General features: G+C 39.7%; 1 protein-coding gene and 1 pseudogene across 3 annotated transcripts; one reads left to right on the plus strand and one right to left on the minus strand.

Moving 5' to 3' along the window:
* Positions 1-226: 226 nt before the first annotated feature.
* TMEM41B (transmembrane protein 41B) lies at positions 227-30,827 on the minus strand. 2 transcript variants are annotated; one of them, XM_082660236.1, is made up of 8 exons: positions 30,694-30,827; positions 30,449-30,574; positions 17,077-17,194; positions 14,812-14,940; positions 6,048-6,141; positions 5,297-5,401; positions 4,017-4,155; positions 227-2,591 (listed from the first exon to the last, which is right to left on the minus strand). In XM_082660236.1, the coding sequence occupies exons 2-8, from the start codon at positions 30,567-30,569 to the stop codon at positions 2,422-2,424; spliced, it is 876 nt and encodes a 291-aa protein (XP_082516362.1). In that variant the 5' UTR covers positions 30,570-30,574; positions 30,694-30,827; the 3' UTR covers positions 227-2,421. The 2 variants fall into 2 exon arrangements, with proteins under 2 accessions (XP_082516362.1, XP_082516363.1); XM_082660237.1 differs by having other exon boundaries at positions 30,449-30,571; positions 30,694-30,754.
* Positions 30,828-43,033: 12,206 nt separating this feature from the next.
* Positions 43,034-43,504, plus strand: LOC309826433 (large ribosomal subunit protein uL23-like; annotated as a pseudogene). The gene has a single exon. The product of its transcript is annotated as a large ribosomal subunit protein uL23-like (transcript).
* Positions 43,505-72,089: the final 28,585 nt, after the last annotated feature.

Below are 72,089 nucleotides of genomic sequence, written 5' to 3' on the forward strand. Positions count from 1 at the left end.
ATTATATATACAGATACTTAAATAAATGTTTACCTGTACTTACTTACCTCTACAATTTAAATTTTAAATGCCTTAAGATTCTCAAAAGCCAACTATAAAAATAAAAGGTTTAAAAAACAATTTCTTTGTTCTTAGAGGTGAAAATGTGCACAGAATTTCAAAAGAATATTTTTATTCAGTGAAAGTTTTTTTAAATACAAATACTTCCATGAAATAAATCCCAAGTGCTACATTTAAGTTTTTCAGTACAATTTATTCTTACATTTTAATTTACATTTATTAAGTGTTTTAGAAATATTACACTCAAAGTAATAGAGCTCCAGAGAGAGGCCATTAACTAAGAGGTGAACAGTCTCAGTGTGTCAACTTCCTAGTTAGCCTGCTCGCCTCCCCACTACACATACTTGCCCTCTGGTGGTTATTACTATGTAGCTGTCTTCAAGATGTGGCTGAAGCTTGAATCTACATCTGGCATCAGGCCAAGTCTGTGAATCCATGAATATAGGCCACCAAATGTATTTAGAGTTCAGCCTGCTGAAGGTTCTTTCTTGACAGACAATGATGATGAATGTGGAAAGACTGGCTATTCTCTTGGGAGAAGAAAATATATCTCACCTTAAGTGACAACTACAGTTTTCTAACAGAAAAAATAATCAGCAAAGGGACAGGATCAATGATAAGGATAGGGAAAATACTCTGAGAATAGAGTAAGTACAATATATACATAATGGAATAGTGAGGCTGCTCCTGAGTCCAAACTCTTATTTTTAAAAGTCTGATAAAAATTTACTCAATTACATTTTATACAGTAATATTTAGTGAGCTCTGTCCAAAAAGGCTATGTTTTGTTTGTAAAAATAACAAAAGCTTTATCACTCAGTCTCTGGTCAATAAGAAAGGAAGAAAACCTTGCTAGAAATAACAATAAATAATTTCACACGAAAGTCCAGGTGACATAAGAATAGTATATTAATTAATATATTTTTTTGTATTTACAATAAATCCATTTGTTAATACTGCAATAGAAAAAATAATCAGTCCACATTATGTAGTAGAAACTGGCTTTGAGGCTGATCATACCTCTCACAATAAAAACATACAAGGATTTCTTCCACAGCTAAAGTACTTTTCAACATGACAGTCTTGGGTGAAAGTAAAACTGACAGAGTACTTTACTCTATGTCCTAGAATCAAGCGATCGAGGCTATTACCGTTAAGCAAGCAGCAAAAAGCTGTTTAGTTTTTCCAGGACTATTTAAATAGTAGTTACCATATGAGAATTTAATTTTACTTTGATATAAAAAGTAAAAACCCTAAATAGGGAAACTGCATTAATCAAAAGCAGCCCCAAACAAAAAAGCCATCACTAGAAATGAAACAAGGCATTCTTATGTATCATGCATAAAAAAGGATAATTACATAATACATACTTTAATGACCAGACCAATAAATAAATGAGGTAAATTTTACAGTCATTGGAACAAATAAACTATATTCAACTACTTGAGTGCTGTACTGACACTGCTTTTGTTTCAAAATAATAAAGTAACATAATTAATCTAACATCTAAAAACTGCATACTTTGAATGTTTGCTTTTTTGATACCCTTTTGAGATAGTAAAGGGGAACTGTGTAACAAAATATTATCTGAATATAAATTATCAACACCAATATGATACAATTATCATGTCATTGCCATTTTGTATATGCACAGTGGAAATATTTTGAAAGCTAGGAAACAGATGAAAACAGACTGGTCAGAATTTTAAATTTCAGACCAATCCATGATAATCTAGAACAGAAGACAAAAATAAAATTCACTAAATAGATATAACTTGATATCTTTTCCAAATTCAGTAGTCCACTAAGATGCAACTTCAAAACAAGTCTACTACCTCAAAGGTAAAAAGGAAGAAAATGTAAATCTCTTTTGAGCTTTAGTTTTCAAGTTTATGCTCTGAAAGAAGGCTGACATTAGTCAAAACAGCAATACTGTATCTTTGCTTTTGAATTTTGTATTTGCTTTTCCTATTTTAGTTATAGTATGGAATAGAGAGAAAAATATTAAATTATTAAGTCAAGGGTAAGTATTTACGGCCAGTTCATGAAATATATTGAGTTAATCAGTTGGGTCAAGAATTTCCTACTATGCTGCTGCATTTATTATCTATAGCCTTGGAATAGTAATTTAGGAGATGTCTATCATAACTACTGACAGCACTTTTCATGGTATACCAATTTCCATTTTTATTTCTTCTCTCCTTTGCCACTTAAATACATTATTTTAACCACCAGATAGGAAATTTTATTTTACAAATTCCTGTTTCATTTACTGAAGAGGTGATTTTAACACATAAACCTGCCAATCCTGAGAGATGATGATGATGATGATGATAGGAAAACTAAAACCCAGAGGATTATTCACTCAAATTTCTGCTTTAGTTTTTTTTGGAAGATGGCTGGCAGAATAGAAAGAAGAGCCAAAATCATTAGAACAAATACTGAGTTCCAGGAAACAGCTTCCCCTGCTGTTGTAAGCTGGTACAATGTTGTTCCTGCCTTAATTGCTACAAAAGAGGGAGGTGCAACACCTAAAATAGAAAGTAAAAACATATGGTAAAAAATAATCAATTATTTTTAAAAATTAAAATACTGTGTGTATACAATTTCTTCTAAGAATATAGTGATTTACAATTGGAAAATTTTAATTTAATTTAAAGCCCCTCAAGTTTATTTCCATATAAAGAATTCAGTCTTTCATAATCACCGCTTAAGGATAATGAATTTAAAAACCCAAGGAAAGTCTCCAGAAAATAATTTTACAAAATTTATCAACAGCCTTAAAAAATGAATGTGCTATGATCCACCAATTTCAACTTTAGGAAATATTAATGTATATGAACAAAGATCTAGTCTCAAGGATGCTCATCAAAGAATTATAATAATAAAAATCTGGAAACAATCTAAGTCTTCAAAAATAAGATTGAGTAAATTGTCATTCACCCTTGATAGAGTGTACTTAAAAATGAGTGGTAGGAGATACTCAGAAATGGAAAGATACTCAAAATATATGAGTAAAAAGAGCAGTTTATACAAAAGCATGGTGGAACAGCCACATTTTATTAAAAGCCAGAACAAATTGGAAAAATTACTTTAGCCAAAGCTGAAGTTAACTTTATCTCTAGGTATTTCATCTGTAAAATAAGGAGACAGTACAAAATTCTCTCTTCTGATTCTATAAGTGTAATATTATTTTACAAAATCCAAAATTACCCCTGCTAAGATTTTTTTCCCACTTTTATAGAGAACCTGCTAAGATTTTTAAGTCTGTCTATAAATTTTTCTAAAAATAGCAATAAAAAATTAAGTATTATCGTAAAGCTTTAACAGACAGTCAATACTTGAGGAATCTGCTCATTTTGTTGGTATCTAAACAATTCACCTTAAATTTGGAAGAAAAGCAGAATACTCTTACTAAAGAACTACCAGAATTCACAAATATATAAATGAATCTTTATACCCACTGATTAATTTCAAAATTAAGTGTTAGCTCCTTGAAAGCAAGAAACTTCTTGTTCATCCTTGCTTTCCCTCAAACTTTCAGTAATGCCCATAATAAGTTCTATGTTAATAAAAAGATAGGATCAATTTTCTATTGAAAATTAAAGTTCAGTATTTCAGTACCTGATTAGAAGACAAAGGAGAAAGTACTCAAAAAAGGCATCTTCAAATTTTTTTTTTCTCTCCACTGAGGGAGAGAATGGAGTTAAAAAGTCCTGCTTAATTCTACATGATTAAAAAAATATCCAGCAGAGAGTGCTCTTGTTTAAAAAAAAAATTTAAATCAACACAATCCAACAAACATTTCCGAGCATCTATTTATATGGGCCAGGCTCTGTGCCCACCAGTTATATATGGTGCTGGCATGCCTGCAAAGAGCACAAAATCTAGTCCAGCTGGACACTGCTAGACATGTACACAATGAGTTCTAACACAGCATGAACCAGAGGGCTTACCTAGAAAAGTGCCAATAAAAAAAACTTTCAATGGCACGTTTATCACAGGAGATGTAATATTAATAAACCAGTTAGGCAGAAATGGTGTTATTCTCAAAAATATAATGTAGTTAATGAGATGCTCTCTATGACGTTCAACCTGTCACAAGAAAGAAACAAGTTAGGATCAAGATAAAGCCAAGCCTGAAAATAAACTGATTATAAAATACCTTATTTCAAATTCTTATCCCTGATAGCTCAGCATTTACCCAACAGAAATGATCAAATAAGGAGCTTGAAAATGACAATGAACTGCTTATCAAATGTTCATTACTAGAGCTAAATAACATCAGATGAAAGTTTTTAAGATTGTGCTTAGAGTGTAATGTTATACTACTAAAGATGGCTCTACATCAGCCTAGATAATATGGCTCAACAACATTTTAAACCTAAAAAGGCAAAATTAAATTTATAACTATATATAAGATAGATATCAAATGACCAACTTTTTAATGCCTTTAACGTCCTGTAATATAAAGGGCTAGTATAGTACATCAATAAACCTGGCCTCCAATTAAAAATTCAGATAATCTTTATGTTAATGTACTTCACATGAGTGAATTCATTCATCATTGATAAATGAGGTTAAACAAGCATATAGAAACATTTAGCTGACTAAATAAAAGCACTGATTACAGTTTATACTTCCTAGATCTTGCTACACAAATAGTGATTATGATTTTGGACAAAATGCTTAATTTCTCTTAATTTCCTAACCTGTAAAACAAAGGGGTAAATTTCTAAAATTCCTCTGATTTAATAGTCTGCTTCTTCTGATTCTTTATAAGAATAAGATTCTTAGCAATACTATGCTAGACTTTCCTGGGCAGTAGACCTTCTATTTATCACTGCTAGTCTTTGCAGAGACCCTAACGGAAGATAAGTTCTTCCCACTGATGAAATGCATTAAAAGAGTTGGCTGATGCAAGTTTTTCAGAGACCCACTGACAGCATCCTGCATCAACACAAAACAGGTGAGGTGTCTAAATATATGGATGCCTTTACACTGACACTTTGACTTCTGTGCTCTGATTGAAGTTATTAGGAATAAAGAATTAAGATGACTGTTACAAAAACATCATATTTGAAATTATTAACATTCATTATTTGCCTACCACTTAATTTTCAAAAGATCATTTTTATCGAAGCCCTGAGTCTGAGTTAATTTATGTAGATATTATACACTGACCCCCCCAAGTAGCCAAAGAATTACATCAAATAATTTAAAAATACATGTTTACCTGCTGTGACCATTTTACTGCTTTCTCAGTTAGGTATTTATAGACAACTGGCCTCCCAACTAAATAGGAGAGCATATAGCAGAATGAGGCACCGAGTCCAGAACACTACAAAATAACAAGAACTCATAAGCACTTTGTACTTTTCCATCTTATTCACATGGATATATATTCACCTAAGGCAAACCTCAACTAGTTTCTTTCTTTTGGGGTATGGGGTGGATACTCTGCGTAACATCTCTTGAGCAGAGCAGAAGAACCCATCTGATCTAGTCCTTTCTCTGACCAAATTATAACTAAAATGAGACCAGCTAAAACAAACTGGCACTTGTGATTAAACTTAGTGACTATATCCAAATAGTTAATGTTAGCCATTAGCCTATGAATAAAACTTCAAGAGCAATATTTTTTCAATTCCTATGCTTGAAAACACTACCTCCTGCCATGGGACTTAACTCCTTGGGCCCACCAACATTCTTGGACTATTTGAATTACAAAACAGTATAGAAAGCAAAGCCTACAACAGAGCCTATAAATGCAATTAAGTCTATGATAACCCTGTTCTAGAAAAAAGCCAAACTATAACATCTCCTTATGGAGGGACTTAACAGATATTACTGTAACATTAACCCCCTTTTAAAACTAATAAGTCTATGCTTCCAGAGACTAGTGGGACTAGGATGCCATCTGCATTCCCATCATTCTATTTAAAGTTATTTCTTTCTAGTCTCCCGATTTCATTTTATATACTTACCAAACAAACAAGAAATAAGGCTAGTGGAAAGGGATAAAGAAACCCTGAGAGTATACTGAGAAATATAGAGCCTGGAATAGCAAATGTTTGCAAGCTGTTAACTTCTAAGTTAAGGATTAAAACATAATTAAATGAATTTTTAAACCACAAATCCAACAATCCAGAAAAAAAGTATCAATACAGAAATTAGATGTTAATAAGATTATATCCATATTTCAGTATTTAAAAAAAGTAAAATTATACCCAAAGTTTAAAAAATACATGATTCTACAGCTGCAATACCTTTATAACCATTTACTAACATTATCGTAAATCAATGCTAATTAGAGTGTGTTACTAAGAGAAAACAAAGACAAATACTGAATGTGTACCAGATAGAGAGGAACTGGGCACTTCAGGGGAAGGGTGGGGGGGGGGGACACGGGGCAGAAAAAAAGAAAGAGAACAGAAGTCTTCAGTAATCTTGTAAATGACATGCTTCTCTAATGCACTGGTTTTTTTTTTTTTTAAAAAGGGCTCTTTTTTAAAAAAATTTATTTTTGGCTGCATTGGGTCTTCATTGCTGGGCGCAGGCTTCCTCTAGTTGTGGGGAGCGGGGGCCACTCTTTGTTGCAGTGTGCGGGCTTCTCATTGCGGTGGCTTCTCTTGTTGTGGAGCACGGGCTCTAGGCGCACGGGCTTCAGTAGTTGTGGCACGTGGGCTCAGTAGTTGTGGCTCGCAGGCTCTATAGTGCAGGCTCAGTAGTTGTGGCGCACGGGCTTAGTTGCTCTGTGGCATAGGGGATCTTCCCAGGCCAGGGCTTGAACCCAGGTCCCCTGCATTAGCAGGCGGATTCTTAACCACTGTGCCACCAGGGAAGCCCCTAATGCATTGGATTTTTACTCTCAAATATTTTTAGGAAACATGATTTCTATGGAAATACAGGTACAATATAATGTATAATAATTACTATTTCTAATTTAAATTTTGGACATTTACTTCAACTTACTACTCATTTAAAAAAGAATAAGGGTTACAAAATATAGTAAAAGTCACAAATCTTATTTTTAAAACAGAATTATGTTTTTTTCCTGCGTCTCTCTAGTTCCTAGTTTTGGCCTGGACCTCTGCATCACCCATAACGTGATTTACTTGTAAGTCAGACAGACTGAGTGAATTCCTTCAACATCTCTCCCTTCTACTTTAAAATTTCTATCTTTACCCATCCTTCCTTTTTTCCTCTAGTTCCCACTTTACTCTTGTTTTCGTTTCAATCTCCTTCTTCCTGAGTTCTTTTATCTTTAACTTCTTGCTCTTGCACAGATCCTTTCTGTATAAAACCACTCAGATGCCTACACACTAAAGAAAACCTAGGCTTTTCCTTGAGCAAGGTATCCTATCCAGTTACTGCCTCTCATCTTCACTGCCTCCCTTGCAACCTGGCTTAACCATCCCTCACTCTACTGAAACCCCCTCCTGGACAAAAGTAATGACTTTTTCTCAGTAAGAATTTTCTATTGACCCTTGCATAGGATTAAACATCCTTCAGTGTAAAACTCACCTCCAGTGAACTGTATTTTTCTTCTGTGTTACAGATCATTACTTCTCTAGTTTTTCTCTTCTCCTCACCCTCAAACCTGAGATTTCCCTAACATTCTGTTAGCTAATCTCTCACTTTTCTTTGATAAATTCAGTCATTTCCATGTATATGGATGTACACATGGCTTCAAGCATATGGTGACAGATAGATAGATAGATAGATAGATAGATAGATAGATAGATAGATAGATAGATAGATGATAGATAACTTTGAATTCTCTCTCTCTGATTCAACTTTTCTAATCAAATACCAGTCTCAAATTTCCCAGCAGTCTACTGGATGCCTCCATTAAAAATTTAAACTTAGTTATTTCAGGGCTCTTTAGAATCTTTTAATGGAAAGTCTCAAACACATATGAAAGTAGAGAAACTAGTATTATGATGCCCTATATTCCCATATACAGCTTCAACAATTAACATACAACCAATCTGGTTTTCTCTATATACTTTACCTTTGATTATATTGAAGCAAATCCAAGACATATCATTACATGTACAACTACATTAATACCTTTAAAAGATAAGGATTCCTTTTCTTTTTAACACAACTATAATACCATTGTCAGAGATTAATTAACCAAAATTCCTATCATAAGTAGCTATTGAGTGTGCTCACAATTCCCAAGAGAGTCTTAATTTTTTTTTTTTTGGACAGCTGGTTTGTTCAAATCAGGACAAAAAAGGTCCACACATGGTATTTGCTCTCCACAGCACTTAACTACAGGTTTGGTTCTTTTTTTTGGTCTTGTTGAAGAAACTGGGTCATTTGCAGGATTTAACAATTTCTGAACTTTGCCTATTGTATCCCTTAGGGTGGTTTAATATGTTCTTTTGTCATTTTTTTAAAATTAATTTTTATTGGCGTATAGTTGATTCACAATGTTGTGTTAGTTTCTGCTATACAGCAAAGTGAATCAGTTATACTTATACCTATATCATTCCGCTGTCATTTACCTTATAGTGTTAACAAAGCCATTCTCTCTGCATGGGGATATAATTTGACCTTAACTTTCCAGCTTTGTATAGATTTTTATTTCTTTTCTCTAACACTGAAAAATCTTGGTTCTTAATGTCATAAACATAATTAGCTATTTCCTTTACATACTATTAAGTATATATATATACACATATATATATACACATGTGTGTATATATATATACTAGATACATTAATATCACATATTTTAAAATTTCAGAACAATATAGCAACTGAAAATAGTTTAAGATTTCTTTCAAATCTTTTGTCCTTAAGATTTATCCCAGAAGGGACACACAGCCAAATTACTTTTTTCAAGGAAACAATTTGAAATAATTCTTCTAGATAGTCAAATCCCCATCAACTCAATATATTGTTAAATTTGTTTCATTTTGCTTTAGATTGTTTAATTTTTTTAAATTTTGTTAAAATATACATAACATAAAATTTACCATCTTAACCATTTTTAAGTGTATGGTTCAATAACATTAAGTACTTTCACACTGTTGTGCAAGCAATCTCCAGAACTCTTCTCATCCTGCAAAACTGAAACTCTATACCCCTTAAATAACATTCCCCCCTCCCACCTCCCCCAACTCCCTGACAACCATCCTTTTACTCTCAGTCTCTATGAATTGGGCTACTCTAGGTACTTCATGTAAGTGGAATCATATAGCATATCTTTGTGATAGGCTTAGTTTGCTTAGCATAATGTCCTTAAAGTTCATCCATGTTGTAATATGTTTCAAAATTTCCTTCCTTTTTAAGGCTGAATAATATTCCATTGTATGTATATACCACACTTTGTTTCATTCATCCATTAAAGGACACTTGAGTTGTTTCCGCCTTTTGGCTACTGTGAATAATGCTGCTATAAACATGTGTGTGCAAGTATCTCTTGAGACCCTGCTTCCAATTCTTTCAGGTATACACCCAGAAATGGGACTGCTGAATCTTATTTTTAATTTTTTGAGGAAATGCCATATTGTTTTTCACAGCAGCCAAACCATTTTATGCTCCCATCAACAGTGCACAGGGATTTCAATTTCTTCATATCCTCACCAACACTTGTTACTTTCTGGTTTTTTTTTTCTTTTTGATTAGTAGCCATCCTACTAACGGGTGTGAGGTTACTTTAGATTTTTAACATTTCTGTTTCTTTTTTCAATTTGATTTAATTGGTTTTATAATTACGTGAAATATTTATTTGGTTCTAAAGTCAAATCTATACAATAAAATACACTTAGAGAAGTTTCACTTCCATCCCTGTTTCATCTCTCTCCATAGGTAAACATTTTTATTCGTTTTTAAAAATATCCTTTCTTTTGTCATCCACAGCTCAAAAGTCCTCAACGACTATCCAATACCAAATCAATATTCTATATTCCTTAGCCTGTACTCAAACTTCTCTACAATCTGAGTGCAATGTCTAGCCTACCTTCCTAAACTTATTTCTCAAATCCTCCCCTTCTCACATCCTATATACCAACAAAATTGGACTACTGATCACTTCCTAACCATGCCCTGTGCTTATAAGCTCTGATCTAGACTTGCTTTGTCTAGAATGACTATACCGTATCTCTACCCATAATTCCCATTATTCCAGATGGAAATAGTTGTTTTGGTTTTGAATGCTTAAAACACTAGATTGTACTTAGCATATAATTAGTACTTTCTGGTTAAATGGATGAAAGCTAAAGTTAAAATAAGTAATTATAATGTAAAAAGTAATTAACATACAAGAGTTTGAAATAGGTATTACCAATGAAAGTACTAGTACTGCACTGCTGAATACAATGGCTACTAGCTACATGTGGCTGTGGGGAAGAGACACTAAAATGTGCCAGGTCTGAACTGAGATGTGCTATGAGTGTGAAATATACACATTTTAAAGAATTGGTACAAAAAAAAGAATGTGAAATAGTAATAATTTTTATGTGGTTTCATGTTGAAATGATATCTTTGACATTTCAGTTCAAGTAAAATGTATTAAAATTAATTAAAATTAATTTATTCTCACTTTCCTTAATGTGCTAACTAGAAAATTTTTAAGCTGCATGTAGCTCACATTATACTTCTATTAATGAGCGCTGTACTTATTATACGCCCAAAGATAAGTCTTCTCTTTTGTTCACTGAGTTTAAAAAGTACCTTTTTAACACTCAGAGCTTAAGATTCCAGAGTGTAAAATAAACAGAAAATTATAAGAAAATATATAGATTTAACAAATTATCCTATAAAAAATCTAAAACAGGGGCTTCCCTGGTAGTGCAGTGGTTAAGAATCCACCTGCCAATGCAGGGGACACAGGTTCGATCCCTAGTCCGGGAAGATCCCACATGCCATGGAGCAACTAAGCCGGTGCGCCACAACTACTGAGCCTGCACTCTAGAGCCCACAAGCCACAACTACTGAGCCCACGTGCCACAATTACTGAAGCCCACATGCCTAGAGCCCAAGCTCCACAACAAGAGAAGCCACAGCAATGAAGAGTAGCCCCCGCTTGCCGCAATTAGAGAAAGACGTGCAAAGCAAAAGACCTAATGCAGCCAAAAATAAATAATAAATTAATTTTTTAAAAATCTAAAACAATGCAGAATCACTACAATACCTTAATTATTAAGCAAATAGTAACCATATGCAATAAAACCTGCTGAATTGACAATATTAACCAATGATTCATTTAAAATTGAAAAATTTAAACCAAATGTATTTTATAATAATAAACCTATTCCTATCTTTTTTTAAAAAAAAATATTTATTTAATTAATTTATTTGGTTGTGCTGGGTCTTAGTTGTTGCATGCATGTGGGAGCCAGTTCCCCGACCAGGAATCAATCCCGGGCCTCCTGCACTGGGAGCGTGGAGTCTTAACCACTGCACCACCAGGGAAGTCCCTATTCCTATACTTTTAATTCACTTTCTACAAGTCACTTTCTTTTTTTCTACTAATTTACATATGGATATTAAGACAACTAGGCTACAACATTTATTCTGCCATAGATGATCTAGATTCACTTATGCTAACTGGCTCTCTGGCCCTGTGGATGGGTATCCCCTTTATCCCTCAGCTATGAATCCTTCCAAAGCTAGGGGGCAAATGGGGCAGAAAAAGATGACTTTCCAAAGTAAATAGAAACTATATGCCTCATTCACAAAATGTTCACAAAAACCTTACAAAAGACAAATGAAAGGGCTGAACCAAATGTTTCTTATTTGGGGAAAATTTTTTTTTTTAATGGTACGCAGGCCTCTCACTGCTGCGACCCCTCCCACTGCGGAGCACAGGCTCCGGACGCACAGGCTCTGGACGCACAGGCTCAGCGGCCATGGCTCACGGGCCCAGCCGCTCTGCGGCATGTGGGATCCTCCCGGACCGGGGCACGAACCCTTGTCCCCTGCATCGGCAGGCGGACTCCCAACCACTGCGCCACCAGGGAAGCCCTGGGGAAAATATTTTTTATGGTTAAAGTTTATAAATGCAAAATAACCTACAAGCCTAACACTTTGGTTTTTACAGATAAGTGATGAAATGGGAAGTAGGAAAAGGCAGCAGGTGTGAATTTCTTAGAACAGTCAGTATATAATTAAATTACCTTACAAATAACTGTTCCAAAGAACTGTGGAAAGACAGGTGCATAATAATCATTCTTCAAATTACCCCCAAATTTGAATTTTTCTAATAAATAGGGAGGATAATGACAAAGTGCCCACACATAGCACACTACCTAAATATAAATGTTATCTTCACCAGTTGGGTAAAGGAGTAATGTTTGTATTAGCAGCAAAAGCTATTATAACCGTACTTGTCACTAAGTTGTTTATGCCAGGAATAACTGGTCCAATGTGTTTTAAGTATACACTCAAAACATCTGCATAAGGAGGTAAATACAGGAACATCTATATGTTAAATACATAATATCTAATCCAATAAAAATCCAAGAAAATAAAATGCTATTGAATTTTATGAGAAAAAAATTTTAGCTGAAAAGTCCAAAAAACCAAAAGAAATTCAGGAAATAAGAGAGGAAGCAAGAATAGAAATATTTTGAGAGAATTAACAAAATAATTAATATGCCTTTCAGAAAGCTGATTTGGAAAAGGAAAATGATTACCTTTACAACATCAAGAGTTAATGCCGACATTTCTCCAAAGAAGATATACAGATTGCCAACAAACACATGAAAGGATGTTCAACATCACTAATTATTAGAGAAAGGCAAATCAAAACTACAATGAGGTATCACCTCACACCAGCCAGAATGGCCATCATCAAAAAATCTACAAACAATAAATGCTGGAAAGGGTGTAGAGAAAAGGGAACCCTCTTGCACTGTTGGGGGGAATGTAAATTGATACAACCACTATGGAGAACAGAATAGAGGTTCCTTAAAAAACTAAAAATAGAACTACCATACGACCCAGCAATCCCACTACTGGGCATATACCCTGAGAAAACCATAATTCAAGAAGAGTCATGTACCACAATATTCACTGCAGCACTATTTACAATAGTCAGGACATGGAAGCAACCTAAGTGTTCATCGACAGATGAATGGATAAAGAAGATGTGGCACATATATACAATGGAATATTACTCAGCCATAAAAAGAAATGAAATTGAGTTATTTGGTGAGGTGGATGGACCTAGAGTTTATCATACAGAGTGAAGTAAGTCAGAAAGAGAAAAACAAATACCGTATGCGAACACATATATATGGAATCTTAAAAAAAAAAAATGTTCTGATGAACCTAGGGGCAGGACAGGAATAAAGATGCAGATGCAGAGACTTCCCTGGTGGTGCAGTGGTTAAGAATCCGCCTGCCAATGCAGGGGACACTGGTTTAAGCCCTGGTCCGGGAAGATCCCACATGCTGTGGGGCAACTAAGCCCGTGCACCACAACTACTGAGCCTGCGCTCTACAGCCCGCAAGCTACAACTACTGAGCCCACATGCCACAACTACTGAAGCCCGCATACCTAGAGCCCATGTTCCACAAGAGAAGCCACTGCAATAAGAAACCTGCACACCACAAGGAAAAGTAGCCCCCACTCGCCACAACTAGAAAAAGCCTGTGCATAGCAATGAAGACCCAACACAGCCATAAATAAATTAATTAATTAAATAAATTAAAAAGATGCAGACGTAGAGAATGGACTTGAGGACACAGGGAGGGGGAAGGGTAAGCTGGGACGAAGTGAGAGAGTGGCATTGACATATATACACTACCAAATGTAAAATAGACAGCTAGTGGGAAGCAGCTGCATAGCACAGGGAGATCAGCTCCATGCTTTGTGACCACCTAGAGGGGTGGGATAGGGAGGGTGAGAAGGAGACACAAGAGGGAGGATATGGGGATATTTGTATACATATAGCTGATTCACTTTGTTATACAGCAGAAACTAACACAACACTGTAAAGCAATTATACTCCAATAAAGATGTTTAAAAAAAAAAAAGAGTTAATGTCTTTCATTAACTGAGAAGATTTGGAAAATACGTTGGATTAGAATAAAAGATACAAAAATTAGAAATTGACGTCCACAAATTGGAAGGCTAATCACCAGTTGCATAGGCAGTTTGAAAATATGTAGAAAGAATAAAGCAATTTTCCTGCCTAGTTAAAATACAACATATATTTCTATATAAAACAAAGAAATACATACTAAGAACTGTAAAAAAAAAAAATTCATATCCTTTACATGACTAGTTACTCTCATAGGATTTTTTACCAAGAAAACCATCAAATGGAAGAAAAAAATCATGAGCAAATGATTCATAACACAACATCTAGAAAAGTAAAAATTAAATACAAATTATATCTTCAAACCTAAGGGAATTTTTTTAAATTTATGGTATGGTGATTATTAATTCAAAATTATTATTTAAATTAAGACAATCAATTAAATAATAAAATAATCCTAAATAAAATGATTATCTTGAATAATACAAAGGAAAGAAAAAAAGTTTATAACTGAAATAAGCAGAAAATAGAAAAACTGGTAATAAATATTCAGAAATGACAACTGACATGAAGAGAAAGGATTAAAGTGAGAATTTTTTCATTCTCATTTTTCAATATTTTATTTAAGGTTATACTGCATTAAAAATTTTTAAAAGGAAAAATAGTTACGTATAACTGAGCAGCAGATCTTTTAAAACCTTTTTCTTAAACAAAACTAGAAAACATTTTTCAGTTAAAAGGATACAAAATATATGTAGCAAAATAAGCTACAAGTACTTGAACATAAAAGGTGTCCTTATATTTGGATAAAACTTTTCCTAGAGCCTTGGCATCATCCATATCTCTGGGAACCTTCATATTCATTCTTTCTTCTCTAAAGAAATAAAGTGAAAAAAAATTTTAAATAGAGATTTGCCAAGATAATTCATATCAAAGTCAAGTTCAAAACATGAAGTTCTATCCAAAATGATTTGATGCCTTGATCTGTAATATGCTAAGCATAAATTCACAAAATTTAAGTTCAAAGTCTATAAATTATTTGTTTTTTAATGTTTTAATATAATTTCATGAGATATGTAATCCATTTGAAAATTCAGGATGACCCAAACTAAAGGTTAAAAAGCATTTGCTCAAACACTGGAGTAAATTTTGAATTAAGAAATGAACCACTGATGTTAGCATATCTAAAACATACTGAACATCATTTTGGGTAATCCTCATGATAAACTGAAGTCAATAATCAATTACAACTGAAATTAAGTAAAAATTTCAATGAATTTACAGTTCACATCTTTTCTTGAATATCCCAGCTCAAAGTTCAGATAAAAACTTAAAACACTTGTCACTTTCTATTAATTTTACTTTATATTTGGTGCCTTGTTTGGAACTGAATGTTCTGTTTATAAAAGCCCCAAATAATCATCTTTGTGTTTAATGTATATTGTACCCATTTATTGTACCCATTTGTTTACATGATGAAATTTAACTAACCTTGCAAAACAATGATAGAATGTTGTTTAAGTCCTATAAAAATAGCAGGTGAACTAAAATGGGTTTTCTCATTTATAAATTTAAAAGCTTAAAAAAGCTCTTTATAGGCGTGTGCATGCATCTCACACATATACACACACCGAAAGAAATAGGCAGAATATAAAAGATTTATAACAGCATATTATTATACGAAAGTGTTATATTTCTTAGAGCAGATTGGGATCCAAAACAACCTTAATCTACACTCTATATTCTTTCCCTCCTTCAGTCAGCTCTTTATTTCCTACTCCTTTGATTAAAAAGAGAAAAGATCTAAAATTCAATGATACTAATATTAACATAACAATATAACATGCTGTCCTCCCAAAGGCATTTACATTCACGTAAGAAATCAAAGTATTAAAATAAAAATAAGTTTAACTATAAAATTTCAAGCATAAGAAAGTGTTAATGAAAGAAATTTAGAGGAAACAGGAACTTCCTTATACCCTGAAATCACATTTCACAGTTATCCATCACCACACCAAGCTGGCCCTGGTTGAAAGTCTAACTACATTTTAGTAGTCTCTGATGTAATCTATGATTACCCAAGGGTGTTGTTATTGTGGTTGAATAACCCAGGGATATTTAATCCTCATAAAGTATGTTTCAGGTCTATAATCTTTTCCCTAAAATTCAAAAAGCTCTGAAAACCAAAAGTTCTTTATAATCTGTCAGCAAAAATTGACCCACACTTATATACAGTTTTTCATAGTCTTCTATAATACAGGTTTCACTGTAAAAATATTAATTTGATTATGGGGTGCTACCCCAGATCCTGCTGGAGATACTACATAACATACAGTATTTATTCCATGTTATCTTTCCAAAATAGAAAAGTTCTAAATTCTGAAATACGTTTCACTCCCAAGGTTTTTGTTATGGAATTGTGGCTGTATACTAGATAGACAAGTTTTTCTATAAAGTGCATTTGACAGTGAAAAGTACCTATTCAAACCATGTCATTTCTATAAAACAGGGAAGAGAAAAAGAGCTAGGAGACAGAGATGTGGTGCGCAAGTAAATGGATGAATAGAGGCAGACAAAAAATGGTGACACGGAAAAGTAGGAAGGGAGAAAACAGGGATGGAAAAAGGGATAAAGCAGAGAAAAAGAGCATCAGTATTTCTCAAACTGCAGGTCAATATCTATTATGGACTGCAATATAAATTTACTTGGTCACTACTAACATTAAAAAATAATATGCAATAAATTTATTAATGTGGCTATGTTTTTCAACATAGCCATTAGAAAGATGCCTTAATTAGAGGAGCAGAGCTAGGAGAACCTTGCATAGAAAATCAAGAAACATATTTGGAAAGAAGTATTTAAATTACAGTGTCAATATGAACTTGCTACAAGCCATGAGAGCTGACATACAATTATTATGCCAGTTCTGTTCCTTAAATTAGTTGAACTTTCAATGCACGTTCATCTCTATAAATGTCTAGACATTTTCCACTTCTTTCAGTATACTTACTCACTAAGCTGAGGAAAATTTTTATATACCAAAAACATAACAAAAGCTGCAGATAAGAAAATGGACACCAATATAAGAAGCGACATTCTTGCTGACCCAGCTTCTGCACAGGCTTTCTCTGAAAAGAAAAAAAAAATTATAATTAAGATAAATATAGAGGAAGACAGTATTCCAAGCCAGTAAATAATTTCCTGAAAGGTTTTCCTCCCAAGAAACTGTTCACACTTTTGCCCAAAACACTGTAACATTAAATTTTAAATACTACCATATTTGATGTTTATTAACTGGCCATAGTTCTTTGAAGGGATATATGCATTTTAGAAGCACAGAAAAACAGAACACCAGAATTTGTAGCACTGATTTGTTGATAAGCCAAAGGGGAAAAAAGGGCATTGCTCTAAATGCTATCACTGACTTTCAATTTTATATATCTATATTGGGAGATAACAGCATAGGCAGAATGGCCTCTTAAGAAAAATGAGGTAATCTGGCAATTACTTCAAACTGTCATGAGAAAGAACCCACAGATTCACTAATGCAACTGATGAATGTTACACTTTCTCTTTACACCAAGGGCTTCAGGATATAGTTGAACCTCAAATGTTTTGGGTGGCTCTGTCTGTGACTCCAAGAATGGGAGAATATGTTTGCATTCTCCAACAAGGTAATCTTAGTGTTATCTTAAAAATCATATGCAAGTGGTCGGAGTCAAGATGGTGGAGTAGGAGAACACTGAGTTTGCATCTCCTCACAACTAGGGCACCTACCGGGTGATGGTGGGGGACTTTGGACACCTAAGGGAACAGGAGGAACCTGCGAGCGACCAGGTAGGACATGGGGGGGAGCGAGGGGGGAGGAGAAGTGGAGGCAGGAGGGACTGGCACCCCTGAGGGGCGCCTGGGGGAGAGGAAGGGTTCCCACGCCCGTAGGGGCCCACTCACAGGGAGAGGATCAATGGGGATGGGGAGAGACCGTCAGGGGATCAGAGGATTGGAAGGGAACGTGGCCAGCGTTTCCCCCACCCACTCAGGCCCCAGGGAGCCTGATGAGGTCCCAGGGCTGATCCTCCACCCTCCGAGGCCCCCTCCATCTGCGTGGGTCCTGGGGGTGTGAGAGGGAGGGGGAGAGGAAAAGTAGAGGCGAGATGGGACCAGTGCCCCGAGGGGTGGCTGGGGGGGGGAGGGGAGGGGTTCCCACGCTCGGGAGGTGGGCACTGAGGAGGGGCACACGGAGGGCACACTGTGATCCCCTACCCACAGGAAGGGGATCAGTGGGGACAGGGAGGGAACCTCAGAGGATCAGAGGGAACTTGGCCAGTACTGCCCCTGCCCACTTGGGTCCCAGCAAGCCTGCCGGGGCCCCAGGCCTGAGCCTCCACTGTGAGGCCCCCTCCAGCTGTGCTGAGCCTAACCCCCGCCCCCCACCCCCCAGGGCTTTTCCAGTCCTGAGCCTAGGCCCTGCCCCTGCCTAAGTCTGCCCCTCCCCCAGCCTAAGTCTGCCCCTCCCCCACAGCCAAGGCCTTTTCCTGCTTTTATTCTTTTTCTTTTTTTCTTTTTGCTATTATGGTTCTGTTTTACTGTGTTGCTATTTCATTTTTATTTGTATTTTATCTACTATATTTCTTATCTTTCTAACTTTATTTCTTTTTTATTCTTTGTTATTGTTCTGCTCCTTTGTTCTTTTTTTTTGGCCACACACCAGGTGGCTTGCAGGATCTTGGTTCACAGGCTGGGGGTTAGGCCTGAGCTCTTGTGGTGGGAGCACCGAGTCCAAACCACTGGCCTAACAGAGAACCTCAGACCCCAGGAATATTAATCAGAGTGAGGTCTCGCAGAGGTCCTCATCCCCACACCAAGAGCCAGCTCTACCCAGCTGCCTGCAAACTCCAGTGCTGGAAATCTCAGGTCAAACAACCAGTAAGACAGGAACACAGCCCCAACCATCAAAAATAATGAGACGACAAAAAAATATGTTACAAACGAAGGAACGAGGCAAAAACCTACAAGACCAAATAAATGAAGAGGAAACATGAAACCTACCTGAAAAAGAATTCAGAGTAATGATAGTAAAGATGATCCAAAATCTCGGAAATAGAATGGAGGCACGGACCGAGAAAATACAAGAAATGTTTAACAAAGACCTAGAAGAACTAAACAATAAACAAGCAGTGATGAACAACACAGTAACTAAATGAAAAATACACTAGAAAGAATCAATACCAGAATAACTGAGGCAGAAGAACAGATAAGTGACCTGGAAGATAGACTGGTGGAAATAATTGCTGAAGAACAGAATAAAGAAAAAAGAATGAAAAGAATTGAGGACAGTCTCAGAGACCTCTGGGACAACATTAAATGCACAAACACTGGCATTACAGGGGTCCCAGAAGATGAAGAAAAAGAGAAAGGGTATGAGAAAATATTGGAAGAGATCATAGTTGAAAACTTCCCTAACATGGGAAAGGAAATAGCCACCCAAGTCCAGGAAACGCAGAGAGTCCCATACAGGATAAACCCTAGGAGAAACACACCAAGACACATATTAATCAAATTGACAAAAATTAAATTCAAAGAAAAAATATTAAAAGCAGCAAGGGAAAACCAACAAATAACATACAAGGGAATCCCCATAAGGTTATCAGCAGATTTTTCAGCAGAAACTCTGCAGGCCAGAAGGAAGAGGCAGGATATATTTAAAATGTTGAAAGGGGAAAACCTACAACTAAGATTACTGTACCCAGCAAGGATCTCATTCAGATTTAACGGAGAAATCAAAAGCTTCACAGACAAGTAAACGTTAAGAGAATTCAGCACCACCAAACCATCTCTACAACAAATGCTAAAGGAACTTCTCTAGGCGGAAACACAAGGAAAGAAAAAGATCCACAGAAACAAACCCAAAACAGTTATAAAATTGTAACAGGAACATACATATTGGTAAGTACCTTGAATGTAAATGGATTAAATGCTCCAACCAAAAGACACAGACTAGCTGAATGGATACAAAAACAAGGCCCATATATATGCTGTCTACAAGAGACCCACTTCAGACCTAGGGAAACATACAGACTGAAAGTGAGGGAATGGAAAAAGATATTCCATGCAAACTGAAATCAAAAGAAAGCCGGAGTAGCATTACTCATATCAGATAAAACAGATTTTAAAATAAAGACTGTTACAAGGGATAAGAAAGGACACTACATAATGATCAAGGGATCAATCCAAGAAGAAGATATAACAATTATAAATATTTATGCACCCAACATAGGAGCACCTCAATACACAAGGCAAATGCTAACAGCCATAAAAGGGGTAATTGACAGTAACACAATAATAGTGGGGGACTTTAACACCTCACTTACACCAATGGACAGATCATCCAGACAGAAAATAAATAAGGAAACACAAGCTTTAAATGACACAACAGACCAGATAGATTTAATTGATATTTATAGGATATTCCACCTGAAAGCAGTTGAAAACACTTTCTTCTCAAGTGCACATGGAACATTCTCCAGGATAGATCACATCTTGGGTCACAAATCAAGCCTCGGAAAATTGAAGAAAATTGAAATCGTATCAAACATCTTTTCTGACTACAACGCTATGAGATTAGAAATCAATTACAGGGAAAAAACTGTAAAAAACACAAATACATGGAGGCTAAACAGTGCGCTGCTAAATAACCAAGAGATCACTGAAGAAAGCAAAGAGGAAATTAAAAAACACACAGAAATGAATGACAACAAAAACATAACAACCCAAACCTATGGGATGCAGCAAAAGCAGTTCTAAGAGGGAAGTTTATAGCAATTCAATCTCACCTCAAGAAACAAGAAAAATCTCAAACAATCTAACCTCACACCTACAGCAACTAGAAAAAGAAGAACAAAGAAAACCCAAAGTTAGTAGAAGGAAAGAAATCATAAAGATCAGAGCAGAAATAAATGAAATAGAAATGAAGAAAACATTAGCAATGATGAATAAAACTAAGTTAGTTCTTTGAGAAGGTAAACAAAATTGATAAACCTTTAGCCAGACTTACCAAGAAAAAAGAGAGGGCACTCAATAAAATTGAAATGAGGGACTTCCCTGGTGGTGCAGTTGTTAAGAATCTGCCTTCCAATGCAGGGTTCGATCCCTGGTCAGGGAACTAAGATCCCACATGCTGCGGGGCAACTAAGCCCACGTGCTGAAACTACTGAGTCCGCACACCACAACTAGAGACCCCACGTGCTGCAAAAAGAGAGAAGCCCATGTGCCGCACCTAGAGAAGCCCATGCGCCACAACGAAGAGCCCGCACGCTGCAACAAAAGATCCTGCATGCTGCAACAAAGATCCTGTATGCCACAACTAAGACCTGACATAAATAAATAAATAATTTTTTAAAAAATAAAAATTTAAAAAATTAGAAACGAAAAAGGAGAAATTACAACTGACACCGCAGAAATACAAAGGATCATAAGAGACAACTACAAGCAACTCTATGCCAATAAAATGGACAACCTGGAAGAAATGGACAAATTCTTGGAAAGGTACAACTTTCCAAGACTGAACCAGGAAGAATTAGAAAATATAAACAGACCTATCACAAGTAATGAAATTGAAACTGTAATTACAAATCTTCCAACAAACAGAAGTCCAGGACCACATGACTTCACAGGCGAATTCTATCAAACATTTAGAGAAGAGCCAACACCTATCCTTCTCAAACTCTTCCAAAAAATTGCAGAGCAAGGAACATTCCCAAACTCATTCAACAAGGCCACCATCACCCTGGTACCAAAAGCAGGCAAAGATACCACAAAAAAAGAAAAGTACAGGCCAATATCACTGATGAAAATAGACGCAAAAATGCTCAACAAAATACTAGCAAACAGAATCCAACAACACGTTAAAAAGATCATACACCATGATTAAGTGGGATTTATCCCAGGGATGCAAGGATTCTTCAATATATGCAAATCAATGTGATACACCATATTAACAAATTAAAGAATAAAAACCATATGATCATCTCAATAGATGCAGAAAAAACTTCTGACAAAATTCAACACCCATTTATGATAAAAACTCTCCAGAAAGTGGGCATACAGGGAACCTACCTCAACATAATAAAGGCCATATACAACAAACCCACAGCAAACATCATTCTCAATGGTGAAAAACTGCAAGTATTTCCTCTAAGATCAGGAACAAGACAAGGATGTCCACTCTCACCACTATTACTCAACATAGTATTGGGAGTCCTAGCTAGAACAATCAGAGGAGGAAAAAGAAATAAAAGGAATACAAGTTGGAAAAGAAGAAGTAAAACCATCACTGTTTGCAGATGACATGGTAGTATACATAGAGAATCCTAAAGATGCCACCAGAAAACTACTAGAACTAATCAATTAATTTGGTAAGGTTGCAGGATACAAAATTAACACACAGAAGTCTCTGGCACTCCTATACACTAACAACGAAAGATCAGAATGAGAAATTAAGGAAACAATTCCATTCACCACTGCAACAAAAACAATAAAATACCTAGGAATAAACCTACCTAAGGAAGCAAAAGACCTGTACTCAGAAAACTATAAAACACTGATGAAAAAAATCAAAGATGACACAAACAGATGGAGAGATATACCATGCTCCTGGATTGTTAGAATCAATACTTTGAAAATGAATATACTACCCAAAGCAGGCTATAGGTTCAATGCAATCCCTATCAAAGGCATTTTTCACTGAATTAGAACAAAAAATTTTACAATTTGTATGGAAACACAAAAGACCCCAAATAGCCAACGCAATCTTGAGAAAGAAAAATGGAGTTGGAAGAATCAGGCTCCTCAACTTCAGACTCTACTACAAAGCTTCAGTAATCAAGAAAGTATGGTACTGGCACAAAAAAACAGAAATGTAGATCAATGGAACAGGATAGAAAGCCCAGAGATAAATCCACGCACATCTGATCACCTTATCTTTGATAAAGGAGGCAACCATATAAAATGGAGAAAAGGCAGCCTCTTCAATAAGTGGTGCGGGGAAAACTGGACAACTACATGTAAAAGAATGAAATTAGAACACTACCTAACACCATACACAAAAGTAAACTCAAAATGGGTTAAAGACCTAAATGTAGGACTGTACATTATAAAACTCTTAGAGGAAAACCACTCACAGCAAGATCTTCTATGACCCACCTCCTAGAGTAGTGAAAATAAAAGCAAAAATAAGCAAGTGGGACCTAATTAAAGTTAAAAGCGTTTGCACAGCAAAGGAAACCATAAGCAAGATGAAAAGACAACCCTCAGAATAGGAGAAAATATTTGCAAATGAATCAACAAAGGATTAATCCCAAAATATACAAACAGCTCATGCAGCTCAATATCAAAAAAACAAACCACCCAATCCAAAAATGGGCAGAAGACCTAAATAGACATTTCACCAAAGACATACAGATGGCCAAGAGGCAACATGAAAAGGTGCTCAACATCACTAATTATTAGAGAAATCAAACCTACAATGAGGTTATCGCCTCACACCAGTCAGAATGGCTATCATCAAAAAATCTACAAACAATAAATGCTGGAGAGGTGTGGAGAAAAGGGAACCCTCCTACACTGTTAGTGGGAATGTAAATTGATACAGCCACTATGGAAAACGGTACGGAGGTTCCTTAAAAAACTAAAAATAGAACTACCATATGACCCAGCAATCCCATTACCGGGCATATACCCTGAGAAAACCATAATTCAAGAAGTTACATGCACCCCAATGTTCACTGCAGCACTATTTACAATAGCCAGGACATGGAAACAACCTAAATGTCCATCAACAGATGAATGGATAAAGAAGATGTGGTACATATATATAATGGAATATTACTCAGCCATAAAAAGAAATGAAATTGGGTCTTTGTAGAGATGTGGATGGACCTAGAGTCTGTCATACAGAGTGAAGTAAGTCAGAAAGAGAAAAACAAATATCGTATATTAACGCATATATGTGGAATCTAGAAAAACAGTACAGATGAACCTATTTGCAGGACGGGAATAGAAATGCAGACATAGAGAACAGACGTGTGGACACAGGCAGGGAAGGGGAGGGTGGGATGAACTGGGAGATTAGGTCTGACATAAATACACTACCATCTGTAAAATAGATAGCTAGTGGGAACCTGCTATAAAGCACAGGGAGCTCAGCGAGGTGCTCTGTGATAACCTAGATGGGTGGGAAGTGGGGGGGTCCAAGAGGGAAGGGATATATGTATACATATAGCTGATTCACTTCATTGTACAGCAGAAACTAACACAACATTGTAAGGCAATAATACTCCAATAAAAAAAAATTTAAATAAAGACTTCAGTAGGTAACAGTCCTCTTAAATTAAAAATTAAACAAGACATTTTGCATGGCAACTCTAAAATTTAACTACAATATTTTTCTTCCCATCATTAATTCACAAGTCCTAAGTAAGGAGTCTGAGGAGAGAAAGGTGTGGACTTAACTGGACTACAGAACACCACCCTAAACCTTCCTTGAGTACACATCTCTCTGATTGCTACTTGTTGCCTTACAGTTGGATGATGAAATATATAGACATTTGTTGAACAAAATTAACCTCCAAGTTTAACTCGATACCTATTTTTTTCATTCTCTGAAAGGAAAACTTTTTCAAGCATTGTACTCAGCATAATGTAAACACAAGAAAACAGCTAATAATGCAATAAAACTAAGTGAGTCAATTTTGAAGCTCTCCATTCTTTCACACAAACTTGGAAATAGGGAATGTTCCCTATTATGATTCCACAATTCTTTTTTAATATAGTTCTAATAAATCTAGAGGCTAGCACGTAATTCATTTAGTTCTGAACAGAGATAAAAGTTATAAACTTGGGAATTCCCTGGCTGTCCAGTGGTTAGGACTCCACACTTCCAATGCTGGGGGCCCAGGTTCGATCCCTGGTCAGGGAACTAAGATCCCGCAAGTCCAAGGTGCAGCCAAAAAAAAAAGAAAGGTTATAAACCTTGCTTTAATGATTCAACATCTGAATGTGTAACATACACATTTATAATGTGCATCCTCCTTCTGGCTGCATTAGACACAAGTTATTTAGCATTTAGAGCCACCCACAACAGTGCTTTATACATTCATTAACCTCCAAATCTTCCATCATACTAATTCCCATTCTCAATTATCCCATTATCTGTTTTCCAACCTCCTCCCAGGCCAAAGGTACAGCTAGAGAAAGATCATTGTGCTCTCCTGGCTTAAAAGTTCATATGCTTCCTGCTTTTCTATCGTCAATTAAGGTTATCACTGGCAAACTATAATCCTTTTACAGTACCCTCCAAAAGGGCTATTTCAAGTCTTCAAGCCTTTAATTCTACTTCCCCCTATTCTCAACCAATGAGGCTGTCTCCATACTTTAGAGAGCTTCCCAATCTCTACCTCAAGATCTGTTCATGAAATTATCTCCACTTCCCTCTTTCCCCTTATCTTTGCATCAAATGCCAACACACTTCCTTGCAGATCTCGCTCTCAGAATTATCTCATCTCCATTCACTGAATATCTCTAATTCTTCCCACTAACAAGCAACTCTTCTCTAACTTCTAATATGCATATATCTACCCTGAAAAATCAAAACTTAACCTTAATGCCCCTGTAGTAGCTCTCTATTTCTTATAACTTTCATATCAATACCTTTTGAAAAGCAAAATCTTTATATCTACAAGATTTTAGGAATCACTCTTACTGGTCATCTAGTCCACTAGTTCTAGATCTACAGAATCCTACCATTCTAATAGGTAGGAGGAAGCAAAAGACCCATCTCCCCTGAGGACACAGTTTACAGGAACTCTAACAAGGATTTCAGAGTTCTTTTTTTTTAAAACTTATTTGGCTGCATGGGGTCTTAGTTGTGGCACACAGGCTCTTTGTTGCAGCACGTGGGATCTTGTGTGGCGCGCGAGCTTCTCTAGTTGCAGCAAGTGGGCTTCTCTCTAGTTGTAGCGTGCGGGCTCCAGAGCACATGGGCTCAGTAGTTGCACTGCACAGGCTCCAGGGTGCCCGGGCTCAGTAGTTGCAGCACACGGGCTTAGTTGCCCCACGGCACGTGGGATCTTAGTTCCCCAACCAGGGATTGAACCCACATCCCTTGCACTGTAAGGCAGATTTTTAACCACTGGACCACCAGGGAATTCCCTCTAACAAGTTTTTTATGGTTACAAGAATCTATTGTAACATTTCTGGAAGTAAATTTTATTTCAAGAGCTTAAAAATTTTTAAATTATGTATTAATAATCAAAAATGGTAGTATCATCAAGTATAAATTTAAACAGTTAAAATAACTTTTTTATAAAATATAAAGAATTAACCATTAAAAAAACACACAGAGAGAAAGCATGTTTGCAGGCAGCAGAAGAAAGAGCACTATCTATCTTGTATAAAAGCTCATTCTCTGATATTTATGCCCTGCATCTCTGCTACCATTCAACCCACACAGCCTCACTATCATCAACCACTTTCAGGCACTTCCCCTATTCAGCGAAGACTAAGCCAAGCTTCAAGCAAACTTTTCATAATCCTAAAAGATACATCTATTTAGATGATTCACCCAGCCTCAAAGTTCTTATACTTTCATTTCTATTCAACTTTAGCCACCCACTTCCAGTGGTACACTAAGTTCTTACACCACCTGAGACTGCCCTATCTTGGATATTTTAAATTCCAACTTGCCATTCCTTGATCATCTTTATTCTTTCATGAGCTTAACACCTCCATTTTCTCCCTCTGTTGGGCTCCTCACTTCTCTTCCTTCTATGCCCAGCCTGGACTCCATGGTGTATGCAGCAGCACCTCTGATTAGAATCCTCACTCTTTCCTTATAGCTAATCTAACCCAAAATCAGTGTTTCAAGCTTACTTTCTTCATTCCTATACCAAGATGGTTGAGCACAAGTAAAGAAAAATCATGAGTGACCCATCACAGAAATCCACGTCTATGGGAAAACTGACTTAGCCTCATTTCTACTCCCTTTTTTTAGGTGTTGAACATGAATCAGTCTGAGCCAATTAGGTAATTCTTACCCTCTGACAACAGTGATAGGTTCAGGGATAAGCTTTTGATCTGAGGCAATCTAATCAGAGTTAATATCTAGATTTGTATTGCTAATACTTAGAAAAAGATTCTCAAAATTATCAAGGAAGCATTTAGCTTACCTGGACCTTCAAGAGGAATCAACCTTAAGGTAAAGCTAATATCAGGTAAGCAAAACAAGATATGAAAGAAATCTGATCCTGATGATATCACTGAGCCACTGGTCCCAGACTGAAGCCAGTGAATCCCACTTAATCTCTCAACTTTCTGGTTATATGAACCAATAAACTTCCTTTTAGCAAAGCTTTCGATTGTGTTTTCTACTGATTACAAGCAAAAGAATCCTGATATATAATATCTGGGTTGAGACTGACATCAACACATCATACTAATACCTTGGTTGATGTCCAAATGCCAATTTTAGTCTTAGTTCCCAGTTATCAGTAATCAGAGCTTTCTTCTTCTTCCTCTAAGCCAGTACCTAGCTCATAGCAGATGCTCAAAGGATATTTGTTGAACCACATTAGCAAGGCAGAACCTAGAACAGGCATCTGAGAGGGATATATTATCCAATTTTGAACAATACTGCCTCCTAAGAGCTGTAAAACCAACTTCAAGACAGTGTTTCCCAAACATTTTTGGCTGCTTTCCACAATAAGCAGTGTATTTTATATCATGATCTGATACACACAAAATCTATATAATTGAAAAATAAAATTCAAAGAATACTTACCCCCTACTACATGCAAAGAACTCTGCTATTTTCTCTTCCATTTTTTTAAATGGCTCATGATTACCCATCAAATTCATTTCACACCGCTCACAGAGGTATGACCTATATATTGGAAAACGTGGTCCTAGGAGTTCTCTTAAATCAAAATGGGGAACTTCTATGATTTGCGAGTAAAAAGATCAGCCAGGGCAAACAACAAAAGAAAATAAAACACCTGGTCCAGGTACCCTTGCACACAGAGTAGGTCAAGAGCCTCTCAAGTAGTAATACCTCTTGTCTCTCACCCTTTCTAATCATGCAAGAATTAGACTTTCAGTGTTATTGCCTTGCTCAAATCATCACAGCGGTCCTCAGTAAGACTCAGACATCGGACTAGAGTCAAGGCAAGGAATCCACTAAATGTACCAAACACTGCAATGTGAGGTGTAAAATATTTCAAGCATACACACAATGACAACTATTTGTCAAAATTATGTAGATGTATCAGTTAATAAAAATACAAATTTATTTAAAAATACAAATACATGGAATTTATAGAAACACTCTATTACCATGTATTTCTCAAGAGTTAATAAAAATTTTTTTCTCTAAAACCTTTCCTTTTCTGAATAAATAAAAATTAAAAAAAGAAATCCTCTACTACTGACAAGTTTATCTCTTTATAGACACACACAAAAGGTTCACACTAACTAACCTTCAAGCCTAATGTTTCCCCCACCCAGAATCCTTTTCTGTTCTCTCTACTAACCCAAACCCTACTTCTCTATGAAGGCGTGCCTTCACATCTCTTCCCTCTGTCTTCCTATAGATCTGTAGACCACAGAAGTCATTTGACAGCATCACAAAAATAACTTTGTTGAATGTGTTGTTCAAATGTTAAAATACAAGAAACAATTGTAAAAGCACTTTGGCAGTTTCAAGGTCTTATTTTCTGAACAGCTTAAGGTTAAAAAAATAATAATAATAATAATAAAATAATTGACTGCTATCCCAAACCGAATGACAATCTTTAGGGATGTTCTATCTGGACACCATGGAAAATACTTCCTAAGTATTTTCCTATCTGGAAAATACTTTTTCAGGAAGCCCTTAGATTACTGTCATTCTCAGTTGCAGCATCATCAAAACAAGGTTACTATCATTTACAGTGGATTTATACTTTGACAACACTTCATTTCTGGTTTTTGAAGTTATTTGGCTCTATTGTCTATAAGGTGTAAAAATATCCAAATATATAAAGCTGAAAGACCCAAATTAGACTGGAGACATTTTAAATTATTTGAAAATAAAATACCATTTTCTGCAAGACGTTTTCTAAATTTTTCATGTTTTAAATTTGATTCAAAAAATTTCAGCTGATGGGAATTCCCTGGCGGTACGGTGGTTAAGGACTCGGCACTTTCACTACCAGGACCCGGGTTCAATCCCTGGTCAGGGAACTAAGAGCCACACTGCATGGCCAAAAAAAAAAAAAAAAATTTCAGCTGAATGTTAAACATATTATATCCATATATAAATATATTTTTAAAGTGTATAATACTTTACTGATGACTATAGTTACAATGTCGCTAGACACTCTTAAAAGACCCTCTCTTTACCCATCACTGGTGGTGGAACACATCAGTGTGAGTAAGATGCAGACAACTTAATGGGCATTTGTTAGGATTTCTCCAAGTTTATGGGCTTTGAAAGCATTTAGGAGCTTAAATCACTTCAACTGCTGAAAAGCAATGAAAACTCTACGCCCAGATGAAATCAAAGTATTTAGTTTCTGGGTACACTTTTTTCTTAAAATAATATTTGAGGCCTTGAGAAATGCCAGGATGGCGTAGTGGAAAAAAAGCTTGAGAATAAGAGATCTTAGCTATAATAGTAATTGCTAACATTTATTCAGCCTTCACTTCACATAAGCCAAACATTACACTAAATCCTTTCTGTGAATTATTTTGTTTAATCCACGCATCAATCTTAAATAGATATTACTATTATTAATATTATCACCATCCCCACTGTACAGTTCAGATACTGAGCTTTTGAAGGGTAACAAGTCCAAAGTCGTAAGTGGTAGAGCAGGGACGCAAACCCAAGTGTTCTTGCTACCTCGAAGCGGCACCTGGATGTAGTGAAATCCTTGCTTTTAGCCAATACTTCACTAATCTGGCTTTCTGACTTTGTGCAAGTTATATATCCACTCTGGACCTCAGTTTTCTCATCTGTAAAAATAAATCAACGAATGCTAATGTTCCTTCCAGTTCTGCCTAACTTCAATATTATCAATCTTACAATCTCCCTGAGCGTCAACCAGCCAATGTCATTCCTTCTTCTAATTGAACTCAACTAAAAAAGCATTTACGAACCCAGTAGGTGTCCGGCCTTGTGGTAGGCCGTAGCCTAGGTCCCCGACTCTGCTCCCGCCACTAGATGCCAACAGGCCCCCTTTCCACCCGCAAATCCCCTGAACCCGCTGGGGTCCTTTCTCCTCCGAAGCCCCTCCCGGCACACTCCCGCCCCTGGGCCAGCCCCAGCTCTGGCTCCCAGAAGAGCTCACCCTTCAGGTGGTTTCCGCTGCCTGGCGCCGAGGGACCCCGCGGCCCCGCTGCCTTGTCCCCCGGAGGGGTCGCATGGAGTGCCCCCGTCTGCGACCTTTCGACAACTCTGCCTTTCGTCATGGCTGCTGCAGGGAAGGTGGAGGAAGCGGGGTGATGCCGCGGCCCCTTAACAACAACTACGCGGCAGGCTCTTTACAACACCCAGGGGCCACAGCCACAGCCACTTCCGGGACGACGACCTCACCTGAAACGACCTCAGGCCCGCAAGCACAGTAACACTAAACCGGGCCCCGCAGCGCCTACTCGGACTAGGCTCCGCCCCGCACCGCCCCCGAGGATAGCGCGCTCGCGCCCGCCCAGTAACCGCGAGACTAGCCAGGGTCCCCTTCCGCCCCACTTGCTGCCCCGCCCCGCTTCATGACTGCGCGGAGCATGCGCAGTCACGGTACCGGAGTCCGCGGGTGTGACTCAGAGAGACGCAGGCATCCAACGCGCAGCTCTAATTATCCGGAAGTGCGATCTCAGAGACTGTAATGCCTTTGTCCTGGCGACCGGAAGTGCCCGGGAATGATTAGTTGGAGTTTCGTGGTGGATGCTGATTCAGCTGACTCCCTTCTCTACCAATTCGAGAATCTGTCTCGAATCTGGAGGGGCTAGACAATGCTTGCTCTGAAGATGTTGGAAAACATAAAGCCTGAGCCGAACCCACCGAGTTTCAGGAAACTAAGGCTCAAGGAGCCCGTAATCTGTGAAGGTCACAGGGTGGCAGAAATCGGTTTAGAATCCAGTTTTCTTGTTCCCAAGCCAATGCTTTCCCCACGTCATCGCCCTGCCACCCCTCATTTGTAAATCCAGGTCAGCATATTTATCTTTTCCTTTCTCAGATCCCAAACGTACCTTTTTTGGCGGTTACTTTTTCCATCCTACCTCTCAGAGCGGTATTCAGCTTACTCACTGGTGAATGTATTGGAATTCCCTCTTGAAAGTAACTTGGTAATGTGTATAAAAATACTGATTGTTCCTATCCAGTAATTAAATTTCTAAGAAGCTATTCTGTGGGAATAAACATGCAGAGGGAGTTATTCCTAACGGGATTATTTCTTAGTATAATAGTAAATGGGGAAGCAATCTAAAAACCCAACACCAAAGAATGGTTAGGTAAATGATGGGAGAACCATTCAGTGGAACTGTTTTATGTACACATCCTCTGCCTACTTATATTAACACCTTCAGTGACCACTCTAAGAAGTAGCTTCCCATTTAATTCCTTCATGGTCGTTATTAAAAGCAATAATTATTTGGATTATTTGTTTACTTGTTTATTGTCTGCCTCCACCTCTAGAATGTAAGCTCCATTAAGGTAAGGGGCCTTGTCTTTTTGTCCACCATTGTATCCCCCAGGAGATGACAGTGCCAACACCTCAGAGGGCATTCAATAAATATGTTGAATAGATTTTCAACCATAAAAAATGACGAAGAGGGGCTTCCCTGGTGGCGCAGTGGTTAAGAGTCTGCCTGCCAAGGCAGGGGACATGGGTTCAAGCCCTGGTCTGGGAAGATCCCACATGCCACGGAGCAGCTAAGCCTGTGAGCCACAACTACTGAGCCCATGTGCCACAACTACTAAAGCCCACACACCTAGAGCCTGTGCTCCGCAACAAAAGAAGCCACTGCAATGACAAGCCCATGCACCACAATGAAGAGTAGCCCCCGCTCACTGCAACTAGAGAAAGCCCGCATGCAGCAACGAAGACCCAATGTAGCCAAAAAAAAAAAAAATACCCAGAGACTAATAATGTGGATGATGCTTATTCAGAAACAAATTCCAAGAGATAACTATAAAAAACAAAACAAAAATATTAGAAGGAATACATAAGCAAGTAAATTTATATCTTTGGAATAGAGGTCTTCTTGAGCAAGATGCAAAACTATTAACTTAAACCCTTGATATATTTTACTAAAAAAAAACTTTTAAGCACCAAAAAATAAACTCTAGGAACAGACTGAGAAAAAATATTTGTCACGTAAATAAGAATTACTACAAATCAATAAGAAAAGCACAACTCAACAGAAAAGTGGACAAGATATGAATAATAAATTCATAGAAGAAAAATTAAATAGCCAACAAATTAGGAAAAGATGAACAAGTTCATTAATACAGTGTGATGACACTGAGAGGTGTATAGATTGCAATAGCAGAAGAGAGGAGTGTCTAAATTAGAATGGAGCTGCAGTGAAGGTCTCCTAAGGAGAATGATTATTAAACAGATTTAAAGGATGAGAGGGAATTAACAAAGGAAAGGAGGAGAAAACAGCTTTTGTGAACAGCTTTGTTTTATTATTATTATTATTATTTATTTATTTATTTTTGGCTGCATGGGGTCTTCGTTGCTGCATGCTATTCATCGTTGCAGTGCATGGGCTTCTCATTGCAGTGGCTTCTCTTGTTGCGGAGCACGGGCTGTAGGTGTGTGGGCTTCAGTAGTTGTGGCACACAGCCTCAGTAGTTGTGGCTCGTGGGCTCCAGAGTGCAGGCTCAGTAGTTGTGGTGCAGGGACTTAGTTGCTCTGCGGCATGTGGGATCTTCCCAGACCAGGGATGGAACCTGTGTCCCCTGCGTTGGCAGGCGGATTCTTAACCACTGCTTATCTTTGAAAAGGAGCTTTAAGCAAAGAATAGGAGAATGGAAAAAGGTGAGATAAGACAAGGGCATTATCACAAAGTGCTAGAAGTTTGAACTTAATCCTGAAAGATATCTGAAACCATTGAAGAACTTTTTTAACTGGAGAGAGATGTATTAAGATTTGTATTTTACAAAGCTTATCCTTACTGCCCAGTGACAGAATTAGAGGAGTGCCACACTAGCAGCAGAAAGAGAAGCTAAGAAGTTATTGTAATAATGCCAGCTAGACCCAGGGTAGTGGACTGGAAACAAAGATGATGTCAGATATGAGATAATGTGAGAAAAATTATTTTAAAACTTTTATTTAATTACATGAGTAAATACATACTAGTTATTCCAGAAAAAAAACTGAAAAAACAAACAGAAAAATATAAAAATCATCTCTAATAACACCATCCATAGATAATCATGATATTTGGGATTTATCCTTCTGGAATATTAGAAATGTTAACTAAGGAAGTTGAATCTAGGGGAGTAATGCCCTAATTAGACAAGGATATTAAGTGAGAGTGAAGGGATTAGGTGTTCAAGGAATTTCTGGTTTAGGAGGCTGAGTGGAATATTTGTGCCTAAGATAACAGGAAGAGGAGTCACACTGGAGGGAAGGATGCTGAATTTTGTTCTGGATACTGTCTATCTATACTTCCTTGCTTCCTGACTTCTATCATCTTTTCTTACCTGAAACTCCTCTCCTTATAGTCACCAGTGAGCTTCTTTTCATTGGATTCAGTTTTTAGTCATTTGCTACCTCTCTCCATTGCTTAATACATTAACTGCTCCCTCCTTCATGGTTTCCATGACAATTCTCTGACCACTTAGTAAACTCTTTTGGAGGAAACTTCTTTTTTCCTTTCCCTTAAAAGCTGGCATCTCCCCTAGATATCCACTCTCTTCTCAGTCTACAAACTTTTTCTAGGCAATCTTGGCCATGACTTCAATAACCACTTATACATACATAGATAACAAATTTTTATTTCAAACACCAGAACTATACACATAACACTTATTAGACATTTATACCAGGGTGTACCACAAGCACCTCAAACTCAGAATATACAAATCTGAAATCAACTTTATCCTTCCAAACTTTAAACACTTCCTGTATTCACAGTCTTGGGAGATGGCACCATCAGTTCCCCTTATGCTTGAGCCAGAAACCTAAGAACTCTCATTTAACATTCATTAAATTCAACTTGTTGAATGAATGATGAATGAATGAATTCCTCTTGTCTTTCACACCACATCCAAACACTGGGTCTAGTCAGATCTCCATCTCCTCTTCCTTACCTTCCTCATTCAGATCTCATGACCTCTCTTCTCACTCACCTCTAAGCAATTTTCCATATTACCACTAGAGTGGTCTCTGAGAGACAATCTTGAAGCCCTTCATGGTCTGACACAAGCTCAAATGGTCAAGCTGACTCTGAATCTAACATGAATAAACAAATAAATGAATAAAAGAAACCATTCCGGACCACATATCGTACCCTGAACACACCATACTCATTTGTGCTACTGTGCCTTTGCAATAGTTGTCCCTCTGCCTTAAATGTCTTCCCCGCAGTGTTTCTCTATGATCAATTACTGCTTATCTTAGAAGAGTTGTCCTAAAGGTACCTACGAATCATGACAGGCACTTCCTCCCCTGGATTGACTCTATTTTAGTAATTACCTAATTATATTTAATTGTTTACTTTGTTGGGGGGGAGGGGCACACCACATGGCGTGTGGGATCTTAGTTCCCTGACTAAGGATTGTACCTATGCCCCCTGCATTGGAAGCGTGGAGTCTTAACCACTGGACCACCAGGGAAGTCCCCTAATTGTCTACTTATTATCTGCAACCAGACTATAAGCCCCTTTGGTGATTCAGCATGGTGCCTTTCTCAATATGTTTTTGTACAGTGAATGCCTTTGAGATACATGTAAGCTCTCCAAATGCATATGATCACTAGACAGTTAAATGCACAAATGAAAAAAGAAGGCTGAGAGGGGTAGACCTGTATCAGGAGATATAAAAAAATATTATAAAGTAATTAAAACAGGGGTGTACTGGGTCAGGAAAAATGTAGGTAAACAAATGAGATCAAGTAGACCCACATAATCATAGGGATTAGTATATGATAAAGGAGGCATTTTTTTTTCAATTTAAAAAATTTTTAATTTGTTTCAAAGTTAAACCCAAGACACATTGACTTCATAGGAAATCCACTGAGAAATGTTTTTCTAGGCTGAACACCTGTTTCCCTTTAGTCTCCCCCAACAGAGCATATACATGTTAATTACTTTCATTTTATAATCACTGCTGTCCCACCACTATACCAAGAATACCTAAACTGTGTGTGTGATATTCTGAATGTTCTTAGTTATAGCCTAATTTCACTAACTGCAAAAGATTTTCTGGGATAACCTGTCGCTTGAATTCTTTGGCTACTTTTGAAGATGAAGTCCAAAGAACTCTTAAATGATTCTCCTTTGTGTGTGTGGGGGTTATTTTATAGGCATTAGCAACTAGCACCTGGGGCTGTGCTGATCCCATCTGGCATCACTGGGAGACAACCTGTAAAACCAAAGAATCATTTGATGCAACAGGCAACTAAGTGACTCAAAACTGAAGGTTAAATTTAAAGAAAAAACTAATTTAGAGAAAAAAAGGGCTATCCTAGAGGAACTCATTCTAAAAAATCAATCATTATGCCTCTGTGTGTGTGTGTGTATGTGTGTGTGTGTATAAGGCACAACCAGATCAATTCAGTGCATGCTGGTGGGTCCCACATGACTCAAAGGAGGCATTTTAAACCAGAAGAAAAAAGGATAGATTATTTAATAAATGGTACTAGGATAATTGTCTAACCAATTTTTAAAATCAGATATCTATCATATACTATATACAAAATTAATTATCAGATGATATTAAAGCTTTAAATTTAATAATAAGAACTATGAAAGTATAGAAAGATAAATAGAAAAAACATTTTTATTATCTTGAGCAGAAAGACCTTTCTTAGTATAACCTATAAGAAAGCCTCTGATTTTATCCCTGTGCAAATTTAAAACAGAATTTAGCACCCATCACACACCCAAAGGAAAATCTACTCCACAAAACAATAATGAATAATGTAGAGATTATTGAATTGTTTGAAGAGAAACAGAGAGACAGTTAATAAATTTTTCTAGACATTTTTGTTCTTCCCTCTTATTGTCAGCACCTCACTTTTTCTCCCCCCTCCTAATCTCTAGAGCAAACACAGTGCTTTTCTGCTTTCAGTCTTGACTTGACGGCCCTGGAGGTCTAGCCTTTGTGCAAGCATAGCAAATATTTATCTAATAAAAGTTGAAAAGCTTTTTTAAGGATCTAAAATTAATATTGGAATAAGGAAGACATTAAAATATATTTTCCATAAAGAAATATGGACATAATTTAAGTTTGCAGCTTGCTGAATATTCACAGACTCAAGAGGGGCATCTCCAAGTCAAGAGACAGAACAGTACCAACACCCAGAATACCCAATACTTCCTTCCAAGTCACTATTCACCCTCCCCAAGAGAAACCACTGGAAAAGCCTCTTAAAATATAATGCAAAACCTAAAGCCAATTTGAGATTTCCCTATCTAGCCATGACAAAGTAATTGGTACCAGACCAGCCTTCCCACTGCAAAGAACTAGAAAACTAGGTAAGTATCTGAAACAACTGTTTTTACATGCTGAACAATAGTCAGTCAAGGACTATGATCCTTGAGAGAAGAGAAACAAATGAGTCTCATGATTACATGGTCTTCTGCCTAGAGGCACTTTCTGAACCACAGCACAAGAAGGGGTAGCCCAAAGAGGGCACAGTGGTATTACTAGGCCAAAGAGAACAGGATGGGAGTTCAAGGCTACCATTAAGGCTGGAATTTGCAGGGCAGGACACCAGAGACGAACAAAGAAGAAGCTCCAGATAGCTGCATAGGAATCTCCTTGGGTTTTTGGTTGAAAACCTGCACAAGCCAGCGTAAGACCACATGAGGTGGAGCAAAGAAAAATGCTCGCGAAATAATGGATACTGGAAAGCTGTGAGCTGTGTGGAGATTCCAGAGCTTACATGGGACTGGAAGACATTAAAGTTCCACTAAACCAGAGTGAAAAAAGCTCGTGACCAAGTTTGGCATTCAGAAAAGACACCAGAAAGGCAAAGCCTTAGTATTAGGGCTAATCTAACCGAGAAAAGGCTGCTTTAGACATACACTAATACAGATTAAAAACAAGATTCAAAGGATTGATTTGATGCACAAGTAAATTAACCGTCTACAGAACAAAATTCAATTATTTTCATTGAGGTAAAATTGATATATAACATTATATAAATTTTAGGTGTACAACATTATAAATTGATATTTGTATACACTGCAAAGTGATCACCACTAGTTACCATCTAGTTACCATCCATTACCACACAGTTGATCCCCTTCACCCATCTCATCCTCTCCACACTTCCCTTCCTCTCTGGTAACCACCAATATTTTCTCTGTATCTATGAGTTTGTTTTTTTCGTTCATTTGTTTTTTAGATTCCGCACATAAGTAAAATCATATGGTATCTGTCTTTCTCCCCCTGAGTTATTTCACTCAGCATAGTACCCTTAAGGTCCATCCATGTTGTCGCAAGTGGCAAGATTTCATTCTTTTTATGGCTGTATAGTATTGCACTGTAATCTGTATATCTTTAACCATTCATCCAATCATAGACACTTAGGTTGTTTACATATCTTAGCTATTGTAAATAATGCCACAATGAACACAGGGGTGTATTTATCTTTTTAAATTAGTGTTTTTGTATTCTTTAGATAAATACCCAGAAGTGGAATAGTTGAATCTCATGTCAGTTCTCTTTTTAATTTTTTGAGGAACTTCCGTACTGTTTTCCATAGCAGCTGCACCAATTTACATCCCCACCAACAGGGCTCCCTTTTCTCCACATCCTCTCTGATACTTATTATTTCTTGTCTTTTTTTTTTTTTTTTTTTTTTTTTTGCGGTACACGGGCCTCTCACTGTTGTGGCCTCTCCCATTGCGGAGCACAGGCTCCGGACGCGCAGGCTCAGTGGCCATGGCTTACGGGCCCAGCCGCTGTGCAGCATGTGGGATCTTCCCGGACTGAGGCATGAACCCGCGTCCCGTGCATCAGCAGGCGGACTCTCAACCACTGCGCCACCAGGGAAGCCCTCTTGTCTTTTTGATAGTAGTCATTCTCTGATAATAGTCATTCTCTTTGTGGTTTTGATTTGCATTTCTCTGATAATTAGTGATGTTGAGCATCTTTTCATGTGCCTGTTGGCCATCTGTATGTCTTCTTTGGAAAAATGTCTATTCAGATCTTCTGCACATTTTTCAATTGAATTGTTTGTTTTTGTTGTTGTTGAGTTGTGTGAGTTCTTTATATATTTAGGATATTAACTCCGTATCAGATACATGATTTGCAAATATCTTCTCCCATTCAGTAGGTTGCATTTTCATTCTGTTGATGATTTCCTTTGCTGTGCCACAGCTTAATTTTTTTAAAAAAGAAAATAAAATCAAGAAGTTTTATAGCATGGGATCCACAATGTTCAGCATGCAATCTAAAATTACTAGGCACTCAAAGATTCAGGAAAAGGTGACCTATAATCAGAAGAAAAATCAGTCAATAGAGACCCAAGAATGATTTTTTTTTTAAGCTATTATGAATATGTTTAAGGATTTAAAGGAAACCATGAACGTAATAAGGGGACAAACAAGAAATACCACTAAAGAAATGTAACCTGTAAAGCAGAACAAAACAGAAATTCTGGAACTAAAACATACGATACCTGAAGTGAAAAATTAACTAGATGGGTTTAACATCAAGTTAGACACTACAAAAAAAAGGCCAGTGAACTTAAAGACAGGGCAAAATAAATCTTCCAAATTGTAGCACAGAGAGAAAAAGGCAGAGTCCAACATATTGTATGTCTAATTAGAACTTCAGAAAGAAAGAAGAGAAAAATTAGGATATTTGAAGTACTTTTTAAAATAATGCTCAATTTTTTTTTACAGATTTGTTGAAAACAATAAGCCCAAAGATCAAAAAGTTAATTGAACCCCAAGCAGGCTAAATATAAAGAAAAACACACTTAGACCTGTCATGATGATACTGACAGCCAGAGATGAACAGAAAATCTTTGGAACAGCCAGAGGGGTTTTGGAGAAAAAACACATTTTGTTCAGGGGAACAGAAAAAGAATGAATGCAAACTTCTTATAGAAAAATAATGCAAATAAGAAGAAAATAGAACAACTTCCTTCAAGTGCTTAAAGGAAATAAAATTAAAGCTGTGGACTGAGAATTTTAAATCCAGCAGAAATAGCTTCAAGTACAAAGGTGAAAGAAGGATATTTCAGTTAAACAAAAACTGAGAGATTTGTCATCAGCAGACTTAAAATACAAGAAATGTTGAAGGAAAATTATGGCAGAAGGAAATGCAGACCTACAGAGGAATGAAGAGTGCCAAAAATAGATGGGTAACTATAAAAGACTTTTTTCTTCATTATATAGTTTTTACAGAATAATTGGTAATCATATATCACTGGTGGGAGTATTAAATTGTACAACCACTTTGGAAAAAGTTTTGGCAGTTTCTTATAAAGCTAAACAAACACCTATTTTATGACCCAGCAGTGTCACTCTTAAGTATAGTTTAAAATGCATGTCCATGTCCAGAAAAAGACTTATACACAAATATTCACAGCAGTTTTAGTCACGATAGCTAAAAACTGGAAACAGGTAGTGTGAGGACATTGTCCCTGAAATGGGGTGGGCTAGTGTAGGGTGTCAGAGCCTGGACAGAATGAGGAGACTCGGTCAGCATAGGGGTTTAAAACCCAAGCAGAGTGGGGAGGGTGTCCTTATAGAGAAGCAGCCCAGTGTGGAGTTTCAGAGCCCAAGCCAGGTGTGTCAGAGGTCCCAAGACCACCCCCAAGTTCAATAATTAACTAGCAGGACTTAGCACACAGTCATACTCATGGCTATGATTTATTACAGCAAAATGATGCAAACCAAAATCAGCAAAGAGAAAGGCATATGGGGCAAAGTTCAAAGGAAACCAGGCACAAACTTCTAAGAGTTCTCTCTCAGTGGAATCACAGGGAACATGCTTAGTTCCTCCAGCAACAAACAGTGACAACATGTGTGAAATGTTATCTATCAGGAAGCTCATAAGATTCAGAACCCAAGGTTTTTATCAAAAGTTGGTCACAAAGGTACTCCATGCCTGTATGTACAAAAATTCCAGATTCCCACAAGGAAAGCAAGTTGTTCAGGATAAACCACATTATTTATACAAAAAGTTTGGGCACAGTGAACCATTCTTATCAGTATGGGGAAGGTGGGAACCCTCTTGAAATCCAAGGTACCAGGTGCCAGCCAAGGACCAAACTTGTACACAATCCCTTCTAGCAATAGCAGTCTCAGGCCTTCTATATTAACTCTTCTGCACATCAGGTGACAAGGGTATCCTTGAGGAGGGGCAGCTCAAAGCAGGTTTTCAAAGCCAAAGAATGTTGAGGAGAGTGTCCATGCAGGGGGCTGTGATGGTACTAGCCTGGTACTGGGAGTCAGAGTCAAAACTGGGTGAAAAATGCATCCATCTAGGGCAACCTGGTTCAAGGTGTTGGAGTCAAATGGGATAAGGTGGGCATCTACACAGGAGAGAGAAGGGTGCAGCAATAAGAGATTGGTTACAAACTGGTACATTGATAAAAAATAAGTAACAATATTACGATAATAGTGGCCTGGATTTTCTTACCATCATTAGAGTTAAAAACATGTGAAGGGAGAAAAGTAGACTGAAACTTGTGATGTTGGGGATATTGAAATTGGAGGTATCAGTCTGAGCTCATGGTTTTCAATAGATAGATGGAAGTAAGAATGAATATAAATGTAATTGAGTGTGTCTACCAAACGGGCCTGGAGCAGTGACACCTCAAGGACAATGAATATACTTAGTGTTAAGATCTTGGTTCTAAGTAATATTTTTCAGTTGTTGGAGAAATGGCTAATTACAGGGTTAGTTACAGGCAAGGAAAAATACAAGATGAGTCTGGAGCATCTTGTACAAGAAACAAGGAAGTGCTCAAAGAATGACAGGGACATATCAAAAGGACAAGAGCCAGCTTGAAGAGGCTCCAGTGGCCAAATTGGGTATAGCTTGAGTTGCAAAATAAATAATGATATATTTTTAAAAATATTTATTCATTTATTTATTTTGGTTGCGCTGGGTCTTAGTTGCAGCAGGTGGTCTCCTTAGTTGCGGCACTCAGGCTCTTTAGTGTGGCATGCGAACTCTTAGTTGTGGTATGCATGTGGGATCTATTTCCCTGACCAGGGATGGAACCCGGGCCCCTTGCATTGGGAGCGTGGAGTCTTAACCACTGTGCCACCAGGGCGGTCCCAAAATAAATAATGATATTAACAGACTATAACTCATTGGATAAAATATGAAATCATGAATTTATGTTGATAAAAAAATCAATGAATAAATTTAAAGTTTGATGAAAATAGAATATTTACATAGTTTTGAAATATCTATCATAAAATATTGATTAATTACAAAATGAAAAAGTAACTTTATATCCCACTCAAATGATTCAAGAAAAAAATTCTTTGTACTACTGGCAACAATTCTGAAAGAAATAAATACACAAGTCACAGTTATAGTCGGAGATTTTACCACTTATCTCTTAGTAATTAACAGAACAAGTAGTTGTTCTGTATTCTGATTGTGATATTGGTTATGCACATCTGTATATTTGCTAATATTCATAGAACAATACTGTAAAGAATCAGTTATACTGTATAATAATTTTTATTTTTTAATTAATTTTTATTGGAATATAGTTGCTTTACAACGTTGTGTTAGTGTACGATAATTTTTAAATAAAATAGTAAATAATAATATCTACATATATAGTTGGTGAGGAAAAATCTTAAATTTTCTATGGCTGGACAATCAAACTAAGACAGAAAGGAAAAAAAAAAATGACATGACCCCTTTATGGTAGGCCTTTCCCAATGTGCACTGTGCATCTACATTATACATTACCCAGACCTTCTCAAAGCAGGAGGATGAAATCAAACTTTGAGAAAAGCTGGTCCCTTTCTTCAGATGCCAGCATTGTAATTCTATGATTAATATTTCTTTTTCATCTCATACAAAGGGTCACATTGACCAAGGGCTTGTTCTGTACGTGCATAACTGACTAAAAACAAAAAACAAAAAAACTGATGAACTGTGTGCACAATGCTAACCTTTCAATATGGTACATTAATTCTTTATCTCAAAAATGTATAAAACTGTATCTCTAACTCCTGATCAATGGAGCAGTTCTCAGAGTTTCTGAGAATCTGTTTCCCGGGTTATAATCCTCAGTTTGTCTTGAATAATATTCTCTTTTCTTTCTTCTTAGCTTGATTGTTATTTGATTTTTCATTGACATAATAGAGAGAGTGGCAAAGTAAATCAATAAAATAACTTTACACCTTAAGGAGCTTGAAAAAGGAGCAAACTAAAACAATAGCTAGCAGTAGGAAGGGAGTAATAAAGAACAGAATGGAGACAGATACAATATAGAATGGAAAAACAATAGAGAAAATCAATAAAACCAAGAGCTTTTTCTTAAAAAAAAATTGACAAATATTTAGCTAGATTGACTAAGATACAAAGCAAGAAAAATTAAAGTATTAAAATCAGAAAAGAAATTGTTACCAAAGTTCATGTGCCCGATGCACAGTGAGGCCAAATAAACTGAAACATCAGAGTTTGAAGCAGAGAAAGGTTTATTGAAGTAGGACATTTCTACAGATTTTACAGAAATGAAAAGGATTATAAGAGAATACTGTGACTTTTCACAAAGACGGTGCTGAAAGCGAAGAAGGAAGCCCCTGCCCCTCCCAAAGCTGAGCCAAAGCAAAGGCTTTGAAGGCCAAGAACACAGTGCTGAAAGGCATCCACAGCCACGAAAAAAGATACGGACATCACTCACCTTCCAACTGCCCAAAACACTGTGGCTCAGAAGGCAGCCCAAATGTCCTTAGAAGAGTGCCCCTAGGAGAAACAAACTTGACCACTATGGCATCACCAAGTTCCCCCTCACCACCAAGTCAGCCATGAAGAAAACAGAAGACAACAACATACTGGTGTTCATTGTGGATATCAAGGCCAACAAGCACCAGATCAGACAGGCTGTGAAGAAGCTCTATGACATTGACGTGGCCAAGGTGAGCACCCTGATAGGGCCTGATGGAGAGAAGAAGCGTATGTTCAACTGGCTCCTGATTACGATGCTTTGGAAGTTGCCAACAAAACTGGGGTTATCTAAACTGAGTCCAGTTGGTAATTTTAAATATAAAAGTTTTCACTAAAGAAAAAGAGGATACTGTGATGAACAGTTCGCTTCAGGGAGAGGAACTGGGTGGCAGGGAAACAGTGAGATTTTACTTTTGAAATTTTGTCCCAAATGCATGAATAATATATTTAACCAATAACAGCAATAAACATATGAGCACAAGAATAGATAAAAATGAAAATAATTTATTAAAGTATAAATTATTTTTACCGTATTTTCTAAAGTTTTTGCAACAGGCTTGTGTTACCTTCATGATTGGAATAAAAACAAAGAAGATTTTTTAAATGTTCGTAATGTTAGTATGCATACAATTTTTATTGTGTTTCTTTAATATCATATCAAGTCTTACCTCTTCTTTGACTAGAGGAATTTAGTGAAAACAGCATCTTCTCCTTGGCTATGAGCAGGAACGGTAACCCCTAAGTTTTACACTTCCAGGTGAGGAGACCTCAGCCTGAACTAGGAATGGAAACAGTTTAGAAACAGAAAAAGAAGAGTAGTTTCTCAGGGAGCCAAAGAAAGAAGATGTTGTCCTAGAAATAGGTTGGAATGTGGTGGCTGGACTCAGGCATTTAGAACTAATTTTTAAGTCCCAATGTTCAGGCAGCTGTCAGACAAGGCAGGCCAGAAGCCAATGGAAACCAGCTGGTAAAGCTGGAAAGAAGAAGCAGGCTATGTATGTGGGGTAGGCAGGGTCGGCACCTTCACATACTGGCACAGCAGTGAGTTCTGGCCCCAAACTGAGTGAGAAAAGGGCTGGGCTCCAGTCAAGAACAACCAGCCAGGTCAAATTCTCTGGATTGACATCACTCTTGTGCCAAAAGAACGCAGGCATCTCAAACTGCCTTTTCATTTGTGCTGGATGGAGAGAGTGTTGGCAAGAGTCCGAATGGTTCAAGGCTTTGAGGCTTGGCCCTCTGGCCCGTTTCTCTCAGTGCTGCTATTTGCCCAGGCCAGTAAAGAATCCTGGTCTCTAAAGTCAAGATTATCTGAACAAGTCAGAATAGAATAACTTTTAAAAATGAACACTTTTAGTTTTAAAAATTATTTTTTCCATGGGCCATGTCGTCACTTATTATATTATAATAGCACATTTGTATAGGTTTTTTGTTTTGTATTACTCCCCAATTGGGATGTAAGCTCCTTGAGGACAGGGGACTTTTTCTGCTTCATTCACTGCTGTCTTCTCAAAGCTCAGAAGGGTGCCTGGCACAAACAGAAGATTTTAGTTGAGTTACAAAAAATAATCACTGCCAAAAAAATGTTACAAAAAGTTCAAATAGTAAAGTTCAAAATGTAAAATTTGAGTCTTTGTCCATATCTCCATCTAATTCTACTCTCCCAAGATAACCATTATAACATTTTTGTGTATATAATATTAATCCTAGAACAATCTTTTTATTTCTGTTTATCTTAAGCAGACCACAATGCCTGGCATAGAAGAAAGTACTTGATACAACTACTTGAAAATTCATTGAATGAGTTGTAAGCAGTCTTGGAGTTGGGGTGGAGTGGCTAAAAAAAGAGTTGGCTGCTATAGGCTATTTCCCTGAACAAGTTAGGGTGAGTTCCTTGAGTTAAGCATCTGTATATCACACGTATCGAGGAGAGTGCCTGAACAGGAACCAATTATTTATTAAGCACTTATCTATGACCCAACCATATAATGAGGAGAAAGGTTTGATTCTCCAGCCTGCTGCACTACTTCTGGCTTTCTTGAATAAGACTCCTTGCCCTGTTAAACTGGCTCAGTGCCATTCTACCTGAGCATGCTGGCCCCAGGGCAGAACTCCCATCCCAAAGGGCTCTCCATGCCTTTTGGCTGCTGGCAAGACAGAATGAGAAGACTGTCCCATAGGCCAACAGACACAGACACCCACGCTCATGCCCAGCATGTCTGCATGGAATGTTGCCCAGTTAGAACCTCTGAGAGACAGACATCTGTCAGCATCTCTTTGTGAGGGTGTCTCAGGGGATTTGTCTGAGTGCCAGCTTCTCTATAGAAAAGGCAGTCAAAGCCGGAAAAAGCCAGCCATTCAGTCACACTGAAAATACAATATTGAAGCATTAAGCTGGAATGTGACGATTTACAGCTGTCACACCACACTCTCTAAGTGAAATCACATTTTGTGCCAGACTTCCAAAGACATAATCACATGAAAACTATTTATATTGCCTTGATGCATGGTTAAAAATAGTTTACCACAAATGTAAGAAAATCTACTATGGGATCTCTGTTGAGAAGCATAAATACAGGGAACAAAGTGGCTGTTTTCTATTTTACTTCAGGAAACATTTAGTCATAAATAGAGTGATGCACTAAGCATAGAAGAAGAGTGACTTAGGGTGGATTCCTTGCTAGTCAGTAACTTTATTGAATCAACAAAACTAAATCAACAAAACTAAATTTCCTAGAATCCACCTTAATGATAGAAAAATCTTAGTAGGCCTTTCAGGTTCCAAGTCATCTTCGTTTTCTTCTTGACTTCTGCTTATTTCCTTACCAGAGCTTTCACTGTCCAGAAGTTAAGTAAAATATTCCAATCTCTCACTGTACTTACTGCTGGGTTCTTATCAGTGTGTGTGTGGTGGGGAGCTGGGGCAGGGGCGGGGAGCTCACTGTAGAGAGGGCCTGCATTCTCAGTACCCAAAACTTGAAAAGTTGCCACACATTTCCTCAGGCCTCTGCACCGGCTGGTTCCTTGGTTTGAGAGGCTCTTTTCCAAATCTTTGAGCAGCTGCCTCCTCATCATTCAGGTTTCAGTCAAATGTCAGTCCTTCCTGACTATCCTATTTAATATTGCCCTCCTCCCATGACTCTGTCTCATGACATTTAGTCTTATTTTCCTCACAATACAGCATCTGAAATTTTACTTACTGGATTATTGTCTGTCTCCCTAGATAAGACCTAAGCACCATGAAAGCAAATGCCCTGTCTGCCTTGGTTACCACAGTACTCCAGCACCTTGAATAGTTCCTGGTATACGACAGGCTTTTTGTACATATTTATAATTGAATAGGTGGTGGCTGATAGATGGTAGTGGTTAAGCGTAAAACTTCGGAGGAGTGATTTGTTTAAGGATTTAAAAAGAGAATTTTAAATTTCCAGCCAATTACTGTCTTGCCAAAAAGAAAAATGAATTGGGATTATCACATCCATTGTCAACTTCTAATTATGCCCTTAGCACTGGTTTCTGTACCAGGTGTGAGTCTATCACACACAGTGCATTTTACCACTTGGATCGGAGATCAAAGGAAATCAAAAGTCATTAGCAAATCATAGATTAACCATTACACATATTTTCCTCAATAGCTCTTGGAAGAGTCACCCTAAAACACGCTGTTATTCAATGAAATATGTAAATTAGTAATGAAAAAGTTCGTTCAATTAAGGTGAAGAGATACACATGAATACAGAAGACACATTTTAAAAGGATAGAAAAAGTCCCCGTTGAACTTAACAACAATAAGGTCATTCTTTTGTTTAGTTCTCTGTAGTGAAAAAAACTGTAAGGATGGCAAAAACGGACATTTTTTTTTAATTGACATTTTATGGCTCTTGTGAATTGACACAAAGTAAAGGCATATATTTGCATCAGAAAAAAATTAACATTAGCAATCAGAGCTATCTCCTAAATGTCCGAAATATGACTTTTGTTTATATTGCCTCTCTGAAACCTTAACTAGATTTTTTTTTTGACTATAGAAATTAAGTAAGAAACAGGGCCCTCAAAATAATGGCAATTGATTTAATTCCTCTTACCTTCACTATCCTCGTCTGTAAAATGGAGCTAATAATCCTTATCACATAGAATGGATAATGTATACTAAGTGCCTAGCTTTAGTAGATATCCAATAAATATTATTTTGGGTTGTTGCTATTTTTTTTAAATAAATTTATTTATGTTATTTATTTATTATTTTTGGCTGCATTGGGTCTTAGTTGCTGCGCACGGGCCCTCTCCAACTGCGGCGAGCGGGGGCCACTCTTCGTTGCGGTGCGCGGGCTTCTCATTGCGGTGGCTTCTCTTGTTGTGGAGCACGGGCTCTAGGCACACGGGCTTCAGTAGTTGTGGCTAGTGGGCTTCAGTAGTTGTGGCTCGTGGGCTCTAGAGCGCAGGCTCAGTAGTTGTGGCGCATGGGCTTAGTTGCTCCGCGGCATGTGGGATCTTCTCGGACCAGGGATCGAACCTGTGTCCCCTGCATTGGCAGGCAGATTTTTAACCACTGTGCCACCAGAGAAGCCCCTTGCTCTTTTTAAAGTACTTGAAATCCAGAAGCCCTTTGGGCAGCATCTGGCCTTGTGGTCTCTGATCTGCTTCAGCCACTCTTAGCTCTATAACACATCCTTCCTGGGAGGTTACTCAGCAGGCACTGTGGGAAATAAGAGTTTGTTCTGATTGTGAACTGTCCCTGCTTGTCAGAACAATAACAACAACAACAAAATCAAACATCATTTCCAGTCTCCTCTCCAGCACCAATTGTGCTTCAGTAATCTATCACTAAAGAGGTATCTGGGGTAAAACTGAACATGTGCATAAAGAGATTGTGAACCCATTTGGGTCGAGACTACCACTCCATCAGAGGCCACAGCAGTAGCAGGACAAAACTGAACCAGAGCAGTAATTTCAGGGATGCCTCTCCAACAAGAGGCAACTAGCTACATGAGAAGACCTCTGAGTGCCTCATCCTTCTCTCTGACCCCTTCCTGAGAACAGGGAAGGGGACAAGGTGTCCCAGGGTATGACTCAGCCTCCACCTGCCCTCTAGGGCACTAGAGTGGGAGGAGGATTTTAAAAAGTCCACTGATCTCGTCTGCCGTAAGTCTAGCTTATACTGGGGCAGGTGGAGAGCTTCGAACCAATCATGAGATTGACAGTTTAGGTTTTGTTGTTTCTTTCTCTTTTTTTTTCTTTTTTTTTTTTGCGGTTCGCGGGCCTCTCACTGTTGTGACCTCTCCCGCTGCGGAGCAGAGGCTCTGGACACGCAGGCTCAGCAGCCATGGCTCACGGGCCAGCCGCTCTGCGGCATGTGGGATCTTCCCGGACCGGGGCACGAACCCGTGTCCCCTGCATCGGCAGGTGGACTCTCAACCACTGCAGCACCAGGGAAGCCCCCGAGACTGACATTTTAAACCAAACTGAACTGAGTTTTAGTTGTCAAGTCATAGAATCTGCCCAGGATGTCATTAAGATACAGGTGAGGGGGATTTGCCACATCATACTTGAAAGTGGTAATCAAAAATAATAATACTGGGCTTCCCTGGTGGCGCCATGGTTGGGAATCTGCCTGCCAATGTAGGGGACATGGGTTCGAGCCCTGATCCGGGAAGATCCCACATGCCACAGAGCAACTAAGCCCGTGAGCCACAACTACTGAGCCCGTGTGCCACAACTACTGAAGCCCTTGTGCCTGGAGCCCGTGCTCTGCAATGGGATAGGACACCGCGGTGAGAGGCCCACGCACCGCGATGAAGAGTGGCCCCCACTCGCCGCAGCTGGAGAGGGCCCACGCGCAGCAATGAAGACCCAGTGCAGCCAAAAATAAACAAATAAAAATAAATAAATAAGTTTATTTAAAATAATAATAATAATACCTCACAATTACCGAGTGCTTACTATGTACTTAGCCTGTTCAAGAACTTTACATATATTGGGCTTCCCTGGTGGCGCAGTGGTTGAGAGTCCGCCTGCCGATGCAGGAGACACGGGTTTGTGCCCCGGTCTGGGAATATCCCACATGCCGCAGAGCGGCTGGGTCTGTGGGCCATGGCCGCTGGGCCTGCGCGTCCGGAGCCTGTGCTCCGCAACGGGAGAGGCCACAGCAGTGAGAGGCCCGCGTACCGCAAAAAAAAAAAAAAAAAAAAGAATTTTACATATATTATCTTGTCTAATCCTCATAATAAGCTTGTGAAGTAGATCCATTACAATCTCCACTGGACACAAGAGGCAACTGAAGCACAGAGAAGTTAATTTGCCTAATTCAGACCCCCGCAGTCCCACTCCAGAGCCAAGCCCCTGACCAACATGCTTTACTGCTTCTTATGCCGTGATAGGTTGAGATTTCTTCATAAACCAGTTACTCACATATGTGGGCCCCATCACATATCAAGACCATATAATGTGTCAGTGCAGAGTTCTCTCTTTTGCTTACTTAAAGAACAAAACCTCTCAAGATACAAATTTCAAGAAATCTTCACTATTCCAAGCAGACTTTGTTGTTGTTTTATTTGTCTGTTTTGGCCACTCCACGCGGCTTGCAGGATTTAGTTCCCCGACCAAGGATTGAACCCGGGCCACAGCAGTGAAAGTACTGAGTCCTCACCACTGGACGGCCAGGGAATTCCCCAAGCAGACATTTTTAAAGGCAAGACCCACCTGGGTTGTAGGATAAAGGCCGAATTCAATCACCTACCAAGAGGAGTTAAGAGGGCATCTGCCCTAATCTACTTTTGCCCCATCTCTCACTCTATTTTTTTTTTTTTTTTTTTTGCGGTACGCGGGCCCCTCACCGCTGTGGTCCCTCCCGTCGCGGAGCACAGGCTCCGGACGCGCAGGCCCAGCGGCCATGGCCCACGGGCCCAGCCGCTCCGCGGCATGCGGGATCCTCCCGGACCGGGGCACGAACCCGCGTCCCCTGCATCGGCAGGCGGACTCTCAACCATTGCGCCACCAGGGAAGCCCTATTTTTTTCAAGTTTTAAAGGCTACTTTATTGGCCTTCTCTGGACATTCTTTGTTTGTTTTTTTTTAGTTATTTTTTATATATATATTAGTGTATATATGTCAATCCCGATCTCCCAATTCATCCCACCACCAGCTCCGGGACAAGGCAAGATTTAGACAAGAAAGTGAGAATGGGAGCAAGACTGTGGTAGGAGGGGAGTACCAAGAAAAGGAGCCTAGGGGAGAAGAGAAGAGGTATCCGGAAAGGAAGTCTACAAAGCTGGGCTGGAGACTAGAAGACAGTGTGGCTTGCAAGAGAAGTTCCGTATGGAAGGGACTGGTGGCTAGAAAAGCAATTTGAGACCAGGTTAAGGAAAGGAGAAGTTCAGTTTGGGACATTTTTGCAGTGTTTGCACATTATCTAGGTGGGGATATTCACCAGGAGAGTAAAAATTAGGACCTAAAGCTCAGCAAACTTTAAGGCTATGAATAATAAATGAAGAAGTCATCAGCCTATGAGTGCAAGAGAAAATCGTTGGAGTAGATAAACGTATTTAGCAAAGAGGGCAGAGCAAGATGAGAAGGCAGCCAAGAACAGAATCTTAGAGATCACCTATATAGGGCAAGTGGAAAAAAGAAAACAGTGACGGATACTGAAAAAGCACTGTCAGAGAAGTAAAAGGAGAATCCATTGAGGGGGGATCACAAAGGCCAAGAGAGGAGAGATTCCAGAAGGCAAAGACAGTCAACATGGCAAAGAAGAATGAAAAGTGAGTAGAAGTCATTGGGTTTTGCACTTAGAAATTGGTGACCTTTGAGAGGGAAGTTTCAGTATAAGAAAGATGCTTCTCTACATCTTGCAGAAAGTATACAGCAAAAGCCATCACTAATTTTCATAGTAGTTGTCTCAGTCATTGTCCTAGTCAGCTCAGGTTGCTATAACAAAATACCATAGACTAGGTGGCTTAAGCAACAGACATTTATTTCTCACAGTTTTGAAGGCTGGGAAGTCCAAGGTGTCTGCTGATTCAACTCCTGGTGAAGACTCTTCCTGGTTTACAGATAGCTATTTTCTTGCTGACTACTCACATGGCAGAGAAAGAGAACTCTGGTGTTTCTTCCTTTTCTTAGAAGGGCACTAATCCCACCATGGAGGCCCCACACTCATCACCTCATTTAAATCTAGTCACCTTTCAAAGGCCCCACCTCCAAATAGTATCACAGTAGGGGCTGGGGGGAACATAAACATTCAGATCATAATAGTCATAATTCTTTGGGTTGCAAGAAAGAGAAATTCACTTTAAACTAGTGCAAGGAGAAGGCATTTTAGCAAAGCCCCAAGGTAGCCAGTATACAAAGGGAAAGGAAAGAGAATCTGGAAAACCATCAAGAACTGTGATCCTGTTAGTTCTCTCACTATCTCTCATCTCTGTTTCTCTCTGCACAGCTGTTTTGGTATCCCCTGTCTTTGAAGCCTAGCTTTCAGTGTTTTGACATGCATATGGCTAAACATGGCCATTCCACAGCTTCTGAGAATGCACCTTCTCCACTCAAGCAACATGCAGATACTGAAATAGAATTTCTCAAATCCAATCATAGTTCCTGATGGAACTTGTATCCCTGAAGCCAATTCCACCTTTGTCAGGCTTTAGAGGAATGAGACAATAACCTTATGTTTTTCACCTTGTTTGAATTGGGTTTCTATCATATGCATTTGAAGAGTTCAGAATTTCTGACGGTAAAAGTTATTAAGCCCCAGAATGCATTCCAAGAAAGGCTCTCTTTCTAAAGAAACTCTCCAAGAATTGTCTTGAAAGGACAGTTCTTTCCTTTAAAGGGCCCTTAAGTCTAGATTTTTCCCTCTGATTTCAAAAGCAAGTAACAAAGAAGAAATCAATCATCTCATCATCTCCCTGGGGAGGCAGACAGATGTTATTATCCCATTCTGACAGGTACAAATGGGCACAAAAATACTGAATTATTTTCTTTTGCTATCCACCATGTCAAGAGGCCTGCTAGGAATGGGAAACCCTTTTTAGCCTCAAGACAGCACTTTTCATTTTAAAAAGAAAACTGCAGAGACTTCCCTAGTGGTCCAGTGGTTAAAAATCTGCCTTCCAATGCAGGGGACACAGGTTCGGTCCCTGGGAACTAAGATCCCACATGCCACGGGGCAACTAAGCCCACGTGCTCTAGAGCCCATGCGCCACACCTAGAGAAGCCTGTACACCGCAATGAACATCCCGCGTGCTGCAACTAAGACCCAATGCAGCCAAATAAATAAATATTTTAAATAATAAAAAAAAGGAAAACTGCAACATATGGGAAAAGAATCTAAGAAAGAATGGATATATGTATAACTGATTCACTTTACTGTACACCTGAAACTAACACAACATTGTAAATCAACTATACTCTAATAAAATTTTTTTAAAAAGAAAAAAAAACTGCAACATATGAATACTTAACCAAGAACGAAGGTTAACTTCTAGAGCTCATTTATTCCACTGAAGTAATCTCTAGCCACCCCTTAGTCAAGCATCCTGGATAGCTTCAGGCAAATGAACCCCTGAGCAGAAAATATGATTGGGAATTAGATCCTTTAGCTTTTAATCTTTTTCACCCATTTATTTCTGTATACCTTTTCTGCTCTGAATAATCTTTCATCATTTATTCTTCAGGGAATTCAAGCATTGCGTTGCCTTTTTTTTTTATTTTTTGCATTGCCTTTTGAGATCTGGTTGTGAGGCATGTCAAGTCCTTTGGTAAGAGCAAGATTTCCAACTGTGAGAAAGGTATTTTACTAGTAACAGCTGTTACCTCTGGGGGAGGGGATTGTGTAGAAGTTTTACTTCCTAAATTAAATATTTCTGAAATGTTTGAAAATTTTCAGTAATTATGGGTTGCTTTTGTAATCAGAAAAAAAATGTAAACACATATTTCTTTAAAATGTTCAATGCCAAAGAAAAAGAAAAATGCAACCCAACAAAAAAGAAAGATATTTTACCTATGGAGCTCTCCAAGGGTATAGTATTTCTCTATCATCTAGTGCATTTTGTCCTTTTTATCTTCTAATGATTAAATCCTATGTTTTTCTAAAAATTGTAATGTCTTAACCAAATTTTAATAAGCTCAGGTCTCTGGCTCCAGTCGTCCTTTTCAAATCATTCCCCACACTGTTACCAGAGGGATCTTTCTTAAACAGATCTGAGCAAGTCACATCCCTGCTGCAAATTATCTGAGACTCCTCCTCCCCTGCAGACTCCAGGGACTCCATGAACCAAGCCCTACCTACCTGCTTCTCTAGGCCCATTGCCCTTTACTAGTCACCTTGCTCTTAAAGCTTCTACGATACCAGACTAAGTTTTAGGAACAGCATTTCAAGGCCCAGACTGAACCATCTCCATCTCTGCCTAGATCAGAATGCACAAAGACCTCTCCAAAAAGCTTGACTTTGCTGGGGCTGGGCTCAGGGGTGCTCCTGTCAGTAGGACTGAGGTCATAGAGACTGAGACACAAGAGTTGGCACTAAGGTGGGTGGAGTGTCTTGCAACATGGACAGACACAGAGGGTATCATGCTTAGTGAAGTAAGTCAGACAGAGAAAGACAAATACTCTATGTTATCACTTATTTGTGGAATCTAAAAAAATAACACAAACGAATGTATATAACGAAACAGACTCACAGACAATGGAGAATAAACTAGTGGTTGCCAGTGGGGAGAGGGAAAAGAGGAGGGAGAGGCAAGATAGGGATATTGGATTAAGGGATACAAACTACTATGTATAAAATAGATAAGCTACAAGGATATATTGTACAGCACAGGGAAATGTAGGCACTATTTCATAATAATTTTAAATGGAATATACTCTATCCAAATATGGAATCACTATGCCGTACACCTGAAATAATAAAACATTGTAAATCAACTATACTTCAATTTTAATAAAAGGTGGGTGGACTGCCATCACCTTGCTGATCCTCTGTGACCACCTCCTCACTCCTGTCTTTTTTTTTTAATTTTTATTTGTTTATTTATTATTTTTAGCTGCTTTGGGTCTTTGTTGCTGTGCGCGGGCTTTCTCTAGTTGTGGCGAGCAGGGGCTAGTCTCCGTTGCAGTGTGCAGGCTTCTCATTGTGGTGGCTTCTCTTGTTGTGGAGCACAGGCTCTAGGCTCGCAGGCTTCAGTAGTTGTGGCACGTGGGCTTCAGTAGTTGTGGCTTGTGGCTTCTAGAGCACAGGCTTAGTAGTTGTGGTGCACAGGCTTAGTTGCTCAGGCATGTGGGATCTTCCCAGACCAGGGCTTGAACCCATGTCCCCTGCATTGACAGGTGGATTCTCAACCACTGTGCCACCAAGGAAGTCCCCTCACTCCTGTCTTAACAACAGCAGAATCACTAGCACATCTCTATATCCCTTGATATTGGTTTTCTCTGTGATTTTAGGGGCTTGACATAACTCTCTGGTGGCTGCTGTGATATCTGCTACACGGATCACCTGGTATTTCTAGCCCAGAAGTAAACTCAAAGTGAGTGTCATGTAGATCAGAGGCTGTGTTAGCTTAGCTCTACCGGACCTCTTGAGTTCCTGTTCTTGCTGAAGGATCAGGAAGTGAGGGTGGGGAGGGGGGAAGGAGACTTAAGGAGGAAGAGAGGCCACACCAGAGTAGTTCTGTGCCCCAAAAGACTGTCTTATCAAAGGCCACCTTGTTCCTTGCCTGCTCTTATTATGCAATAATTGGAAGCACCCAAGCTTTTACTCCTCTTGGTCATGCATAGTGTATTGAACCGGGGGCTCTGTAAGAACACAAAAAGTATGTGCTAGTGATTGCAACTGGGGCAAATATGCAGATAGGTGGTCAAGATCTGGAAACGAATTAGCCAAAAGATAATTAGTAATGTGTCAGGTTAGTGGTATTATGAGTTACTTTTTCTTTTAAAAAATTTAAAATAATTTATCTTTTAAGTACTTGTTAAGAGAAGATGGGGCAGGGGAAAAAGAGAATGCTGCACCTTTGAGACCTGAATGTCTAGGGCATAGTGTAATGGGATGTATATATATGCACCATCATAACCCATCCCACTCCACAAGTCACCATGGAGTTCAGCCTAATACTCCCATAGAATTGGAAAATCGTGGAAGGTCCCTTCGGGGTACTTTAGAGACAGTTTAATCCGATTCTTCCTTTTATAGAAGAGAAAACTGAGATCCAGAGAGATCAAGCAGTTTTCTAGGGTAGCACAGTTAATTTGTGGTAGAGCTGAAAGGAGAACTCAGGTTTCTTACCTTTTAACCAATGGAAGGAATAATTTTATTCTTTCTTATTACTGCCTTTCAAACTCATTCTGTCAACTCTCCCTTCCCAGCCCCTTAACCTACCATCTTTGGTCCTCCAGCCAGCCTCTCACCTAGCTCTCAGGTGAGAAAAGTTATCAGTCTCTCTACACCACAACTCAGGGGACTCAGGTCAGATTGTCCCAAGAACTCTCTCACCATACTCTGCTCCAGGTCCCAGCCACCTCAGAGCATGTCTTCCATTCAGCACACATCCACCTGCGATGTCAGTCTCCCCTCTTGGCAGGTCCCTATTCTTTACTTTCCCTTGACCAAAGATAGAGGAAAACCACAGCGCTCTGTTAGTTCTCTTCAAAACAATCCTCACTTTTTAAACGTCTCCTCTTTTTTTTTTTAACATCTTTATTGGAGTATAATTGCTTTACAATGTTGTGTTAGTTTCTGCTGTATAACAAAGTGAATCAGCTATATGTATACATGTATCCCCATATCCCCTCCCTCTTGCATCTCCCTCCCACCCTCCCTATCCCACCCCTCTAGGTGGTCACAAAGCACCGAGCTGATCTCCCTGTGCTATGCAGTTGCTTCCCACTAGCTATCTGTTTTACATTTGGTAGTATGTCACTTCGTCCCAGCTTACCCTTGCCCCCCAACTGTGTCCTCAAGTCCATTCTCTACATCTGTGTCTTTATTCCTGTCCTGCCCCTAGGTTCATCAGAACATTTTTTTTTTAGATTCCATATGTATGTGTTAGCATACAGTCTTTGTTCTTCTCTTTCTGACTTACTTCACTCTGTATGACAGACTCTAGTCCATCCACCTCACTACAAATAACTCAGTTTCGTTTCTTTTAATGGCTGAGTAATATGCCATTGTATATATGTGCCACATCTTCTTTATCCATTCATCTGTCGACGGACACTTAGACCGCTTCCATGTCCTGGCTATTGTAAATAGTGCTGTAGTGAACACTGTGGTAAATGACTCTTTTTGAATTATGGTTTTCTCAGGCTATATGCCCAGTAGTGGGATTGCTGGGTCGTATGGTAGTTCTGTTTTTAGTTTTTTAAGGAACCTCCATACTGTTCTCCTTAGTGACTGTATCAATTTACATTCCCACCAACAGTGCAAGAGGGTTCCCTTTTCTCCACACCCTCTCCAGCATTTATTGTTTGTAGATTTTTTGATGATGGCCATTCTGACAGATGTGAGGTGATACCTCATTGTTAAACCTCTCCTCTTGATCATCTTTTCTCAGACCAAAAGTGGGAGTGGCAGGCTACAGATCTCAGAACCAATCTGGGGGCCACCCCCTGAGCAAGTCATGCAAACACCATCTGACATGTCTTCTTATAATGTGAGGGTACTTGCCATCTATTATTCTAAGCTGTGAAAAGAAGAAAAGAGGGAAATCTCAGTTAACATCTTGTTACAATTGTATCTATTTCTTTCCAGGTGTCTTTGTTTCTTAATACATTCCAGCTGTAAGTTTTTCAATTTGATTTTTTATTAGATTATGCATTCCAATGAGAACATGTCTCAATTTTTTTTACTTGGTTAGACCCTGTTGTGGGCCAACTTCTGTCTCCCTCCTTCCCCTCAGCTGAGAGGCTGTTCAGTGGCATCTGCAGGCTCAGGCTTAATCTAGTCACTGGACAGAATTCTCAGCAGAGGCAAGAGGAATTTATGGCACTTCCATCCCTCACTCTACGGGTTCTTACCAAGGCTGTTGCTGATCTGCACTTACGTCCCGGTCCTATCTGTTAACTGACCTTCAGTCTTATTCTTGAGACTCAGCCCTGCTGTGGACTCCAGACCTAGTCCGTGGATTTCAGCCTAGTGCCTTAGATCCAATCCTTATACTCTGCCGAGTCCTGATCCCCCTGCAACTGGCACACGCGTGCCCCTTTCAATTCCCCACTCCTTGAGACTGGACTGTCCCTGAAATTTAGTCCAGTGGCTGGAGTCCTGCTACCTGCTGACCAGACTTATCTGTTCATCTGAAGTCCTGAGTATCTCCTATCTCAGAATTTTTCTCTCTCCCATTAAGACCTGTCAGGTCCCGTTTGGCCCCAGGAACGAACTGCTTGCCCATGCTACTGCTCGTTGGTTGTTCCTGTGCCCTCCCAATGGCAGATTTGGCCTGCCCAGTACTATTGCAGTTGACACTGTGTCCCCTGGTGGTATCAGATCGCAGTCTTTTCCTCTCAGTGGCCCTAGGCCATCATAGGACTCAAGCCAGGCATGAACCATTTCCCCTGAGTAGGATGTTTTATTATATAACTGCTCTGAAGAACGGTGCAACCCTTGGGACCAAATCAGAACAGCCTTGTGTAGTGAGTCATTTGAGGACAGATCATGGAGTCACCTGCAGTCTCTACTCAGGCACAGTCAACCTGGATCAGAGACTGCTGAGTACTAGTTAAGTGAATGTGTGTTTAATGGACATTTATTTTGCCTGCTCAGCATCCCTTCTGGTCTGGTACCATAATTTTTCCTTTCCTATTCTCAATCCAGCATTCTGGTAGGGTTAACCCAAACCCCAGCTTTACCCCCTGGCCAATCAGAGCAACATGACACTCCTCGGACTCAGTGATTACAGTGATGTGCATGTGACCTAAGCTGGGCCAATGACAGTCGTACCTGGAAATGTTACTCGCCCTATCAGAAAAGAAGTGCTTTCTGCTGGGGTTACTAAATTGATAGAATGTAACCTGGAGCTACTGTGTGCCATCTTTGACACCACATAGGAAGAGACTGCCTGGTAACTAAGTCAACTTAGAGGAAAACAAAACTGAAAGAGGAAGGAAAAATTGTTACAACATTGATCCAATCCTAATGCCAGCAATCCACCAATGGATTCCTTGGTTTATAAATCAAGAGATTTACTTTTATTGTGTAAGTCAGTATGAGTTGGTTTTCTATTACTTGAAACTAATACAGCTGGCAAAAAAAACTGACTGGTATTTCCTTCTGCTTTACCAGCTGGGTAAACCTCCAGGAAGGAAATACACCAAAGAAAAGCCAGTTGAAAAAGTGCTCAAAAATGTATTCTTTCATTCATTCAACCATTCCATTTTATTTTATATTTATTTACTTTTGGCTGCGTTGGGTCTTCCTTGCTGTGCACGGGTTTCTCTAGTTGCGGCGAGTGGGGACTACTCTTCGTTGCGGTGCGCATGCTTCTCATTGCAGTGGCTCCTCTTGCTGCAGAGCATGGGCTCTAGGCGTGCAGGCTTCAGTAGTTGTGGCACATGGGCTCAGTAGTTGTGGCTCGCAGGCTCTAAAGCTCAGGCTCAGTAGTTGTGGCACACAGGCTTAGCTGCTCTGCGGCATGTGGGATCTTCCCGGACCAGGGATCGAACATGTTTCCCCTGCACTGGCAATCGGATTCTTAACCACTGCGCCACCAGGGAAGTCTGGGCTAGTGTATTTTAGAGGGATTTAAAAAACAAAAAGAAAAGTGAAAAAACTTGGTCACTACTTCCAGAGATTCAAAATCTAACTAGAGGAAGAGATAATGTTAGAGAGAGAGAGAGACAGAAAGAGAGAGAAAATAAGCTGTCATGTGACTGGTAGAAACCTTGATAACTGAGAGGAAGGAGATAATTTCCTCTGGGGTGAACAAAAAAGGCTTCGTGGAACAAGTGGAATTTGGACTGTGAAGAGAATTTTTGATAAGCAGAGATTGGGAGGAAGAGCGTCCCAGAAAAATAAAAGAGTTGGGGGAATGACAAAATGCATGGCTATGCCTATGGAATTACAGAGCATATCAACATGGCTGGAGTTGGTATCCATATAGGAGAAGGTGCAGAAGTTAGCTGCTACCAGGCCTGGGGTGGGGGGTGGGGTGCTGAGGCATGGAGCTTCTATTGTATTCTCAGGGAATAGAACCCTCGAATAGAACGAGACAAAGGGAATCTTTGAATGCTTTAGGATAGTGTTTGTACAAGATGAAAGTTATGATTGATCAGAAATCACTTGGATCCTCTTTCAAACTACACACTTCAACCAAATGTCCCTAGAACCCGTGCTTCAGTGAACCACTGTAACTGAAAAGTGCGTGTTATAACTCTCAGCCAGGAACATGAACAATGGTTGGGAAACATCATCCCAGAGGCAGTATTGTGTGTGGTCAGAAGGGCACCAGGATCAGTAAAGCTGTTTTAAAAAAGGAGTTGGGGGGAGGTGATGGGGAAGGACCTGAATTCATCCCTCACTTAGACTCCTTATAGTCATTTCCTCCTAGCTGCTTTCTCTGCCTCTGGTCCTGCTCCATTTCAAACTATTTTATATTTCATGGCCCGATTAATCTTCCTGTCCTGATGCTGTCATTCCAACTCCAAAACCCGTTATGACAAGCCACTATCTACAGAACAGGCTGAAGTTCTTTGATTTCCCATAGAAGGCTCCTTTTGAATGAGGCTGCAGCCAACCTTGCTTCCTGCTATTTGGCATCAGGTATTTTCTAGTCCAGCCAAGCAACTACTCAAGAGTCCCTTGCTTTCCTGTCTCCATGCCTCTTTCATGCTGCTCATTCTGCCTGGAGTACCATTCCACATTTCCTTTCTCATCTATCTTCATCTTCTCCGTCCTTGAAGGCATAGTTCAGATGCCTTTTCTGAACCCCTCTCTCTCCCACCCTGCCTTTGATAATGTCTCTGCATTCTGAGCTCCCATAGAACTTTACCTATATCTCTCTTTAGTCATGCATAATTTGCTTTTTTAAAAAAGACTCCACAGTTATTTATTTATTTATTTTAAATTTATTTATTTATTTATTTATTTATTTGGTTGCGCTGGGTCTTAGTTGCGGCCGGCGGGCTCCTTAGGTGTGGCATGCGTGTGGAGTCTAGTTCCCTGACCAGGGATGGAACCCAGGTCCCCTGCATTGGGAGCTCAGAGTCTTAACCACTGTGCCACCAGGGAAGTCCCTACAGTTATTTATTTTTAAAAAATCAAAAATTTAAAAACAATATAATAAAATAAAAATCACACATTTTCCCACCACCCAGAAACACCAATTTTTAAGCTTCATATTTGCATTCGTTTTTTCTTTTTTTTTTTTTTAAATCTGTTATTTTAGTTATTTATTCATTTGGCCTTACTGCACAACATGTGGGATCTTAGTTCCCTGACCAGGGATCAAACCTACACCCCTTGCATTGGAAGTGCGGAGCCTTAACCACTGGACCACCAGGGAAGTCCCTTTCTCTTTTTTTTAATTGAAGTATAGTCGCTTTACAATGTTTCAGGTGTAGAGCAAAGAGATTCAGTTGTGTATATATACATATTGTATATATATGTATTCTTTTTCAGATTCTTTTCCGTTATAGGTTATTACAGGATATGCATTCATATATATTTTTTTTTCCCTTTGGTCACGCCGGGCAGTATGCAGGATCTTAGTTCCCTGATGAAGGATTGAACCCACGGCCTCCAAAATGGAAGCATGGGGTCTTAACCACTGGACTACCAGGGAAGTCCCTGCATTCACCTTCTTAAAGGAAGGAAAACATTATAGATAATTTTATTGTCTTCTTTAACCACATACTCTCCCACTCAGTCCCATTTCTGCTCTCAATGTCCAGTGAAAACTGCCACCATGAGTTTGGTGTGCATCTTTCCATTCCATTCCCTGTAATTTTATCTGCGAACACATATGTATCCATCACCAATGGACTGTGATGTTGTGTGTGTGTGTTTTTTTTTTAATTAAAAAAATATATTTTTTGGCTGCGTTGGCATTGGGTCTTCGTTGCTGTGTCCCCTTTGAACCTGTGTCTCCTGCCTTGGCAGGCAGATTCTTAACCACTGCGCCACCAGGGAAGTCCCTATTGTGTGTATTCTTAAATTTATATTAATGGTATCATGATGTATTTGGTTTTTGTTTTTTTTTTTTTTGCTTGTGCTGAGTCTTTGTTGCTGCACATGGGTTTTCTCTAATTGTGGCGAGTGGGGGCCAGTCTTCGTTGCAGTACGCGGGCTTCTCATTGCAGTGGCTTCTCTTGTTGCAGAGCACGGGCTCTAGGCACGCGGGCTTAAGTAGTTGCAGCCCCTGTAGTTTGTGGCACGCAGGCTCTCTACTTGAGGCAGGCGGGCTCAGTAGTTGTGGCACCTGGGCTAATTTGCCCCGTGGCATGTGGGAATCTTAGTTTCCCGAGCAGGGATCGAACCCACGTCCCCTGCATTGGAAGGCAGATTTTTTTACCCCTGGACCACCAGGGAAGTCCCCTGTTTCCTTTTCTGATACTAAAACATGTTCATGATGGAGATTTTAATTCAGAAACATCAAAAGAAAGAACTTAAGATCGACTGTAATCGCAGTCCCTGTGTAAACTGCTCCTCTTGCCACCACTTTGCTCCCTTGTCTTCTCTCCAAGTACCCAATCAATGCTACCTGGGCTACCTGCAAAGTGTCACGGGGGTGTCCTAGAACGCCGAGGTCCCTTGGAGCATCCACTCTCTCTGCTACTGCCATCTCGAGTCTGTCTCTGCCAGCTTGCAGATCTGTGCTGCCCTTCTCTCTCTGGTCAGTAGGCAAATGCCTGTCCCTTTCTTATGCAAAGCTCTTTTCATTGGGGATCTCACAGCTGAGTTCCTAACAATTCAGTTCTTTCAGCAAGCCATCCAGAAGGGTACCTGGGCTCCTGGTGAGTCGGCTGTTTCCGTTTTAGTACACAGCCTTCTCCTTCCTAGGACTGAGTGGGGAGCAGGTTCAAATACAGCTTTATAAAATCTTCATAAACACCCTTTTCTAACATTCAGGCCCTGTGGCTGATTCCACCCTCTATGGGAACTCCTTCTTCAGTAGGGGATTTTTCCCTTAAGGAATCCATTATTACTTTCCACAGCCTGTGTTTCATCAGGTGATGTTAATTTTAAAAACTCAAATTTTACGTACTTCTTCTGGACCCAAGAAAATCAAGGGAAGGGACTAGGTGTTTCAAGCATTCTGTCACAACAGTGCAGAGCCCAACTTGATGTCCGGGTTCTACACCAACCAGGACACTGATATATATATTATCTATCACAGTGCTGGCAAACTCCACCGAGCCACTGCCCTTACCACACACACCCCTATATGTTACTTCCTCCGTGAAACCTTTTCTCATCCCCCTCTATTCTCTCAGTTGCTTCCTTTCTTGTTCGCACTTAGATGAGAGCATTTATTACATAGTATACACACACACACACTCCAGCTCTGAGAGGGCTGGAATCTATGAGCCACAATGTAGGATGAAGAGTAAGCATAAATATTTATAGGAGGGATGAGGGTTTGGGTGAGCCAGGCTACACTCTAGTGCTTAAATACCAGAAAAGGGACTTTCTACGCAAACCAAAAACAACAGGGAGGTGTGCCATTTTCTTGAAGCAGGGCAATCTGTTTGAAAAATGTAGTGTGCCTTAAAAATGTGCCAGGTCATTGTGTGAGAGTCGGATGGGAATGTGGCTAAACCAGTTAGGAAGTCACCCGCGGTGACCCTGCACTGAGATGTTAAGAAGTGCAAGATGGTTGCGGTGGCGTGGGGAGAGAGAACTACATCCAAAAGGTAAATTCAAAAGAAATAATAACAAAAAGTTAGATTTGCTGAGTTCCCGCTATTTGCTAGGCTGGGCCAACACCACCAAGGTGGGTATGGTCTCATCCCCATCTCGCCCATGTTTAAAATGAGATTTGGTCAGATTGAGCGACTCTCTAGGGGGTCTCACACCCGGCAAGCAAGCAGCTATGCTGAGCTTCCAACGCAGGTCATGGGGCTGCCGAGGCCTCCGCTGCCTCAACCCCAGTCACCCACTCTGCACTGCGCGGTGAGGGCCGTTTTCCCGACCTGAGGCCTCAGCTCCTCAATTCTTCACTAAGAGCCTTGCAGAGGGCACTGCAGTTCAGGGATGCTTTATCCAGCTGCCAAGCCCTGTCGGGACCTTAGAGCCCAGCGGCTGCGGTCGGAAGAAGGCGCGTGGCGGCGGCGGCAGCGGCTGCAGGAGCTGAACGGACCCCGAGGCGGAAGCGGCTTGGTCACGGCGGGGCCGGAACGCGGTCAGCGCGGAGAGCGCCGGCCGCCCGCGGCTCTGCATAGTGAGCTGTGACGCTCGGCAGCCGCACGTGCGGGGCAGTGGGGAACCACCACTGACCGGAAAGGCCGAGTCAGCGCAGACCACGCCCGCGGAGGCCCGTGTGGAGGGCGGACGCGCGACTGCAGGACCCCCGCACCTTCGGCTCCTGCGCGCCGCGTCCGGGCAGCCTGCGCCGAGGGCTGCGCCTGCGGATCCCAGGCCATCCCGGCACCACGGCCCAGAAGAGATTAGACGCAGGTTTTCGAATATCCCGCCCCGGGACTGGAATCTGAGACCGAAATTTGACATCTTGAAGTCGCCCCAAGCAACAGATGCTCTGTGCAGGTTTCAGTGGAAGCTCCTGACCTGTGAAAGGAGACAGGCTGTGTGTCTCAAAGACTGAGTGGATTTTGAAGATCAAAGGGACTTGCCCAGGAACAGAATTGGTTTGCCTGACCCAGTTCCCAAATTTAGTAAATAATAATGAAAACGAAACACTCACTTTTTTTTTTTAATGCAAGAGCAAAACTTATAGAATTCCAAGAGAAAATAAACCTTGGTTTCTGAGACAGTTTCAACAAGATGGGAGTGTGGCAGAGGGAACTTTCTAGAGATCCCTGATAAACGTGATCCCAAGGTCTTTCTCCTGTTTCTCCCCACTTCTACAATAGTGAGGCCAGAACCCATTTTAGTAAAATAATGCTTTATCGTTTTTGCTCAAATTTATTTTTTAGTTAAAAATGATACTATAGAAATTGCTGGGGGATGGGGGGTTGGAAATTACACCTAATTACAGTCCCTCAACCAGAAAGCACAATTACTATTTATTTATTTATTTATGGCTGCATTGGGTGTTCGTTGCTGCCTGAGGGCCTTCTCTAGTTGTGGTGAGCAGGGGCTACTCTTCATTGAGGTGCACGGGCTTCTCATTTTGGTGACTTCTCTTGTGGAGCACAGGTTCTAGGTGCGTGGGCTTCAGTAGTTGTGGCTTGCGGGCTCTAGAGCACAGGCTCAGTAGTTGTGGTGCACGGGCTTAGTTGCTCCGCAGCATGTGGGATCTTCCCGGACCAGGGCTCGAACCCGTGTCCCTTGCATTGGCAGGTGGATTCTCAACCACTGCACCACCAGGGTGGCCCCAGAAGCCACAATTACTTTTGCTTCTCTCTTTACTTAATGTTCACAAAGAAGAGATTTTTACATAGCTGCAATAGAGCTATCACTTTCTATTTTACTGTTTTCAGGTAATGTTATGTAAACATTGGTCCATGGCTCACAGATCTTCAGGATCATTATTTTAAATAACTGCATTATGCTCACCACATAAACTGCTGTCCTTCTGTTGGTGTGCCTGTAGGTTGTTTTATTTTTATTTTTTAATTTTTTTGGCCGTGTTGTGTCTTCGTTGCTGTGCGCGGGCTTTCTCTAGTTGCAGCGAGCGGAGGCTACTCTTCGTTGCGGTGCGTGGGCTTCTCATTGTGGTAGCTTCTCTTGTTGTGGAGTACGGGCTCTAGGCCTGCGGGTTCCAGTAGTTGCAGCACGCAGGCTTGGTAGTTGCAGCCCACGGACCCTAGAGCGCAGGCTTCAGTAGTTGCCACTCACGGGCTCAGTAGTTGTGGTGCGTGGGTGCTAGAGCTCTCGGGCTTCAGTAGTTGAGGACTGCGGGCTCAGTAGTTGTGGTGCATGGGCTTAGTTACTCCGTGGCTTGTGGGATCTTCCCGAACCAGGGGTCAGAGCCATGTCGCCTGCATTGGCAGGTGGATTCTTAACCACTGTGCCACCAGGGAAGTCCCTGTAGGTTGTTTTATTGATGTAGGTTGTTTATTGCTCTTTACTTGTTTCTGACTGTCAGCCTTTGTCCTCCATTGGAAACGTTCTCACTGGGCAAAATGAGGAACCTTATGAGGAAAAGTGGCTGCCAACCATTGCAGTACAGGAAAGCTTATTTTCTTTTTAAGAGTTCGCATCATTTTCCCAAATAGTCTTGATATTTTATCCCACTTGGATAATCACAGCCTTTCTTTAATGCTGTAAGGTATACATTTTAAAAGACCAGAACTTTCCAGGAGTCTGACAGAAGTGGGATTCAGAGTTGTGTTGTGAGACATTTTCAGATTTTCTTCAAGCAGTTTGTGTTCAAGTGCCACTGTTTACTGTCTTCTGTATGACTCAGAACATGTTATTTAACCTCAATCTCAGTTTTCTCATCTGAAAAATTGGGATAATAATAGTACATACTTCATAAATTGTGAGAATCAAATGAGATCATATTTGTAAAGTGAGTGCTTCGAATTCCCGCACATAATGCTCAACAAATGTTTACTTATAAATAAATATTATTGTCTTTCTGCTATTAAAGAGAACAATGGCTTTATACTGAGTAATGACAGACAGCATCTGCCATGGCTACCAAAGTTGAAATGGTATAAGTGTTTCCTTGCAAACTTTACCCACCATTTGAAAATCAACTCCATGTGTAAGTCTTCTTAATCAGATCAGTAGTTTCATAGTTAGAGAAAATGGCTTAAGCTGAAAATAGGTGTATAATGTCATACGATCTTTTGAACAAAGTTTTACTTTTAGAAACTTGGACCTATCTGGGGCAATGAGACTGAAAGGTGTGGGGAGAAGATCAAGAAGCTGTTACTTGGGACTTCCCTGGTGGCGCAGTGGTTAAGCATCTGCCTGCCAATGCAGGGGACACGGGTTTGAGCCCTGCTCTGGGATTGCCGTGGAGCAAGTAAGCCTGTGCGCCACAACTACTGAGGCTGCACTCTAGAGCCCGTGAGCCATAACTACAGAGCCCACATGCCACAACTCTTGAAGCCCGCACACCTAGAGCCCATGCTCCGCAACAAGAGAAGCCACCGCAATGAGAAGCCTGCACACCACGACGAAGAGTAGCCCCTGCTCACTGCAACTAGAGAAAGCCTGCGCCCAGCAACGAAGGCCCAACACAGCCAAAAATAAATTTTAAATAAATTTATTTATTTTTTTAAAAAAAGAAGAAGCTGCTACTTTTCATCTTAGGCTCTTCTGCATTACTTTGTCACCATGCACATATATTACTTACTTTTTCATTGTTGTTTTGTTTTGGATGTGTAGCCTAAATGCTTGCTTTTGAGTCAGTCTGTTAGATGGTTCTTCAAACTGAAAACTAATGGAGTCCCAGATGTGGTTCTGGTGTAACATACACTAGAATTTTGCTTCTCCATTTTTCTATCTTAGGCACTGTTTTCAACTGCTGCTATTCATTCATCCATTCAACATATATTCGTTAACTGGTTATTATGTGCCAGGCACTACACTTGGTAATGAAGACATTCCTCAAACAGGCAACCAAAGTTTGAAACACATGTGTGCCAGCTACATAGAATGGATTTCTTGTTAAAGACTTCTGCGATTGTTGGTCCTTGCGCTTGTTGCTAGTGAATCTTGAGATGATCTGACAGAATGTAGCTTTCTTTGCAATAGAGCTGTACCTAGAACATTCTATTTCAGACTCCAGAATCCTGCACATATGAAATAGAGATAGGACTAACTTTGGGCCCTGTGGTAAGGGAATCTCTTCCGCCAACGCTGCTTTTCTGGAGCTCTGCCCAAAGCTAATGTTATACAAAAGGGCTCCGTGGGCACTTTGCTGGAGAAATTCTTTGATTCAAATCAATTCAATTCAAAATCATGTATTGAGTACCCACTGCTTATAAGCACTGGGGTAGGAGTGGGAGATGAGCCAAATATAAAAACAACCCAGACCTTGAAGCTTATTATCTTTTAGGGTCTTAAATCTTCCTGAAGATTATTCTGATCCAGGTACTTCTCTTTTAAAAATCTTGAATGGATCTCTTTTGTTTTCGAAAAGTTTTTTATTTATCTCAAAAAACTCTAAATCTAACTGAGTACTGGACACTATGCTAGGGTATGACGACATCATTTCAAAAAATTACCGTTACTGGTTCCAATATTGTTGATGGCATCTGAGTCACCAACACAACGCACTTATATTGGTCTGAATTGTAGCCAGAACTTGTATAATTTTGTGCTTTTGTATTGTTGCAAGCATCTGACTACTGCTTTATGACTTCTAGTGTAGCTGTCCATGAGCAACTGCATATTAAAATACAGATTATTTTATTGTAAATCACTTTCCTTTTTTAAAAATAAATTTATTTATTTTTATTTATGGCTGTGTTGTGTCCCCACTGCTGCGCGTGGGCTTTCTCTAGTTGTGGCGAGCGGGGGCCACTCTTCCTTGTGGTGCACGGGCTTCTCACTGCAGTGGCTTCTCTTGTTGCGGAGCACGGGCTCCAGGCACGCGGGCTCGGTAGTTGTGGTGCATAGGCTTAGTTGCTCCGCGGTATGTGGGATCTTCCCAGACGAGGGCTCGATCCCGTGTCCCCTGCCTTGGCAGATGGATTCTCAACCACTGCACCACCAAGGAAGCCCCCTCACTTTCCTTTTATTTCTTCCTTGTGTTATAGTTAAAGCACTATATTGATTCTTTAAAAATATGTGTATTTAGACTATAGTATCTATAGACCTCATTTAAGAATAGCATAGAGGACATTACAAAAAGAGGTCGGATAAGGTTGAGAACAACTGGCCTAGTCAAATAAATCTAAATGACTCATCCTGGCACTTATGGCCATCATTGTCTTGTCTCAGGTTTATTTCTCTTTGCTATACCTAGGATCAGGCCAAGTTGCTTCACTTGATATTCCCAGTTTTGGAGCAGTGCCTTCTATTCCCAATGCTCTGAGGTCACCTTGTCCTATGCCACTGGGCTCTGTCAACTTTGCCACATCTAATTGACCAGTCTATTCATAGTCTGTCCAACTGCCCAAGAGAGATGTTCAATAGGAATGATAATAATTAACCAGATCAATCAAATTTTCTCTTGCAAAGATTGAATTTGAGACCCAGACAGGCAATTAGTTAATGGCAGGGTCAGAAGATGAAAGACACACAGAGAAAAGGCTGTAACCAGAAGTTATGACACAGCATAATGCAGGAGTAGACAGACGTCTTGAGTACCCAGAAGCAAAATGAGAAGTAGTAGGAGCAGGAGCAACGGATGCAGAATGAGCGTCCCTACACAGCGGCGCAGCCTTAGAGAGGTGTCCACACAAAATAGCTGTTCCCTTGAGCTGCCTTGGATCTAGTATAACTTTCCCGTTCCCAGATGGAATTTAATCCCCCACAAGGCCTCAGTCCTACATGATTGAGATTCCTGTCTTCTTTATTTTCCCACATAGCCTTGGAGGAAATCTTTATCACTTAAGGTAATATGATCTTTTTTTTTTGCGGTACGTGGGCCTCTCACTGTTGTGGCCTCTCCCATTGCAGAGCACAGGCTCCGGACGCTCAGGCTCAGCGGCCATGGCTCACGGGCCCAGCTGCTCCACGGCATGTGGGATCTTCCCGGACCGGGGCACGAACCCGTGTCCCCTGCATCGGCAGGCGGACTCTCAACCACTGTGCCACCAGGGAAGCCCGGTAATACGATCTTTGCAACCAAAGATCCCAACTACCAGCTTCTCCAAATCATGCTCTCCCATTTCTGTGCCTCTGCCATTTCCTCTGTTTACAATGTTCTGCCCCACGGTCTCGTTATTGCACGACTCAGTGTTATGTACCCAGAGTCCAGCTCGGACGCCATCTCCTCCATCCTGTTATCTTAGCTGCAAGTAATGGCTTCCTCTGTCCTTGGAGCTCCCATTTCTACTTCTTTTAAGAATATTTCTCACTCCCAACTATGTTATAGAAAAACATCACCTCTATTAGATGAGTACCTTGAAGTAAATACAATGACTATCTCATCTCTGTTACCTTCATAGCAGAGCTAAACATAAAGCCATGCGTAGAATAGGTGTTTAATTATTTACTTCTCCTATTGATACGTTGCCTATCTTCTCCCCATTTCTCAGTCTTAGTTCATTCATGGTGTCAGTTATCTTTAAGAACACGCCATTGAACCAGAACTGGTTTGCACGTAGTAGAATTTCAATATATGTTTGCTGAATGCAAGATCCAGCTTTTACTCGATATCTAGGTCAGCATGATATCCTATGCACTGGGCATCACAAAGATATACCCCGATATTTATTTATTTATTTTTTGCGGTACGCGGGCCTCTCACTGCTGTGGCCTCTCCCGTTGCGGAGCACAAGCTTGGGACACACAGGCAGGGGACATAGAATGGCGCAGTGGTTGGGGGTCCGCCTGCCGATGCAGGGGATACGGGTTCGTGCCCCGGTCCGGGAAGATCCCACATGCTGCGGAGCGGCTGGGCCCGTGAGCCATGGCTGCTGAGCCTGCGAGTCTGGAGCCTGTGCTCCGCAACGGGGGAGGCCACAGCAGTGAGAGGCCCGCGTACCGCAAAAAAAAAAATTAAAAAAAAAAAAAATTTATATATACTTTAATGAAAAAAATTACTGAGCTAGAGAATCATTTCATACTGATAGAAGTTTCAGTTCCTCCGTAAATAGCATAGCCCCAAATATGTAATGCAAATCGACTGATAGAATTTTAAGAATAAATTTAGAAATCCACAATCATAGGTGATTTTAATTTTTTCAAATATTTGAAGAAACAAAGAGGAATTAGGAAAGAAAAAGCGGGACTGAGGATGTTACAGGCTGAATAGTGTCCTCCCCAAAATTCATATGGTGAAGCTTTAACTACCAGAATGTGACTATATTTGGAAATAGGGCCTTAAAAGAGGTGAAGTTAAAGTGAAGCCATTAGGGGACTTCCCTGGTGGCACAGTGTTTAAGAATCTTCCTGCCAATGCAGGGGACACAGGTTCGAGCCCTGGTCCGGGAAGATCCCACATGCCGCAGAGCAACTAAGCCCGTGCACCACAACTACTGAGCCTGCGCTCTAGCACCCACGAGCCACAACTACTGAGCCCGTGTGCTGCAACTACTGAAGCTCGTGCAGCTAGAGCCTGTGCTCTGCAACAATAGAAGCCACCGCAATGAGAAGCCTGCACACCACAACGAAGACCCAACGCAGCCAAAAATAAACTAAAAAAAAAAAAAAAATGAAGCCATTAGGGCAAGGCCTAATCCAACTTGACTGGTGTCCTCATAAGGAGAGATTAGGACACAAAAAGAGACACCAGGGACACAAAGTCCATGGAGGAAACACTATGTGAGGACACAGTGAGAAGGCAGCCATCTGCAAGCCAAGGAGAGAAGCCTCAGAAGAAACCAATCCTGCTGACACCTTGATCTTGGACTTTTTGCCTCCAGAAAAAATAAATTTATGTTGCTTGGGGCAGGTGTGTGTGGGGGAATGTGACAACATGGGTTATTATTTCATTATTTTTTAACTTTTAATTTAATTTTTAAATTGTATTTGTTATTAATTTTCATTTTCAGACGTTATAAAAAGAGTACAAAAATTCCCATATACCCTTTACCCTGACTTCTCAAATGGTAACATTTTATCACATTTGCTTTATTATTCTCTCTGCATATATTTCTTTTTTGAGAGTAAGTTGCAGACATGATACCCCTTTATTTATTTATTTATTTATTTTTAAAGTGAAAGTGAGTTTATTTATTTATTTTTAAAATACATTTATTTATTTTTGGCCGCGTTGGGTCTTCGTTGCTGCGCATGGGCTTTCTCTAGTTGCGGCAAGTGGGGGCTACTCTTCGTTGTGGTGCGCGGGCTTCTCATTGTGGTGGCTTCTCTTGTTGCGGAGCATGGGTTTTAGGATCGTGGGATTCAGCGGTTGTGGCACGCGGGCTCTAGAGCACAGGCACATGGTGCACGGGCTTAGTTGCTATGCAGCATGTAGTATCTTCCTGGACCAGGGCAGATTCTCAACCACTGCACCACCAGGAAAGTCCTGAAAGTGAGTTTAATTAGAGAGATACTCATTTAATAGGCAGAATGCAGTCATTCTCAGAAGTGAGAGCAGCTCACATGATACCCCTTTAATGCTAAATTCTTCTATGTGTATTTCCTAAAAACATATTGGGTCATCTTTGAGGATTTGCTTTTATATTTTATCAAGTTGAATCTACCATAGATTTTTCTTTAAGATATGGTCCTTATGCCTAAGGCACAGATTTTCTAGTGTCTCATCTGAAGTCCAGAGATGTTTAATGGGATCTCTTCACTCTGACGGGGCTGGAACTCCCGTGACTCCCAGACTGCTTGATCTCTAGTATCTCTGGTCCATTCTCCAGCTCCTGGGAGCTTCTATCTAGCAAGCCTTGTATGGTCTCGCTCTGTGAGTGTACAGCACAACCCTCAGCCATGTTCTCATGGGAGACCACCACTACCCAGACTTCCACAGCTCACCTCTACACAGCTCCCTCCTCTAGGAAATCTCACCACAATGATTCCAGCAATTTCTCCTGTCCTGAACTCTGATCTCTGCCTCCTCAGATCTGGTGTTCTTCCAGAACCCTCTTCCTTAAATTGTAGTTAGGAATTATCCTCAGACAGAATAGACTGATTGTTGCCAAGGGGTGGGAGAGGGTTGGATTGGGAGTTTGGGATTAGCAGATACAAACTTGTATGTA

Source organism: Grampus griseus, assembly GCF_964374135.1.
Source record: "Grampus griseus genome assembly, chromosome: 8".
In the NCBI taxonomy this organism is placed as follows: domain Eukaryota; kingdom Metazoa; phylum Chordata; class Mammalia; order Artiodactyla; family Delphinidae; genus Grampus; species Grampus griseus.

What these genes read in the sequence shown, in the direction of transcription:
- TMEM41B (XM_082660236.1), bottom strand. Translation starts at nt 30,569, where the DNA reads ATGACGAAAGGCAGAGTTGTCGAAAGGTCGCAGACGGGGGCACTCCAT. An exon ending in CAGCGGAAACCACCTGAAGG is followed by an intron (nt 17,195 to 30,448) that starts GTGAGCTCTTCT and finishes TTTTCTTTTCAG; the next exon opens with AGAAAGCCTGTGCAGAAGCT. An exon ending in TATTTTGCTACATATATTTT is followed by an intron (nt 6,142 to 14,811) that starts GTATCCTTTTAA and finishes AGAAGTTAACAG; the next exon opens with CTTGCAAACATTTGCTATTC.